At 46.6% G+C, this 55,190-nt stretch overlaps 1 protein-coding gene across 1 annotated transcript; it reads right to left on the bottom strand.

The window, feature by feature from the left end:
- Nucleotides 1-2,158: 2,158 nt before the first annotated feature.
- Nucleotides 2,159-38,587, bottom strand: LOC104464009 (mitogen-activated protein kinase kinase kinase 3-like; the record flags this gene model as incomplete). The annotated part of the gene is made up of 12 exons (XM_010076558.1): nt 2,159-2,294; nt 2,869-3,017; nt 3,884-4,078; nt 5,086-5,181; nt 7,111-7,178; nt 9,181-9,254; nt 11,996-12,129; nt 19,611-19,722; nt 21,213-21,326; nt 27,142-27,241; nt 28,251-28,291; nt 38,478-38,587. Coding segments are annotated over 12 exons (1,329 nt in total), but the record flags the coding sequence as incomplete, so codon positions are not given.
- Nucleotides 38,588-55,190: the final 16,603 nt, after the last annotated feature.

Raw genomic sequence — 55,190 nt, 5'->3', positions numbered from 1 at the left:
CTTGTATGAAGCTTCCCCTCACAACTTCTTGCAGCAAGGACTACCTGCTGCCCTGAGACTCAGGAGGGACATGATCAGCCCCACATGGGACAGCTTCTACAAGAAGACCCAGAGTAGACAATTTGTAAGTACGCAGCCTTGAATTTCTGACCCAGGCATGCAGGCTCCTGCTGGTTTGATTTTATCGATCAAAGAAGGAAGGATGCAGAGATTATTTGGGTTTCAACCAGAGAGGCTGCATCCAGCTCTACCTCCAGTATTCAGGTTGGCTGGAAAGCAGGATGGGAAACTCATCCTGTTTCTGCCTGTGCCGCAGCTCTGGGGTTGATCCGAGATTGCCATAGTCCTTCTGCTCTGGGAACAGTGGGCTGCTCTGCTCCAAGTCAGCCACTCGAACTGGATCAGCTTTTCCACATCCACCCACCTCCGCTGTTGCTCTGCCCAGCTACTGTTCTGGCTTTCTTTTGAGGATGGTGTTGATCCTGTGGATGGGTCTCTCCTCTCCCTGTCACAGTGCTGCTGAAGTAACCTAAGATGCTCTGAAACTACCTCCTTGTACAACGTGTACGTTGGATATGTTCCCTCACTCACAACCGAACAAACTTTCCTCTCCCTGCCTCCCTCACCTTGATGGGGGGACATCAAACAAGAAGGGGAAACAGGGTCTTCAAGGCCTGTGGTCAAACACACGATTCTGTTTTCCAAGCACGAATTAAAAAAAATAGTTCATGGGCAGCGCAGGACAGAAAATACAGAGTCAGCTGCTTAATGGGGGCAAACAAAAGAACACCAGGCTAATGGTGCACCCAAGCTTGGCCCTGTGAAGATTTTGTCAAGCTGGTTGTGTCAAATCTGACGCTTGGCCAGACCCAGGACTGTGGAAGTGCTGTACTACAAGGTTTGGGAACTCATTCACTTCCACTGGCCTTGGAAACCAAAGCCCTCAGCTGCTTTTGTGAAATGAGCCGTTGTTGCAGCACGAAAGTCAATCTGTATTTGGTCAGAGCTCTGGTTTATCATTAAAAAAACAAACATTCAACTTCCAGCCCTGCTGGACAGTGCCCCAGCATCAAATGTTGGTTTCCTGGCTGCTAACAAATATCAGCACGCTGCAGAATAAGCAGCAAGGGGACGGCTGAAACTTCTGGGGTTTAATCCTCTGGGGTCACACCTCGTGGTAAAGCCTGAAAGTGAGATTCCTGCCCAGAGGGAGAGAGGGAGGACAGGGCTTGGGAGGGACACAAACCCATGAAGTCCACCTGATTACTCACATGCAAGATATGTTACAAGAGCTTCTAGCACGTTTACTAATGACCACAGTTATTTGTGACCAGATGACTTAATAGTCCCTTCTGACCTTACAAATCTCTGTATAAACAAGGGTTTATTCTCCCACACTCTGGGGAATGAATCCAGCTGGACAGGCGGGACTTAGGAGAACAGATCCTCTGCAATGTAAATAGCGTTACGCTGGTTTATACCAACCGATGAGTTTGGCTAGATGGCTGATGTAACTCACATGTTCTCTAACAAAGATGTTCAGCTGATCTGTGTACGTTCTCCAGCCCCTGCTTAGACTCCCTCAAAGCTTCCTGATCTTTCTTTTCCCTAGGGATATTTTATCCTCTATCAGCAAAGTCACAAACTGAAGCCACTCCTGCAGGAGAGGATAATGCTACCAGCAAGAGGTTCTGTCCCGAAGAGGAGAAGACTTACAAGTGAGTAACACTGTTTTGAACACACACGTGCTGAAAGCCGTAAACAATTGGTGACAGCTGTGGGTGGACAGTTGTACTATTAGTTTTTCCTGCAGGGATTTGCAATAAACATTTAAGGATGGGCTCAGGCCATAGCGTTTGGAGCCAGATCTGGATCATGTCCTACATTCACCAAGTTCAGATTTCAGACTGTGAACGCACCCTGCTCCAGGATTCAAGCCTAAGACCTGCTTTCAAGGCTTTTGATTTCACCTGCTGCACGTTGAGGGGCTTCATCATGACACCTGACTCACAACCTAAGCTTTCCCAAGCCTTAGGTTTGGCTCATCAGATATAGAGCAGCTCAGCTCAGTTTAACTCCAGATCCAAATTTCACCAAACTTCAGAGCAGTCTAAATCTGTTCTCTGTCTCTCAGGATAATCTTTAGCAGGAACCACACTTACCCCTGGCATGTATTCAACAAAGATAGAGAGTTTCTTCTCCTCAGGATCCCGCAAGCACCCATAGTACTGCACTATCCTGTCATGACGGAGAGTCTTCAACAGCTGAATCTCACATTCTAAGGCATTCACCTCCTGCAACAGAACAGACATGCTTCGTGACAAAAGGGAGCTGTTACTTTGGGAATATTATCCAAATATTGCTCAATGCTGAACACTCTTTTCATAGCATCAGCCACGTAAGGCTCAGAAATGAGGAGCGTTGCCCTAGACAAAAAGGTAAGGAGAAAGACAGATGGGATACACAGGGCTTGGCTTTGAGATAGGTTTACTTATTTAATTTTGCTCAAGGAGTTCTTCTGGCAAGGTGTGAATGAAGACAACAGCAAAGCTAAAGCAGTGCCCAGAGGAGGAAGAAGGTGAACAGAACAAAGCTGAAACTAAGGAAGAGCTGACAGATCTGCAAGAGATGATACCTGAGACAGAGTGGGCCAACAAGACCAAGGGATCGGGAGGCAGAAAAGTCACCAGAGCATGCTGACTGGTGCCACAATCCACTGGGTACAACTCCCAAGAGGGCAAACACCACACATTGTATCTACACACTGCCTTCCATCAGGGAAACGGACCTTTCTGCCACCTCTACCCTCAGCCTCCAGCCCACAATCCCACAATGTGATGCAGAATGCCGTCCTGCCCTCGTACTCACTTTACTCGTCTCTTGACTGTCAGGGTCGAAAGGCACCTGCTTCACCGACAGCTCCCGGCCAGTGTCAGCATCGTAGCAGAGATAAACTTCCCCAAAAGCTCCTCTTCCGAGCAGCTTCCCCAGCCTCCAGTTCACAGGTGCCTGCAGGGCTGCAGAAGAGAGGAGAGAGCTGAGAGAAGAGCACAGTAAGGAGACTTCAGCATCAGGGTCCATCTGACCCCACAAAGTGCAGATCAGGCTCGCAATGAGCTCACCGGGGCAGGCAGCGAGCCACCTGCTCCCAGGAGCACCACAACTAACCAGTTTTAATTGCCCAAGTGTGTGGGGATGTCTCTTTGTCTGCACTAGTATAAAGCAGAAAAAAGAGACAGAAAAGTCAAATTTCTTTAGAGTCATTCTTCTAGAAACTGCTTTCTTAGCTAACATTGAACTTTCCTCTGCTATGGGAATGGTTAGCAGGATACAGCTGAGCAGCTGAGCAGCAACTCAGGCAGGGATCAGCAAAGAGTTTCACCTCACTAGTCATTCCTAGGTTGTTATCCATCACTGACCAGGCCCAGAATGCACCAATTTCTATAGTATGAGCAGTCTTGCAAAACCAGAGCAGCCTGCAACACCATCTTTGGGTCCTGGGTTGACCAGTGTAAGCCAAAGAATGGGGCCTCTGGATGCATTCGCTCCCACATCCCAACTCTTCTGGAGGCTTCTGCTGCATGAGCACACTGACAGTCTACCACACAAGGAATTTTCTGCAACTCAGCAAGCGATGAACACCACCTGACCCCACACACGCTCTCAGCTCACGGCCAAGGTAAGATACAGCGTGTTGTATTAAATCTTCCTCACTGAGACATAGCTAGAGCAATGTGCCTCATGCTGGAGGTGGAATCAAAGCACATTCCCACATGGATAGCTGAGCTGATGCCCAGTAACACAGCAGGTCACGATAATTCCATTTTGTCTCGAGACCTGGATGTACTGAGTCCTCAGGCACTAGCAGCTTTGATTCACTTACAGTTCCGAGCTTTCGTAGGGGAGGTGCTGAAGACCTGCAGACTTTTTTCACAATTGTTCCACCATTTGGGCCTGTACTCGTCGTACTGCAAGGTGCTGAGCTTGCTGTCCCCGTTAAAGCTCTTGGTTCGGCTAGAAGGGACAAGCTGGAACAGGTTCTCCTGTGGGAAGTAACTCCTGGGGAAAGTCCTCCGGCCTGTGGGAGAAAAGAGGGAGAGTTACAGCAAGAACGCACACGCCAGCTTGGATCTACCTGTCACCACCTTCTCACATCTCTGCCCAGATCCAGTGATCTCCAAATTAAACAAAACAAGTGTAATGAAACTGAAGCAAAGCCCTGTGAACATTTTTAACTCAATTTAAGAGTTGTTAACAGCAGGCATTACATCTAATGCAGATGTTTTCAGAGGGGTTTGCAAGAGTTTAATTACATTAGGGTTTCTGTTGGTTGTTAATCACAATTAAACTCTGAACAGGCAGGGGTTTACACTGCAAATTATCCCTGGCACCCCCTAACACCACAATACAAATGACCACACTAGCAATGCCAGACCTCGTCATAACTGCTTGCGCAAGGATGGTGTCCGTGAGAGATGAAGTTCATTCTGGAAGGCTCAATATGCTGTCTGTGTGTCCTCAGTATTTTTTTTTTCCAAGGGAATTTGATTCTTACTCAGTTTTGCCTCCCACCACTTCCAGTCTCATACAGCGTGAGAAGCAGCAATGAGGTGATGGAGTGGTCCCCAAAGCTCAGAGCTCACCAGCTTAAAACAGAGATGTGAACAGATACTGCTACCCTTAAATCTCTGGGGGATTTTGTACAGCTCCGTGAGAAACCTGCTGTAAAGGTCACGAACCTGCATCCTTAAAAGCAAGCGATTTAGGGGAACAGAAGGGTTGATATTGCCAGGGATGAGAAATGCTACCCATCCATGTGGCTAAGTCAAAACATTGGGTATACACAGAAGAGGAGCTGAGCGCTGACTTTCCTACATGCTGTAGGTGCTCAGCACTTCCCACGAGCAGGCCTGCAAGGTCTCACAGAGGATGCTCTTCAGAATACGCAAGTGAATCGCAAATTACTTGGTTCTTCTTTTATTAGAAAATTCTCCTTCTCAGTTCTCTCCTGCCCTAGGCACTGTAACAAGCCACCAAGATCCTGGACTGAGCACCTCCCTCCCCACCCCTCCATCATTTTCTTACCGTCACTGTAGTCCTTGCGACTTTGGGAGAGGTGGTACTGCCTTGGGAAGGTCCCACCTTTCCCAAACCTCTCGCAGAACAACGGGATGTCGAAATCTGTCAGTAGGGAAGAAGAGACAGGTTTCTGAGATCAGCTCAGTATCAAATGCCCAAAGCATTTTTTACGGGAAAGCATTCTGGGCTTCATGCTGAATTACAGGGAAGAATGAGGTGACAAGCTGTTCATTCACACAACCATACATTCCCTGAGGCTCACTATGAAATCTGTCCACAGTCACACACTCCTTAGTGGAAAATAATAGACACACTGGTCTTGGTCCCCCTAAAGCAAAGAGGTTTAACTGCTGACTTTGTGGACCCTGGCCCACACTGTTCAAATACAGGGCAGGGGATCAACATAGACCATGCCTGAATTCCAAGGCAGAGCACTAAACATCTTATTCGTGCATAGAAAATACAAAAATCATCACGAACTGCCAGTCAGGGTCAGGCCCAGATCCATCTATTCCAAAACCTCTGCTTTGATATTAGCTATTTACAGGGAAATAAAAAAATCCAGCACTTGGCTAACACCGGACAATCCCTCCCCTCTTTCTTCTCAGATACGACTCCTGATCTCTGAAAGCCACAGACCAATTTATACCTCCCAGAGCTCTGAACTTTCATATTTACTTTGATTAAATGCTAGTAAAACAGACTTAGAATATACAGAAGGGATTAAAGACCATCAGACTTTAGATTAGACAGGAGATTATGAGAGAGATGGATGGACATGCGAGATAAGGACATTTTTTTTAACAGAAAAATGCAGCACAGGAAGCCATTGCTGGTAGCACTGAATAACTTGAGATTAAAATATCTGTCATTTCCCCCCCCATCTTTCAGCTCCTGTTTTTCCTCCATCCAACTCTAATGACACAGTTCATTCTGATTGTTTGTTTGTCTTAGCCTGGGGCCAGCAGCCGCTCCTTGGAGACCGGTCCTGGCCTTGGTCACGCTTCGGCATGATTTTCCCATTACAGCAGTGCGCAAGAAGAGCGCATAATGGCTGAAATATGGTCAGCAAGAAAAGTAACAAGGACAGGTCAAGAAGTTCTCGGTGAGCCACGTGTGAGCAGCGATGCCGAGTGGCGTCTCAAACCAAAATGCCTCCCCTACCACTAGGGATGTATTAAAACCTTCAGCGACATGGCCTGACTACAGCTTCATTTCAATCTAGAAATCCTGCCTGAGGCCAGAAATGAGTTATCATGCTACAGGCTGACTGCCATTTGTCCATTTTTAATAGTGAAAGTCATTACAATACTACAGAGTTTCCATGATTTAACCAGCTGGATGTTTATAAGTGATTAAGCAGTAACCTATGATCCCTGCAAGTTACCAACACACTTTCTCTAGCAGCATTTGCAGTATCCCACATTATTATTAATGCAAGTGGAAGAGATATAACTCCTTAGAGAGTTTGGTATGCGGTTTTTGCTATGTAGGAAGTCAGGATCCCAAAAGTGCAACTCACAGGTACTAACAGAGATGAAACAGATGCCACAAGGCTGTTTCCAGCTTCTCAGCACCTCCCAGTTGTCTCCAAATACAAAAGCAAGCCTCCTCGCAGCACCTTCTTCCAATAAAGAGCTCATCTCTGACCTTTCAACAGCTTTACTTGCTTGCAGTGTTTTACTTCCAAGACCCTTGCTACCCAGATTGGGCTGTTGTTGCTGTAAACTGATTCCCAAACCAGGCCCAAAGGTTCTTCAGTGCTATCATTATTGCTGCAGAGCCAAGAAGGGTTAATGATGACAAGAGCAGCCCTGTCATGTTTGATGCTCTGGGTCTTTTGATTTTAGAGAACATTCAGGTTTGATCATTGCAGGATCATTTTGCAGTGTAACCTTAGCAATGGAGATGGTTTGCTGATTGTTTTTAATTACTTTCTATGCAGCGCCACCCCTCTAATAGCCTTTTTCCAGTTTCTTTATTACATGCTTTTATACTTTTAAGCAAATACAAACCTCCAAGAGTGCTTACCCATGCAATCAAGACTGTCTTTGGGATGGCTCTTCCTTCCAGGAACAGGGGTTTGGGTAAAGGGAGGGCTGCAAAGGAATGGGGGAAAAAAAAAAGATATTAGAAAGGCTGTGGAATGAATTAAGAAGTGATTACACACAGAAAGCACAGGCTATGCCACGAGATGCACTGATTACTCATCAGCTGAGTCTACCTGACTGACCTCCCATCCTTAACCTGTACAAGAATGAAGACTGATTTTTTCCTGTGGCAAACAAAAGGGATGCTCCAGAAAACAGTCACCAGGCTGAACTGAAGCAGCCAAAGATCACACCATGACACCTACGCACAAGACGACACAGAAGGAGGGATGCAGATTTCTCTTCCCTCAACGTCAAGTGTTCAACCATGCAACTCCACTTTCTGTGAACGTTGTGTAGCTGCTGCAGATGTACACACTGGAGTGCTTCAGTCATGCTTGATTCATGCGGGTCTCCCCTTCTCTGCAACATCATCCCCACTTTCCTCACACAGGAGGGTCTGTGCCACCACGGGCACACACCCCCTCCTGGGAGACCAGGAGCACCAGTGAGCTTGGTGCTTCAAGGCTCAAGGTCTTTAAACCACATTGAGAGGATGATAAAGCACTGCAAGGAGATCTTGGCAATCCTGATTTCACCTCAGCCTCCATAAGGGCCAACAGGGATATCGGGACAGGTTGCTTTTCCACTCTTCCTTTTAACAAAATGGAAATAATAGAAGAAAACTGCTTCGCAAAGTGCTCTGAAACCTACGCATGTTAAAGCTGATCACCACAGGTTTGCAATGGTGAAGAGGAATTTTTCATGTTATTTCTTATCATCAGACTGGTGACCATGCCTGAGACTGGCTCTGCCCTCCTGAGGCTAATGTCATCTCAAGCAATTGGCAGCAAGGGCTCAGCTACGCCTTTGCTGGAATAATTCATACTTACTCCTCTTTCTACTTTTGAAGAATATAGCCCTCCTCGCGTCTTTTCCAGCTCCTAAATCTCAGGACCGAACACAGCTGCCTGCTTCTTTGTATGTGAAATCAAGCCATATCACCTCTCACAATCATGCCTAACACTCTCCTCTGCTTCACAATAAATTCTTACAACCAGGCTCCTTCTGTTGTTCTTCCTAGTAAAGTCTGCGTAAAAGCAAAGCTGGGCTATTGAGGCTGGAAGCACAAGGAATCCAGCTTCGATACAGCCGTAACAATGAGCAAATACATCACAGGAAATTATTAAAAGCCACAAAAAGGAAATGGACCTTGATGTTGAGACAGATCCAAAGCGCAACAGAGCTGCAAATCCGAAGCACGCTACACAATCAAATCAACACAACACAGACCTGCTGGAACAGAGCCTTGATGCTGTACAGCAAAACCAAAAGGGGAAAAAAAAGAAAATCTTTGATGCAGATGGAAAAAAGTATATATTGCTTCCCTAAAGGACATTGTGTCTTATACAGAGGCTACTGTGCCCAGCAGCAAACACACTGTTGCTGTGCACGTGTGAGCTTAGACCAACGTGCCGCACCAACTATTGAATTGCAGCCCGCGTTAGTACAACGTGTCCTAGTTGCTTCCTGCCGAGAAGCTAAACTTAGTTGTTGCTCATCTGGTGTCCTCAGCACCTTGACTGACACATCTGTGGCTGCTGGCAGTGCACAGGGGCTGCCAAATTTACAAGCTGTCAATGGAGAGCAGACAGTATGCCCTGGGAGGAGGAGGCATGGAGAAGCTAAGGGAGTATTGAGCTGGTGACTGCAGAAAGCCAGAGGGGTGGGAGAGGGATCTGAGCGAAGCAGAAAACCCGTGCACACAAAGCCAGGTTGTCCACAGATCCCCAGCTACTTTGTCCAGCTCAGATTGTTGCAATTCAACTAATACCTTTGCACAGACATCTGTGCTAGGATCTGGGTTTTAGCGTTCAAAATAATTTTGTTTTTCTCAGGTGCATCCTCATCCCAAAAGGAACCTCAGAGGATGCTACTGACCCTGCTCCTCTCTCGGGGTGGAGGAGAGGCTGCATTTCAGCTTGTGAACATGGTGACATGCACAACTCACCTGTCCACAGATCTGTCCAGTGACTGGCAGCTCCCAGACAGTGACTCATCAGGGCTGATGAAAGCTTCAAGCATCTGACAGTGAAAGAAATGGGAAAACAATCAAACCACGCACTGTAGCTCTTCAAGCTCCAGTACTTGCAGACATTTCCAGGGTCAACAAGGCTCTACCAAAGCCAGCTGATCTACACCAGGTGATGCCAGCCCCAGCAGAGATGAGATCCAAGCTAACAAAAGTTTTCTTACCAGTGGAAATCCACTTACAATGCTCTCTCTGGATTATTGTTCTTTCCAACCACTATTTGCTAGTAGGGAAACTGAGGCAAAGATAATTAGCATCTTGCCGTTCAAAGCATGTTAAGAAGACAATGAGATTCGAAGTGTTCAAAATATTTGCGAAAAAAATAATTAAAAATATATATATCAGGACACAAATGATGTGCCCAAGGTTGAGGGGATATTGTGTGCCACAGCCAGGATCGCAGCCCTGGACTCCTGACTTCCCCGACCAGCCTTCCTCTCTGGTGATAAGCGAAGCATCAGCAGCGCTTTTGGCTGGAGGAACGAGCTTGGCTCTCACTAGCTCAGTGAGTCAAAAGCTGCATTTGTGTTGCTTCCTGGATGAGACATTGTACTGGACGGGGTTATTTATAGCTGGTTTAGTAACAATAGAGGGTTTGTATTGAGTGGCAAACCTAGGGGTTATGTGCACTTCCATGCAGAGCAGAGCTTGCCCAAGGCCATGCTGTGCCGCAGTCGGGAGGATGCTTCCTCCTGGCTGCAGACCCACAGCAGATACTCACTGACCCCTGCTCCACAGCCAGCCCCGAGCCCAGCTTATTCCTGGGAAAGCTGAGCAACGAGGGTTAAACACCACGTGGAGTCACCCTTCACTGGCTCTGGGACCCAGTCGCTCCTCCTTCCCCCTGTAGGGGAACAGCCTCCCCTTCCCTGAGCTGTTCCTGCCTTAGCCTTCCTCAGCTGGTTGTCATAACAGCTCGTGTTGTTTTGGCAGGACAGTCCCAACTGGAAAGTGCAATTCTTTCTCTGCTTCCCAGTTTTTACCTCAAAGCCTCATCCTTCAAAGTGCACTAAAAAGGAGCAAGACCCCTGCTAGACCCTACTCCCCACCTCTGCCAGCCACACCAGGTCTCTCCCAGCTGTTAAAATAATGCTGAAACAGTTTAATTTCTGGAAAGCATAGAGTGGGGAATCCAAGCAGGCTCCATACTCAGTGTCTGTCCATCTGCCAGGCTGGTCTCAAGGCAAAGACCACAGCTGCATCCCAGGCTTGCACAGGGCCACCCCCAAAAAGCAGCAAGCACCACCTTGTAAGTGGTTTTCCCCAAGGCACGTATGGAAGCTGCAGCATGAGGACTCTCTGAGAGCAAAGCCCATCTGGGGAAAAGCATGGCTGCTCAATGAGAAGAGGGAAAAAAAAAAAGCCCATCCTCAAATCCCCTTTTTTTTCCTGCATTCAATTTTCCAGAGCAGGGCAGCAGGCCACCCACAGTATGATGCTGGGGAAAAGCGAGGAGAGCATCTGGGAATCTTCATCAGGAGCAGGCTCAGAGCTCAGCTAGCACTAACACAGATCTACTAACAGCCAGGGGAGCTGTGCTGATTTACACCCAAGAGGGGATTCATGCGCACCCTCCCCCTGCACGCACACACAATTTATCTTAATCCTACCAAACGTGTTTGGAAGGCATGTGAACACAACAGAAAGCCAACTTTTGGCTGCAAGGAGCACAAGATACATCTGTACTCTGACGCTGCCAAGACTCACCCGGAGTGACTTCTTATTTTATTAATGGCTGTATAATAAACGGTTGAAAACACAACTTTGCCATGGAAACACTAGCACAGCACACACAAAAGCGGAGCTAGTGGGTGCTATATGAGCGTAGGAAATGCATGTCTCCCCAGGCGAGATCCTTGGGGGCCATCACAGAAGTCTGTTCGAGTGAGGATGTCCCTCTATGCCCCTCCTGCACGGCCAGCCCTCCTGCAAACTGTGGATCCTGGTCCTGTCCTTCCAAGAGGAAGAATGAATTGTGTGCCCAAACAGCCCAGCTGACTTCACAGGACCTATACGAAGCTCTTCGGAGCTATAGCGTGAGCAGAGATGCAAAAGGAGAGGGAGGTATAAGCTGGTCCCCTTCTGGTCCCTCAACCATGCAGTTTCCCCCATTGTGGGTACCAAACTGACTGGAGGAAGAGGTGCTGCTCATCACTGTGCTGAAGAGCTAGCTGCTCTTTTATTCCTGAGGGACTGGAATATTCAAACTCCTTATTCTTAAGAGAGGGAAAAAAAAAATATATGGGGGAGGGACAGAGACACAAAACCACAGAGAGAGGCTGCAGGCAGAGCCAAGAACTGTAACTGGAGCTCAGGCAGAAACAGCACATGGGAAGCAGCAAGAGCCGCTGACATCCCCAGGCTGTTGCAATCGCAGGCAATCAGTTGCTTGGCACACTCCCTCGCGGTCCCCAGGATCCGGGAAGGCTGCGGCCAGGAGGGCCCAGCAGCTGGTGTGCACGTGTGTGTCAGATCTACGCTCCTCTAGAGCTACCTGAGGTGCCTGAGCATGCTGCCATCACCGCTGCAGTTGGCTTTTAGGATTTTCCTGGAAATCAGGCCCACTGTTACTTGAGCATGTCATGCCCAGGGGCACCCATTCCTAGAAAAATCTGGCATGAGCCCCATGTGCAGAGCCTGCTGGGGATTGAATGGTGGGAACAGCACTCACAGCACAGCCTGCCTTGTGCCTAATGTTGCCCCGGTTTAACCCATGTGCCCCGGCCCCACTTACGTTCTGATCCATGGTCTCAGGGATGAACTCGCCCTCGCTGTTGATGCTAGTATAGGATCCCTGGCGAGCGATCTGCTGCTGCTCTTCAGGAACGCTCCCCGGGGGCGGAGAGCTCCGGCCGGTGTGCAGAGAGCCTAGGACATGAGAAAAGCACAGGTCAAGGAGAGGACTTGCCGCATCCAAGTCCTCCCAGAGCTCACAGACCTCCTGGAGATGCTGCTGGTTTTGAACTTGTGTGTAAGGGAACAGAGGAGCTAGAGATGCGACACTGTTCATGGGCATCCTACAAAGCTTTTGCAACAGGGAGAGTTTATTACTGTAGGGCCACACAACATCTAGCAGACTTGGCCTTCAACCTACCCTGGACCTATGAGCTGTGCACTGTATCCAGGTGCTCTGTCAACACCAGAAAGAAAAGGGCGCAGAGTTTTCTTGTGATACAATCAGTCAATCTCAAAGCAAAATGCAAACTCCAAACCCAGTTCCCCTCTTTGACCTCTGGGCATGTCCTCCCTGGATCACATCACTGCCTCGTTCAGCAAGCTGCGAAACAGCCTGGGTGAACTCAGTGCAACATCACTTAAACATTTCTTACATGAAAAACGATTTGTACTCAAATACCCCTCTTCTCTTCCCCTTCCCTATAAAAAAGTAAAGAGGAAGGAAAACCAGCCCTCAAATCCAAGAACCATGAGGACGGGAAGGACCTACGGGTTTGCTGAAGGAGGGTTGTCTCCCCTGTCTGTAGCCCCAGAGGCTCCACACCAAACAGAACCCCCCTTTGCACCGGGATCCAGGCTTTCGCAGGCACCCCCCAGGCCTGTTTAGCAAAGGAGGTTTCTATTTTGCACCTGGAAGTGAACCCCACAGCTTCCTTACATTGACAGTCCATTCCTCCCCATTATCCCCCCGAATCCACCCTGACTCCTTGTGCCTTTTCAGGATATATAGAGCGTTGCCCTCACTTAGCCCAGATGGACAGGCTTGGCTCCGCTTGTCTTTCTGCAGTCCCTCCCCTCCATCCCTGGGCTGTCATCACTTCACGGCAAGGAATGCTGACGGAGGTCCGTGCTGTTCCATGCTGGAGCTTTAACCAGTCGGTATTGTGCAATGTTGAGTCTTCACACAACACAACAACTTGTTTTTATGCAGAATTCTAAAAAGCACACATCCTTGAACAGTTAGAAAGCACATGGAGATGCGCTTCCTTACAATTTTTACCATCTTTTGCAGCACTCCTGACAACTCTTTGGTTCATCACAACTATATGGAAACAACATGCGCAGGCTTGGCACAATATTGCAAGAGAAAGGTATCGGGAAGGGGCCTATCCCATCGTGAAAAGTCAACGCTGATCAATCAGCACAACACTTCTGCCTCTTCTGCTGCTATTCTGCATCACGGTTACTGTGCCAGATTGATCTCTGGCACAACTCCATCACCATGATCAACACTTCAAGTCTAAGCCCCCACCTTTCATTTAAGCTGATATGCATCAGGAGCTTCTAACATTAACAGTGTCACACCAGCATTAAAAATTACTAAATCAGGCTTGCTGGATTTATACCAAACACAGATATCTTTGTCTCATGGTACGTCTCCCCCCAGACTCCTTGCTCAGATTGTAAAAATGCAAGTCATATGGCTTTGAGTTTCTTTTTTTTTTTCTTCTTCCTATTTTCTCCTTCACAGATTTCCTGCAGGATAAGAACACAGCGAAAAAAAGTCCAACTGAAGTAACGCCAAGATCAAGGGGAGAAAACCTCTCGAGTGCTGCGGTGCTCATAATGAACTGGCTTTCCACCAGCCCTAAAAACAAAACCAGTTGGGAAGTACGGCATCCTCTCTTTGAAGATAAATAAACAAACGTTCCAACCATTTAACCATTTGGGCACGCTGGATAAATCACTGCATTATCATCCCCTCGTTTGCTTCGCAGATGTCAATCCAGAATGTAGCATAAAGACATTTGGGTGGCTCTTGCTCCAAGAAAGCTGCTAGAGGATTTAGTGTGGTCAAACTGCTCTATCTTAGCTTTGTTGAAGATTTCTGTTACTGCTACTATGAGGTGTGGGTCTGCTCGAGCAGGGCTGGGATCTCTCGCTGCAATAAGCCACCCATTGCTGAGGAAGTCTTTGACTCAGATTTTACTGTTTGATTTTGAACCCAGGGAGTTAAATGAGATTTATCACAAGCGTAAAGACTTTGCATGATCTCACATGAAGCCTCTGCCTGTAACAACTACTCGCAGTCATCAGGTCAGTTGTGTTCGACCTTCCAGAGTCATATTTCCTGCCAAAAACTGTAAAAGGGGATAAGACACTAGCCCTTTCCCAGCAGGCAAGGAAGTTAAACAAAACGCTCGGGCTCTTGCGCGCCTGGAAACTGCTGGATTGAACCAGATCCCTTTCAAGCCAGGCTATTTGGGTAAAAGAGCTGCTCTAAGTAATTTATGCAGCTTCACACCTCCAGGAGCACTTGTTGCTGCTGCTTTCCATCCATGCATGCCCATCTGCCCAGGAGGGACACAGGGAGGTGTCTGGAGCAGAGCCCCAGAGCCCAAGGTCAATTCCCCGCTCCCGCCCTGCTAACAAAACCTTGGGCAATCTCAGTGCTGCTGGTGGGGGGGAATGTGAAATAGGGGTCAGGGAGAGAAAGCAACTGTTGTACTCAATGGCAGGCTTAATTCATAGCGGGGCAACACAAGGTATATTGGATATATCAGATAATGCTGCTTTACCCACCCAGAGGCAGAGGAAGAAATGGACAGACAAGCCCAGATGTGCCTGTTTGACACATCATGGATGCTCTTGACACTTGAGCGAATACTCCAGAAACAGCAGCAGCACCAGGCAGAGAGAGCAGACCCCCAAGGGACTGTCCTCCTGAGGTCTACAGGATGACATGTCAGCTCCAGTCCTCAGACCCAGTGGGGATGGGGCTGGCTGTGAGGCATTTCTTTATAAGCCAAATGCTGGCCAGATCTCTGCAGTTCTGTTCAGGATTCCTGAACTCTGCAGAATGGCACCAGTTGAGCATCTGACCTCAGTTACCCTTTGGGGCAAGGTGCCTTGGGAAGGGATTCCTGCTCCGTGTTACACACACTCATGTAAAGCCGTATATTTGAGACCAGAGCACAGCATGTCCCAAACAGGGTGAACCTGGCTAGCACAGAGACTTACAGTCGCTGCTGGCATCTACTAGGGTCTTTCATGTTCCCTTCTGTTATTTTATTTAAGAAGTGTCTTTCATGCAGTATGTGCAGAGTTCGTGGTGCTGCACGTACAGCCAGCTCCCCTGTGCCAGGCTTGGCTTCCCTCCGCCTCCGTGTTCCCTGGCTTCACCCTCTCCCTGTCCTGACAGCTCCTTCCCAAAACTTCATCCATCACCAGTCAGCATGAAGCAGGAGTCCTAATGGAGAAGAGAAGCCCCTTAAAAGTCAGAGCTGGGGAGGGTTTGTTGGCAGCCGCCTACGCTCACAGCTGCAGCCACGGAGAGCCCAGCCCTGGGATGACATCGCCGCAGAGATGAATGAGGGACATGATGTCAAGATGTGCCGTTCCTCCGAGCCCTGGCAGAAACACAGGGCTCAGGACACAGCAGCACATGAAGAAGAGAGAAATCTGAAGGAAATTTCTCACTTTGTGACTGTCGAGGTGAGGTTTGAGCAGAGGGACCAATCTCCCTCAATTTCTTCTTTTTCAGTGGGACCCCTAAAACTCTCTCTACTCTCCATGCTGATCCTCTGAGGCCATCCTGATCTTGATTTAAGGCAAACTTTAGGGTACTTCTATACTAATAAGGAGGACAGAGCCCATTTTCTATCCCCAAAGCAGCTGGCCTGATGCACACAGCCAAATTCTCCTCCTCTTCTCAAAACAGAGGGGGCTTCATCCATCCCAACTCCTGCAAGAGGTCCCTAGCCCATGCTACCCCAGTTTGTACCCAGGCACTGCTGGGATGGCAGGCATTGGTACAGGGTTGGCCAGGGAATGTGCTAATAATTAAGCAACCTCATCAACAGCTGTCCCTGTGAATTTGACAGCACAGATATCACCTCCAGGCCTTTGTTTCTCAGAGTCATCTGGCCACCCTGTGCACCAGCAAAGTCTTTGTACCGTCTCTCTCCAGAGATCTGCATTCAAATCCCCCCAGCATGCTAGCAGGGGCTAGGTGCTGCTGCACGTACGCCCAGGCAACAGTGAAAACTCAGCTACCATCACTGCAGTGGCAATTCTCCAAGGCAAAAGTCCTGCTGTTCCCATAGCTGGGCCATATTCCACAGCACGGACCCAGCCAGTGCTCGCTCCTGGTCTGGAGAGCAATGGCAGGCACATCGTGCCAGGGCTCAGCAGCCTGGTTTGCCACCGTGGAGGAAAAAAAAAGAAAGAATAAAGGTTTTGGTAAATGATTCCACTCAAATGGTGATTCTGGAATGGGGCTCTTAAAGAATTTGTGGGTAATGTTGTGAACCATATTTCCTCAAAGTAAACAAAAAGAACCCCCTGTTATCTGAAAATCCAGAACCCAAATATATTTTAGGTAGTTTCCTGGCACTCAGCTGAACATGTGCAGATGCTGGTCACCAAGAGACTGGAACATTTTCCACTTCCAAAAAAAAAAACCAAAAGGGGGGGTGGGATTTCCACTTAAAAAAGTTTATGGGAAAAGAAAAAGAAAATATTGACTTTGCATAAGGTTTTTCAGGGACATGGAGTGAAGACATTTTCTGTCCAGCAGAAGCAAAAATAGCCAAATTTTCCCCAGAACATCTACCCCCCCTTTCAATGCACTTGTGCCAACAACATGCAGTTTTATTATTTTCTGCTGCTGCTAACATGGCAGAGTCAGCAGAAAAACACGAGACATCTCAGAAGCACTGAGAACATGACCCTGAACCACCTTTTTAATAAAATCACTTTAAATCTCCCTTTAAATGTGGTTTCAAGAGAAAAGCTGAACTGAGTTAAGAGCTGCTCTTGATAGCAACCGCTTTGATGACAGCAGAAGCAAACACTGTGAAACACCTTGCAACTGCAATTGAAGAATAGCTTCTCCTACAGAAATCCCAGCCTCCTAGGCTGTCTTTTGACTATCCACCAAGTTCAGTGAAATCCTCAGTCCAGGGAACAGCAACACAGGATCATCTCTCTCTATTGCCTGACTTTCAGTTTTATGAACTTGATGATCTTTAAGGTCCTTTCCAACCCTAACCATTCTATGATTCTACATGAAACACTGCTCTCCTTTTCAGGTCCGTGGAGTTTCTGCCCAGTTCTGACTCAGGAGGTCAAAAAAATTAATCTGCTTGATTACAAACACCTCCTCAGCAGGACAGTAGTAGACCCCAGGTAACTCCAAAGAGAGATCTGGTGTGCTGTTACCATGCAGAGGGTTTGTTTTAACCTCTTTTCAAAGTAAGAGCAAGACTGATGGTCTGCATGGGAAAAAAAAACAACACAGAGGGATGACTAGCATGGCCTGGTTACCTTCACTACCTAACTATATAACAGTGCTGGGGACACTGGTTTTGGTGCATTAGCAACTGGCATGCAGACCCTTCTGAAGATCCCAACACTAGCACACACTGCATCCTACATCTGGTGCTGCCTTGTCCTCCTCCTCCTCCATTATCTAGATTAAACCAGCACGTTGTACCTCTTCCTCCACTCTGCTATTCAGGCTTTCCCTCAAAATCCATCTGTACCTCGGGCTCCCAGCCTTGCAGAGTTGACATTTCTTCCTTTGTCTATAGGATGCTCTTCAAGGCAGTGACACCTCACAGTCAGTGGTGCGGGAAAACAGTCAGGAAGGGCCAAAGGATGGCATAAAAGTTAGTAGGAAAGTCTAACTTTGCAAGAACTAATCTCGCAAGCACCGCTGCACATGGGATCAATTCTGCCCATCATGCTTGGTTCCCACACCAGTGACAGCTCCCAGTGCCACAGCTCTTTGCTGGCTTACATTAACAGCTTAACAAGTGCCAAGAAAGAGCAGTAGAGATGTTTTTGTCAAGCACAGTTTCTGCTGAGGCTCTGTGCCTCACCATGGATTTGTGTGTGCATTTCATTCACAATCATCTAGTGACTGCCAGACTCTGGGCAAACTCTCAAGAGCCATATGAGCTAAACAAAAAAAAACCAAACCCCACAACAGAAGAAAAGACATCCCTGGCACACACAAACACCAGGCCCAAAGAGAGCTCTTGTACATGTACCACCCACCCCTGGCTTCAGAAAGAGTTGGGCATGGCTGCACCAGGGCACTGGACCTATCCTACAAGAACATTTCCTATATATCATTGTCTGAGATGAAGCAAACCACAGGATATGTTATCAAGGCAACACAGGCTATGAGACAGAGAATGGGCAAATCCTTGGAGAAAAATACTCCTTTGTTGCACAGAGTTTGGAAGTGTTTACTACCATATAAGTACAGAGGATCTGTGGAGGATGAAGTACATCTTTATGTATGTTTGAACAGGAGGGCCCCAATCTATTCAAGGCTTCTGATGGTGTCATTTCTACAGTTGTCGAATAATTGTATGAAAACAAGAGGGATCTGTAGAAATTACCCTGTAACCAGCACTCACAGACAGGGCAGAGAACATTCACTGTATGACAAAATCGTTAAACCTACCTGTAGGTTGTAATATGAATAATTATACCCCTGCTATGGGGTCCTATGGGCTGCTTTACCAGTTCTGCACAAGGTGCCCTGCCCTCTACAAACTACTGCAAAGTTCGTCATGCAAAAGGTCCTACAGACAGCTTATCAAGAGTACTTGTGATTTCAAAAAAGCTCAGAGTATTTTTAGAGAGCACAAAAAGCATAAACTCAAGCACAGAAAACCAAAGAAAAGACCACACAAGGCTACAAACTCCAGTCCCTGCAGGGCTCCAAGAAGAGACTGGGCATTTGCCAGCCTGGCTTCAGAGGCTGCAGGTATCTACTCCCAGCACCTCTGAAGGAATGGGATGCTCCTCTTCATCTGAAATGCGACCACTGCAAAACACCGCACAAATCCATTCTCCTAAGAAACTACAAAAGCAACTACCAGAGACTTCATTCCACCAACAAGAATAGATTGGTGGCACAGAGACACGTATTTGTTCCTTATGTGGTGAAGCTGGTCCTGGCTCAGGAGCTAAGGAACCCAAGCCCATGCGGCTCCATCATTCTCCTAACTGGGAAAAGGGGAGAGACACTGAGAGAACAAAAGCAGAGGGTTAAAGGAATAAGTACGTTAAGGTCTCAACAAGCCTTCGCTTTCTGTAGAACCTCACTCTTCATTTTGATAAAGCTCAGTAGCATCAAATTCCTGCAGATTTTTATCACTGCATTTCCCCCTACAAATTACACCTCAGATCCCCTGATCTCCTCAGCTTCCACACCCAATGTGACTGCTCAGCACAACCTCATCCGACCCGTGCAGCCTGCAGAGTCTCTTCCTCAGGCTGAGGATGAGCAGCAACTGCACTGAGTTACTGGTGGCAGACATCAGGGTGGCCGTCCAGCCCGCAGCAGCTAGGGGGTTGTGACAGGAAAGAGGAGGAGGATGGTGGTCCAGTTGTAATAGCACAAAACACCCCACAGAGCATTGCGTTCCGCTGACCTGTTGAATGCTTCCGCGTCCTCTCAGAGTCCTTGTAGAGGGATCCCATGATATCACCCATGGATCTGGAGATCCTCATTTCGTGCTGTTTACTGTTGTTTGGTTGGAGGAGCTGGGAATCAGACAAAGGGAATGATCAGACTCTGCCAGAGGCCATGCAGACACACCACATGAAACCCTGCATTTGGATCCCCATGACCATATTACCCAAGAACCATTAAAAAAAAAAAAAAAAAGACATGTATGTAATCCAGGGTGATCCAAAAATCATTCACAAGCAATTCACATCTGTTATTAATATACTCTAAATAGGTTTGAGCTCCAGTTGATAATAATACAAATACTTGACATAAAAGACTGTTCTGCACAGCATTATTTCCAGATAGATAGACAGACTGATCCCTGCCCTGAACCCCAGTTGGCAGTCCCAAAATCAGAGCTTCTCCTCCATGCTCCACAGACTTCGGTGGCAGCCTGGGCACTGCAGAGGCTCCTCTCTGACAGAACAGAGGCACAGGGAGTGGAGAATCAGGCTCTGCCAGGGAAGACAAATCAGGGGGAAAGCAAGGGAATGCCAAGCCAGCTGGTAACTTAAATGGTAACAGCCAAGTTGCTAAGAGAATTGATTTTGTGACAATTTTATGTATGATCTCAGAACAGCATGGTTACATGCTTCTTACATGCTGCAGGAAGAGTTTGACCTACTCTCAAAGGTATGGATGAGTCTTCCTGTCTGCCCTTACTCTTAGTAGTTGACGTGCAATGCTGCAATGCTCCTGCAGTCGCCAGGGCAGAACGCCCCATTTCTGCCCAGGATTTAGGAAACCCCAACTGACAGTTCAGTTTTCCCCTGGGAGCCTGGTCCCTGCACCTTTTGAGAGCCTCTCAAAAGGAGCAGAGAAGATCCAGGAGATGTGAGCACCAGCGGTAGCATGAGGACAAGCAATATGAGTTTCAAGACTCACAGTCTCTCCAGTATTTCTAGGAAATACAAGGAAGAAACCAGAGTTGCAACATCTGTTAATCCCCTGCTTTACAAGCCTGTGCTCGGGGCAGCACGACATGTGCTTTGGCAAGATGCTCTGGGCAGGCGAGGTCAAGCTAACAGGCTTAACTGCAAAACCACTGAGCTCAGGAAAAACAAATAAATAAATAATGTGGAAAAAAAGACAGTCGTATGTCAGACTGAGGGATTCTCCAGTTTGTTCTCCCTGGCCTTTAGTACTGCAGCACCACACAGAATGGTCCCCACACGGCCACTCACCACGGCAAGAGCCAAGGCCACCACCCTGGCGAGGCGACAGAGGAATGGTGACAGCATCCCTAGGCAGAAAGCACAAGGGGTTCTCTTGGGTCTAACCTTGTTTGAGGATCAGTGCAGTATTTAACCCTTCACAGGCTGCAGGAGGAGCTAGAGGGAGCTGAGCTCTGTCTCTGGGCTGCCACCATGGGAGGATTTCCGAGCGGCTGAGCCAGGGCTGACCCCGTTCATGACCAGCTTGCCCTCTGCTCTGTACCGTCAGGAGACTTGTTTCCACTCCCCAATACAATAACAAGGGATCTCGCTCCGGATACAAAAGAGAGAGAAGGTGAAGGGCTCACATTCGCTTTCTTTGGAGCGCTCAGAAGGATTCGCAGGCTCTTCAGGGAAGGGCTCAGTTCCAACTGTTCCATCGCTTTGTCCAAATCTTCCTGGGATTTCAGCGGGATCAGGAGCTGGAAGGGATTGAACAAACACCGGAGCATGGTAGTGTCACACTTTTGGGTAAACAGAGGAAGCCAGATCCTTGCAGTGAGCAGCCTGGGAATCAGGGGACAAGGGAGGAACCTGAGAATGTGGATGGAAAATAGAGCCCCCATGCCCTCCAGCTTGCCGAGCTTTAACATTTTTCTTCCAAGTTCTCATCTACCAAGGAACAGACACAAAAAATGACAACAAAAAACATCTGCAAGGAGAGAGCTTAAAGGTCACCTCACCAATTCAGCTAGTGGGAGGAGGAGAGGGATGAGATGAAACCTTAGGTTTGCTGCAGGCTGTTCTGAGGCTGCTCTCATCTTGGAGTTTGGAGGCAAGATCTGCTGCTAGCCAGCCCCAAAACAGCCCCACACAATTCCTGGGTTTCTTCCTGGGAAGATGGCTATGCATGCAGTGGTGCTCCAAGAAAGCAGTGATCTGAACCCAAGGATTTACTCTGGTCAATCCTCAGTGGTCTGCCCTACCTCTGCAGCCTGCGTTCCTGCACACTGACACAGTCTCCCTAGTGTTTGGGCATCAGGTGAAACCAGGGAACATCTCACAAACAAGAGTCTCTCCCCTTTTGATGTGAAAGGTGTGTATTGCTTTCCCTCCAAGAACCACTTCTTTGACTCGCAGCAGGACAAATTCAGCTTCTGCTCTTTACAAGGTGAACAGAACAGAGACCTACACAGTGTCGTGTCTAGCAGGCAGCTAATGGTCCTGAAGTATTCCTGGTAAGTGGCAGACTATGGCCCTCATATCGCCAGAGGGAATTTGACCTACCTGACATTGCTGTGTGGTGTACCACCTCCTGCAGAAAGCCTGCAAAGCTTCAAATGCTCAACACAGCTGCACTTCAGAGCAGCTCTGTGGCTTTCTGCTGCCCTGGGCTAAGATTAAAACCACAACTTTTTGCCCCTCATTCAGGGGCATTCTGCCTGATCTCATAAAAACCAGCCCTCAGCCTCTGTAGGTTGCCTCGGGCATTGGCACTGAATCCAGCCAACACAGCACATGTTTTACTCATGCCTGTGCCAAAGCACACAGCAGTTCCACCTACCAAAGGGACTGAGTGGCCACAGCTCCCAGTAGGATCTCACTGGTCTTACTGGGAGCCACAGCTGCCCAGAACTGCTGAAAGGCAGCTCAGCCCTCTGGGTGATCAGAGTTCATGCCACCAGCCACAGCAAACGCACCTCAGATCAACCACTCCAGAAGAAGACACTCAAAAGCCGCCTGTGTCTCCCTTTTTGATCCCAGGGTGTTGCCAAGGGTTTGGCTCTTGGCCCGTAGGTAAATACACCTCAGACTGTGTGCACTGAGGCTAGGACTTTGGGGATGACCAGGTCAAGTGAAGGCTGTGAGCCCTGGCCAAGAGATGAGGTTTCATCTTGGTCAACTGCTACAGTCACCTCTTCCACCCAGCAGCCACGGTGTGAGTCCACCAAGCTCCATCTTGGGTGTCCACACGGCTGCTGTTTCTGCAGTGGGAACAACTCAAGGTTTGGATTGTGCTTCTCCTCTCCTGTGTGATAGGAAGGTTATCTTTTGTCTTTTCTACAAAAATGCAGACAGAGAACTAAGCCATATGCTGGCCATCTGTTTTAAATGTTAAACATCAGGCTTAACATCATAATCCCACCAAAAGAGCTGATCTCCCGCAGCTGTGGATAGCAGGTAGTCCTGGGTTTATATCTAACTTAGGCACCCAGCTTTGAGATACTAAAAACCAGGTCTGCAAAGGGGCACTGCAACACCTAAGCTTTACGCAACCTGCTGCTCTGTAGAGTTCACAGTCTGGGTCCAGACCCAGGAACCCTACAGCAGGCATGGGAGAGCCAGATATCCAGAAATGAGATTAACAGGTGAGAAAAGGAAGCTGCCAGGTGTGATTGTGGGAAGCAGTGGTAATTGCTGAGGAAAGACAAGGTCAGTTCTCAAAAGATATTTAAGTAATGAACTTCAGGCTGAACTAGGTATGCTCTTCTGGTGTGAGGCATGCAAATATGTTTGAGAAATTTCTACCTAAAGATGGAAGAAGAGTCTCTAGAGCAAAGCGTTTGGCACCTTCACCCAGGAAGAGGGATAATCAGGTTATGCAGCCTTTGTCTGAAAACTATTTAGTTATTTGTGTTTAGGAAAAAGACTTCAAGAGGAACTCTTGAGCAAGCCGTACCCCAGGATGCCCTGCAGCCTGTCAAGGAAAGGACTTGAGTTCTCAACCAAACCAGATGGGAAAGAGAAAAGCTTAGGAAGATGTCCCTTACCTGCCAAGTAAGGGACCTAACCAGCTGAGGGGCTTACAGAGAACACCAACACCAGTCTTGGCTGGGCTGGGCCTCACAAGCAAGGCTGGAAACAGATTCCCAGTCTGGGACAGGGCTTGGACATGAGTGAAAGGATTCACCAGGTAGATATCAACTATTCAGGGCTTTCACTAGGTCCTTGGAGTAGACGGTTAGACAATTTTTCATGGTTAAACTTTGGGATCTGAATGAATCACCCGTGGTCACAGCATATACCAGAGAGATTGAATAAGTCTCCCAAATGCTATGCAGCTGTCCCCACAGTCTGCTTCCTTAAGCAGCAGAGTTTAAGGGAAATTCTCTTGGGGCACTGCTTAATCCCCTTGAAGTTCACAAGGGCTCCACAGGTGCATCAAGCAGAAAAGCCTCCTCTACTCACCCAGACAGGAAAGAGAACGATGGAGAGGTGCTCCTCCCGCTGCTTCACCATCAAGAGAATTTATGACTCTGAGCTGTAAATATAGTCCTGCTGCTCACCCACCTCTTTACTGAGCTCCTCACAAGTGTTCAGAGTTGCAATCCCTCAGCAGCTGCTTTGAACAAAATGTTCTGCAGGTCACTCCATCTCACTCCCAATACCATAATATTAATGCACTTGCTTGCCTGCTTTGGAGGAGCCAAAAACATCAGGCAGAAATTGCCCTCCTGTAGAAGGGACTGGAGCCAGTATTTAGCTTGGCTTTACCTATTACCCACATCTGGCGAGTAAATTTTGCTCCCCAGACTGTGGCACGTATGGATATCAGAAACAGATAGCTACTAGGCACGAAACTAAATATAGACTCACGCAGAACCATGGAAGTAATTGCCCAGGTACATTTCCAGTAACTGGGTTTATTCTGTCTATGGAGTGAGCAGCCATCATGAACAGCAAAGTTTACCTACACAGAAGTTTCACTAAATAGAGGTATTAGATTTTTTTCTGGCTTTGAAATAGTGTGCTCCCCTGGAGCCTGATGTTTTAGTATGGGACTCAGTAGTCAATCCACTGCAGCCTAAGAAAGTGAGCACAAAGGGTGAGTTTTCACTGACTACAACACTACTGCAAGGTTTCGCTCTGTAAGACACCACAGAAACCCAAAGAATAGTAGGAAATAGGGTTGGGGAAAAATCTGAGAGGTCAATTAGTTCATCTTCCTGCCCACTGCAGGACCAACTAGCATCAACAATTCTAAACAAACATTTGTTAAATATGCTTTTAAACACCCCACCTCCCCCCCATAATGGGGCTTCTACCACTTCCCTAGGCTTTAACCCTCCCTAACCTTCTGAAACGATGCTGAGGGACAGTCTCAGAGGAGACAAGCAAGGGGAGGTCAGAAGGGAACTGGTGGCACACCAAGGCCCAGTGTTCTGCTCAAGGTCACATCAAAAGTTGGTCACGGAGATGGGACAAACAAAAAGATAACACTAGTCACACCTGGAGCAGCTGTTGATCAGTCCATACAGATCAAATTCCAAGCATTTGCTGCAGAAGCCAGTCTTTCAATCCATTACACAGCCAACCGCTGTCTGTGGCCAGGCCAGATTTTGCTGTCCTGCTCATCAGAAAGATGAGTCCAGCCTAGCACTAACATGCAGACATGCCCCATGCGGTACACCCATGGCCAGGCCCCGCTCTTATCTACACCAGCCCAAGCCCGTTGATTCCATGGTCCCACCAGGATGTGATTCATGCGTGCCCCTGCTCCACCCAGCTGGCATGCTCATCTCGCTGATCTTGGCTTCAGGACTTCTGCTTCACCAGGACAGGGACGGCCCTTTAGTGAGTTTTTGTAGAGGCCTGTTGACCTCAGTGTAATTTTGGTCTACCAGGTGCTACTGCACCAGAGAAACATCTGATGGCAATAAAGAATTACTGCACTGTTCCCTTTGAGCATGAAGAAAGGATGAAACATTTAATTCTAATGAATTTGTGGTCAGCCTAACGCTGAGATTTGCGTCATGAGACTCCAAAACCTGACCCAGAACACACTAGGAGCCAGATGCCAGGGTGTCACCATGCAGACATGTAGGTTATCTCCCCAAAGGTCACTTTTGTCTGTTTCTAGTGTTTCCACAATAAGAACCTTGAATTACAACTGCTCAGACCTCTTCCCAAAGGTGTGGGTTCTCACAAGGAGGAATTTTTACATATAGAAAAACAAAACCCTGAAGGTCCTTCTCAACCCTGAGAAGTCAGGACTACCCAAAGGCCTGCTCACAATCCCGCTATGTGCTGTGCACATGCCAAGGAAGACAGTCTCTAACACGGGATAAAATGCATTATTTAAGCTTCTGTTTGCTGTCGCTGGAAAAAATTCCTCTTCCAATGGAAAGAAACCTGGAATGAAATGAGTCATTCCTGGAGAATTCAATGGCAGGCTTTTCCCGGGAGGGCTGTCAGAGAATGCCCAAGATTAGAAAGCTGACCGCATTCAAAGCCAAAACCCAGTGGATACTTTGGTATCATGAGGTACCTATTATAAAAGAATAGCAACTTTTTTGTGGATCAAATCTCCACTGAAACATAAGAGACAAAAAAAAAGGAAAAAGAAAAAAAAACAAAGGAGAGAAAGCTCTCTTCGCAACCTCCCTCTCCATTCAAACTTTCATAAAAGGCTGTTAGTCATTTTCAATACTTCAATAAGCAAGCTGTCAGGACAGATCCAAAAGAATTTGTGTTTAAAAGCCCATTTATTTGTCATCTGGCCCTCTCCTCCTTCCCAAAGCCAAACCCACCTTAAGAGTCCAGTGGCTCCAGCTTACGGCAAGATGCCTCCCTCACATGAAAACACCAAAACAGATGCCAAGGATTGCCCCCTTCTAGATAAAGGCCCTCATCAGTACCCTCCTTTCAGAGGCAGCACTGGGCTCAAAGAAAAAGCTGGAAAACCACAGTGGCCTGTGTTATGAAGAAGGCTGGAGCAGAAAGGTCTTCCAGCCTTGAAATGCAAAGATCACAGAGGGAGGGTTCCTTGCCTGCCTGTACGTGGCCGCAGGACCTGCTAGAGGAACCTACAGTGACGCACGTTTCAGTGCAGACCTGACCACAAGAACATGCGCATGGTTCTGGGGTTTTGGGGTGAAACAAAACCAGCGATGGATAAAAATACACTGTGTTAGCAGCACTGTCCCTCTTGCTCTAGACTTCATCATGCTCCTGCAACCGCTCCCAGGATGGAAAGGCTTCATATCCAAACCAAACATGCAGCAGGTTACAGTCACTTCATGTGGCTCTAAGGAAAGCCATTTGTTCCTGTGTCACCATTTAATAGGCCTTAACTGAAATAATTTTGAGAAGGGGGAAGCTTGGCTTGGAGTCTTGAGAATCCAACTGAACTGTGTCTGGACAACAGCTCTTGTATGCTTACTAACTGGGAACCACAAAGTAAGATTATTTTTCTTTACATCCATATACAACACTAAATTAGGGACTTAAGAACAAACCACTGCTCAATTCACCAGGCACCCTAAAACTCTCCCATAGCAACAAGGCGAAGAGTACCTCATTGTTCACACAGACTAAGTCCATCGTCTGTCCAAAAGCATCCGTGACCTTCTGCACCACTTCTTTGAATTTGACTGGTCTTGGAAACTGGATAATCCTGTATACACAAATAAATACAACAATAGTCTCAATTTAGTAGAAGCACACTGGAATTTGGGGCTAGACTGACAATTCAGAAGCAAGGACCTATATGCTTCTATCATGAAACATAAAGCTTGCTCCTTGCTTTTACACTCCTAGAAATACTGCTTGTCTGCTATGCCCAAGAGGGGACTTGACCTACCCTGCGTGAATATCTACTAAAAATCCTAGTGTAGTTCCTCCACTCCTCCCCCTACTGTGAAGTACAGGTGGAAAAGAAGAAGGTCCAGCAGCACTTCACTCGACAAGACCCAGGATTGGGCACTGGGCAGTAATTTATCATCTCCGTTTTCAGCAAGCAGCTCTCAATAGGAAGGAGGGGTGGAAGAGAGAATAATGCAGTCTGGCATCCTGTGACTCTCCTGTACCATCACATGCAGCAGTTCTATAGGTACATATCAGCAGGTACAGACTAGTCCTACAGTGACATTACTTAAATTTTCTTTGGCTTTAACATGCAACTTGGACCAGAGTGAGTTTCCAGCCCTGTGTCCTGCTCTGCCAGAGTCACCGAGCACCAAGCAGAGGTGATTCCATGAAAATGTCAAGTAGGGAAGGGCGGGCAAGCTTTAACTCCCAGCTCTATTTTTATGGGACCCATGCCCAAAATCTGGTTATCTTAAGTGTCATAGGCTGCTAATCAAAGGACACATTTCTCTAGAGTTGCAGCTCAGCTGTGGGTTAGCCGGTTTTTTCAAAAAGAGAAAAGAATCCAAGCAGGCACCCTATTTTCCTGGTAAGAGGCATTTAATGACTTCCAGCTTGGAACCACTTCGCCAATCCCAGGAGGTACTTGTGGCGAAGGGGATGACGAGGCAAGGCTCTTGCATACAAAACTGTAGTTGATTTTAGGGGAACTAATGCTGCTGTGAGCTCATCTGCAGCTGGCTGATGTCAGTAGGATGACGTTGAGTAAAAAGAGTAATTTGTCCCTGTACATGTGGGGGACTGGGCTGGGTACATACCTTTTCTCTCCTTCATATTCAAACTTGATCCTGACATTCCGCTGCTCAAAGAAAAAAACAGAAAATGGTTAGGTCCCAAACAGCATACCGGATTGCCATGCAGATCCAAAGCTGACAGCAGTTCTCAGAGATGCTCCCCCAACTCCAGCGGGCATCTAGTCTATTTAGGGCCAAGCTGTCTGCTGGACTCCCAGACTGTGAGGAAACTCCACACTGCTGACAAATGTGCTTGTCAAAAAATAAGGTCTGTAAACAAGAGGACACTCATCTGTATAACTTAGTTTTAATAAAAAGCATTAATAACAGTGGAAAATTTTGAGTGCTCTGAACTCAGTTGGGAACAAGGCACTGTTATCAAAGGGGCAAGCATGTTAAGTGTCTGATGTCCGTCCATCTTCAGTGCTTCCCATGGTTTTACACCAGTGCTTTTCTGTTGAAAACCCAAAAAGCAAAGCTCTGAGGATGTTTAATAGAACACAGGAATGTTTGGGGCAAAGAAATAGGAAGTAAAAGCAAGCATCCTATAATGGAAGTGGAGAGACAGTCCTGGATTTTGAAAGCCAACAGTGCTGGGGTGAGGGTGGCTGTTACTTTGTTAGGACCCACAAAATGCAAAGTATGTCAGGCATCACTACACGGTACACAGTAAATGCCAACACTGAACTGACCCATTGCTCACCTCAAGAGAAATCATTAAATTTGCCCAAAGAGACAGCGGAGTCACGGGCAGACTGGGCAGACAGCTGTGCAGGGACTAGTAAAAGCCACTTCTCCCATCCTCTATTTGTGCATATTTAGCAGTGACTGAGACCACAAGGAGCCTTTTCATTCACTCAGCTTCTCAGACCAAGCCTGAACCAAGCATCCCACCAGCATCCCTTGGCTCGTGCCAGGACTTTCCAATGGTCTCCAAGGCAGATCAAAACCCTCTTGACTTCCCAGACCAGATTTAGTCACCCAGTTAACCAGGGCTCTGCCCCTGCTAGTGCACACAAGCCTCCTCAAATTGTGGGTTTCTTCCTATGGAGAAAAAAGTGCTCACCACCTCCCTCCAACGTGTGACACCAGGAAGGCTCGATCCCGTGCTGCCCACATCTCACAGGGATAATCCCTGCATGGGTGGGTGACAGCCCTTCCTGAGCAAGGGCCTTATCTCTAGCCCTGGATTGCCAGCACATGAAGGCACACTTTCCATCCTCTCAGAGGCAAAGCAGAGCCACAGCTTTGTCTCTGATGAGGAAAATGAGCTGGACGGGCGTCCTGAGGTTTATTTTTAAACTTACAGCTCCTCAAGTTCTGCAAACACCCACTGAAGTTCAGGAAGTCAAGGCTGGAGATGATTCAGTTGAAAAGCTTAAAAAACTCCAGCAGATTCAGGGTAAACACGTTGGATCATCCAAAACGCATCCTTTTTATCTCTTCTCATGGCATTTTCAGTGTTTCCAGAAAGGCCAGGAAGAACCAGGACCCTGACAGTCACCCAGTGGGGCACTCCAGCAGCATAAGAGGCACTTACATCACCTCAGTGTCTACAGCCAGTTCTCCAGACCCACAATATTTGGACAAACTCCAGGTTTGCTTCTAGAACCAAACTAACTCTACATCAATCCAAAATTCAGAAGGAGAAGAGATGACCATAACTAACCTAGTGTTGAAGGTCCAAATCATTCTAGAGAGACAGGCAAATATGGGTGGGATTGCCACTTTGGATTATGGCTGTTGGAAAAGAAAAAAGATACGGCCTCTTTTATGCCAATTTTTATTTGCATGTGCCTCTCTGAACAGGGCCTGGCTGGTTCATCGCTCCTGGATGCTGGCAGTAAATCAGCTGGTGTGGGTTCACTGCCTGTAACTCTGCAAAGCCCTTCTCTAAAGTAAGAGAAAAAAATCAGAGCAAGGAACTTTCGAGGTTTCTCCTTACAAAGGAGCAGGACGTGTAAGGGGAAAAGCTCACGCAGCTCTGGCCTCGCTGCAGGAAACCTTTCAAAACACAGGTTTCACTTTCAGCACAGATCCAAGCCCTGCACCGAGCTGGGATGGAGCACACGTTGCCTGTTTATGCTGAGCAACACAAATTTCACAGACAAATAAGTTTTGAAAAACAGCTTGTGGCTGGAAAATGTCAAAACACTCATATAAAGCTCCAGAGAGAGAAAGGAGAAAAAAAAACCAAAAAAAACCAACCAACCCAGCCACGACCCTGCTGCATCCTTTTCTTCTACATCAACAACAGGGCTGATGTGCTGTGGCCCAAAGCCAGCAGAAGGAAGCCAGCTGCCCCACACTGCTTCGCTCTACTTCTGAGCAGAGCAACACATCGGCTGCAACAGGGGAATGAAAACCCACTTCATTTGTTAATTAGACTACTATTTATTCTTTTTTGCTGATATAAAACCCACTACCTTTTGCTTCCCTCAAAGAAACAAAGAGCTTAAACTCATAAGCATTTGAAAGAGGGAGAAATATATATACACATAGTCTAAGAACTTGGTTACAGTTTTATTTTGCAAACTTCCCTTGACTTGCTCATGTTTTTGACCCACAGCTAAAGCTGAATTCATCACTGCTATCATGAACAAATTCTTTTTTCCTTTAAAAAAAAAAAAAAAAAAGGGCAGTGCCCAAAGCACTAGGAAATCCCAGGGGGATGCAAAGCACTTCCTAAATGCTGGAGCAGGCTGTGATTTTTTACACCCATGGAAATCTGGTTTGGAGCAACTGGTTTGAGATTACACAGGGAGTCTGGGGCACTGCCAAGTGCTGGAGCAAAATCTTATGTGAGTCTGCACCCAGCGTCTCAAACACACGATCGTGAGGAAGGCAGCATCAGCATCTTCTCCATAAGGACCTCAACACACGTGAAAATGGGAGAAGGAAGGTCGTGGAAGAGGTGCAGGTGGTGGAGGCTGCTGGGTCCTACTCACTTTTGCAATTTTGTGAGGGATGGAGACAACAGTGACTCCTCCTTGCACAATCCAAGTCGTGCTATTTACCTTCCTTGCCCTCAGATGTCACATGAGGTTAATGGCAGCCTTGTTCTCCCCACAATCAAGAAGTCATTAGTTGGTGTAGGAGAATGAGCAGACACATCCAAGAAGGGTGTGTGTTAAATGCGGTCAAAGAGAGGGGTAAGGCCATGCCACAAGGCACCAGCTTTCAAAACTGACTCTGGCAGAGGGTTTCATTGATGGTTTCATGGAGCACTGTGAAAGCTGAGGCAGGTAATGGAGCAAGCAGGGGAAACTGAGGCACGAAGACATGAGGTGGTTTGGCTAAGAGTGTGAAGAAAAAGCCCAACCTAGAAAAGAAAAGGCTCCAGCGAGACCTTATTGAAGCCTTTCAATATATAAAAGGAGCTTTATAAGACAGAGAGAGACTTTTTACCAGGAAAGGACAAAGGGCAACAGTTTTAAACTGCAAGAGGCTAGACGTAGGCTGGATATAAGGAAGAAATTTTTTATGATGAGGGTGGTGAGGCAGTGGCCCAGGTTGCCCAGAGAAGGTTTGGATGGCCCATCCCTGGAGGGGTTCAAGGCCAGGCTGGATGAGGCTTTGAGCAACCTGGGCTAGTGGGAGGTGTCCCTGCCCATGGCAGGGGGTTGGACTAGATGATCTTTAAAGGTCCTTCCAACCCAAACCATTCTGTGATTTAATGATTCATTCTATGAAGCAGAAGAATGGCAGAGCCAAGCACAAAATTTAGATGTTTCATCTCCTGGGTTGTATGTGCTGAGCAACTTTCCCCTCTCCACGTGCATTTCCGTACAACATGGGGCACGGAGGAGCCCACGTCTCGGCTGGCGCCTGTAGACCCTGCTGCGACACAAACAAAACAAGCGACAATCCTGACAGGAAATACCACAGTAATTCCCTTCACTTCTGGAATAATTCCTTCTCCAAGATACTTGGACCGGCACTTCCTCTAGCCCTGCTAACAAATGGTATTTTACTCTTCTTGCCATCCGCCTCCAAAAGGGAAAAGCAAAGCCACTGCAGTGGCCACAAACCCATCACCATCTTTCCAGGCTTTCCTTGAGGTATTTTTAGCTCCTTCCTCAAAACTTCTAATTTCATGAAAAGACCACAACTGCCAAGCTTTAGAGGAAGTGCTGAAGGAACCTGGGGGGGGGAAAGGGAACAACTGCTTCTGCCCACGAGGTGCTCGGCTGGGGACCATGCACCCCATCGGGCTCGGCCAAGCTCAGCCCCCGGAGCTGGCACAACCAGCCCTGCATGCTGGTTTAGATTAAGGAAAACGTTAGAAAAAAAAATGGAAAAAGTGTATCCAAACGAGGTGAATCATGATCTTATACAGAGATCCCTGAAGAGCTGACTGCTGTTTGTAATAAAAGCACACACGGAGAGCAGGAAAACACGCGGTTAGGCCTAAAATGGAAGCAGCTTTGGAGGAACAGAAGGTGCTGAGCACCCTCAGCTGCTGAACACCCTGAGGGTCGATCAGATGAGAGCATGGGACCAAGCTGAGCAATGCCGTGACCATGGAGAAGGGTGTCTGATGGCCCCGGGACACCCTCGCTGCATCTCCTCGATGCCACCGACTGCAGGCAGGGACCCACCAGAGGAGACAGCCCAGCACCTCCACGTCTGTCTGTGTGCTAGCGTGGCACTGAGAGCCAAAACACCTAAAACTGTCACACCGCAAAATCCAGACAAGAACCAAGCTCAAAGACTCCCCACATCATGTCCTCTCCTCCTCCCAAACTCAGCTGCCATCAGAAACAGCGTTGTGGTCGGATCCCATCTCTGTGGCTTGCTTTTAAACCTGCTCTTGTCAAACCCAACCAGAGGGCAGCTTTGCCTACGCTGAGACATCACGGGGACAGGAGCCTTTGGATCGCTCTTTCCACCCACATCCATGGTTGCCTCACAAACCACTTGGGACAAAGCCTCCGACATCAGCATTAACCCTTCTGAGGTCAAGAAAGGCAGGAAAATCACTGCAAGGTACCTCCTCTTCCCTTCAGCACTGCACCAAAAGAGGCTCATTCCAGCTTTGGTCTTACCCACCCATGAGACCTTGGACACTCACTTTGCCTCAGTTTTCCCCCTGGGTAAAATAGGGACAATGAAGGAGACCCACTTCTGCATGCCAGAGGGTAAGCAGAGGCATTATTTTCACTTCTCTTATTTTCTGCTTGTTGGATTAGGAAACAATGAGAAAACCCCTCTGAGCATTAGCGCTCTAGTTACTCCTTTGTACAAAGCCACAAAGCGGTGGGTTTTCTCCTCAACTTCTGGCTTCAGCCAAGAGAAATCAGCACCGCAGGGCCAGGCTGAGGGGACTTCTCCACCTCCCCGACATACACGTCGTTTGCATTAGTCCTGTGCTCGCCCCTGCTTCTAGCAACAGGACGTTCGTTACAAGCCAGACAGCTGGAGAGCTTCCCTAAACCGCAATAGGAGATGACTAATCCGCGTCATTAGGAATTATCTGCACAGAACCCCCACGCGTTTCGGGTTATTCAGCAATCAAACAGAAAGGGGTTTGTCTGGGGTTGCCCTCTTCTCCCTTCAGGGAGGTGGAAGCTACAAGAAATCCTGGTGCCCCTGGATCCTTACAGCTCTGAAAAAGCAAGCCCAGCATGTGAGCAGCTCAGAGGCCAGTGGAAAGATGATGTCTAGAGGGTTCACTGCTCCCTGTTATAGATATTTTGGGTTTATACAGCAGCAGAAATCACAGGCTTCAAAACGTTTATCCAAAACCACCTACCCAGTAGGGAACAAACTTTTTTCCAGTTGCATTTCTCCTTGGTATTACCCTCTTAACACCCAAGTCAGCTCCACAGACAGATAAGGGAAAGCCCCAAATCCTTGGGACTCCACTGCCTTTGCCACCTCCAGCAAAGGCTGTCCCAGCGGGTGCTGCTCCCCTCTCGGTCCCTTGCTTCTAACCCCCAGGTGGGGCAAGCCCTGCAGACCTCCCATCTTTAAGGTGATATTTATGGACCCCCATCATACTCCCCAACAGTAAAACAGAGGTGATAAAGACACACTCTTTTCAGTCTGCTTGAAGACCTACAGAGAGCTCTAGAACATGAGCTGTATTTTGTTCTAGTTATGAGCAAGCCTTGTTCTGCATCTGACTTGCCAAAGAGAGTCCAGAGGTAATTTACTAAAAGAACAACTTTTAGGTCAGTCTGACATTTGTTGTTCATGGGAAAACGTTCCTCACAAATATTGGACTTTATTGCTGTGGGAGAACTTGTAATCAAAATGAACGTGTCAGAGGAATTGCTAGCTGTCATCAGCTGTGATAGAGGCCCAGGCCAGTGCCTCCTCATTAGACCAAAGCTCAGCACTGACAACCAGCTTCATGCTGTGAGTTGCCAAGCGCTATTTATATACATAAATGGATGGCGACATAAAGAGACAGATGAAAAATAAATGTTAATATAATTGTTCCTTTTTCCTCCATGCTTTTCTTTGGGATTTCTAATTCTTTCTGGTTTCCCTTCTTATCCCACTCATCTTTCTCCTTAGTGATTACCATTCAGATCTTTATTCTGACATTTCTTCCTTCTCCTCTTCAGAGCCCCTGCTATAAATGAACGCCCTTGCCTCTTCAGTCCAGGAGACTGCCTGAAAGGACTCCTTCTAGCCACGCCAGAGGATGCACGAGGAATAATGGAGGAATAATAGTGCAGATGATGCACTAGGAATAATGTCAGGATGATCCCTCTGTTCCTAGGGAACTGCTCCCTTTCACAGATTGTGACTCGCATGCAGAAGGAGAAGGGTGTCCATCTCCATCCCTCTACACCGTTTTCTCACAAGGCAGGAAGGCAGCGTAACATAGGGGCTGACACACCTGACCAGGACCCAGGAGATTCAAGCTCATCCATCACATCTACTGCCAGCTGCATGGGCAATCTAAGGGAGGAAACTCATCCACACCATGTATCAAGTGTTGGTGTCCTCATTTCCAGCTTGTTCTACCATGAGAGGCAGTAGACCTCACCTTGAGTGCTCTCTGCAGTTTTAGCCCCACAATTTAAGAAGGATGTGAAGGTCCTTGAATGCATCCAGAGGAGGGCAACAAAGCTGGTGAAAGGCTGGCAGGAATGTCCTGTGAGGAGCGTCTGAGGACTTTGGGCTTGTCTAGTTTGGAGAAAAGGGGGCTGAGGGGCGACCGCATTGCTCTCTGCAGCTTCCGGAGGAGGGGATGTCAAGAATGAGGTGCTGAGCTCTTCTCCTGGTACCCAGTGACAGGACACGTGGGAATGGTTCAAAGCTGCACCAGGGGAGGTTTAGACTGGACATCAGGAAGCATGTCTTTACCGAGAGGGTGGTCAAACATTGGAACAGTCTTCCTAGAGAGGTGGTGGATGCCCCAAGCCTGTCAGTGTTTAAGAGGCATTTGGACAATGCCCTTAACAACATGCTTCAGCCTGGTCAGCTCTGAAATGCCCAGGCAGTTGGACTAGATGATCACTGTACGTCCTTTCCAACTGAAATAGTCTGGTCTAGTCTAGTCTATTCTATCCAGAAACTCAGCCTTAGTCCTGAACTCATTTGTAAGGAAAGCAAACTAAAAAAAGAAAGATTTTTAGCCAATTTGCCAAAGGGTAAGTTCATTTCATAAAATGATCTGAAGCAAAACTGTCAATACTTTCGGGAAGAAATGTTGTGTAGCACACACCACCACAGACTACTTTCTTGTGTGGCCCAGTCCTACCAGGAATAGTGTCTGGCAGGCTCCAAATTTCAACTTCTGTCAAGAGAGCACTGAGGAACCCCTCCAGGAGACAGGGATGATATAACACTTTGGTTTTGTTTCTCTGTGGACCAAAAAAACTGCTGCAAGCCACAAAGGGACAGGCTAGTTAGTCAACACATTCTTGTTTAAAGTGTTTTTCAGTGGGAATTTGGAACACTGACTAAAGGATTCCCATGCCTCAGAAAAGCATTCTTTTGCAGAAAAAAAAAAAATATATTTTTTTAAATCTAACAACTGAATATCCAGACCCAAGTATTTCAATGTGAGCATGTTGCTGCAGGGCCTCATAACAGACACCTACAATGAAATTCCCAAGAGGAAAATTTAGCATCTAAATGCCCCAATGCCTCACTCTCCCCCTCCAAGAAGGGAGACTGTGCAGTACATCCTTCAGCCCAAACAGCCAACCTGATCATGGAGGGGGGAGGGGAAGAAAAGGGAACACCAAGTACCACAGGAACAACAAATCACAGGCGTAACAACAGCATTTCCAAACTAATTTTTCCCATCCCAATCAATTTCTGTGCTAAAAAACAAGAAAAAAAACTAAAAGTGACCCAAACATGTCGATTAAAAGTTTCTGAGCTGCAAACATGAACCAAGTGTTCACTAAATCCACCTACTTTGGCCACTCCCCACCTCGCAGACTAGACTCCCGTCATCCCATGAGCCAAACTTGTTCCAGCTAGTCCAATTTAGTGAAGCAACAATTTAACGTCCTCCAACGCCCTTCATCTCGTGGGGCCTGTTGGTCTGAATCCTTAGTCCCGGATGCATGAGGAGAGCACGATTCTGACTATTTGTGCCTCCTCCATCAGAGAGCTATGAGTAACTAGGAGCAGGCAGTTACGGCTGGTACGCTTATGGATAAAAAGAAAAATCGTAAAGGAGGCAATGTTTTCCCAACCATCAGTGTTGTAACCAGGAAGAACAGTTTGATTCCTACTATAATAAAATTATAGCCAAGAATTCTAAAGCTAATATTGGAGCACAACGTAACTCTATTGGTGATTTATAAATGAAGATACAGAGTGGAATGGGCTGTGGATACAAATTTGATTGAAAGACTTCAATTTTATGAAACTTCTGTAGATAAGAATTCAGCCAACAAAAATACTATTTTCCTTATTCTCAACTAAATATCTGGTTAACTGTGTACCTGCAGCATTTACAGAAACAGTTTTCAAAAACGACAGCAGGGATTTTCTCCCATTGTGAGATATGTTATTTAAGAGGAGACTAAAACACTTTGCTATCCTGAAAGCATCCCAAGATGGCTTGGTACAGTCCCCACCCATCAACTTGCAGAAAGTGCTGCCCTTGGAGCCATCCAAAGCTACGCTGGATTGTCTGCTTTGCCTGCAGCTGCAGAGAGCCAGCTCTGAACTTCTCTGGTCAGTTTTGTAAACATCTTGGACTTATTTCAGCAAGAGCTGAACACAAATCCAGTGATTCAACTTGGACAGCTGCTACCGCCAGGACACCCTTTAAAACAGACATGCTACGTGCGCACGTGTTTTCGTCTACATGTGTCTAGGAAGTCTAGAGGGACTGGGGAAAGGATTTTTCCCCTCTGGATTCAGAGTTCCTTCTTAGTAGCACAATTGCCATTAAAATATGCATGACGACAGTAAATGACAATTTGTTTTCTTCCTTGCTAAGCATTCAGCAATTGCAAAATTGATTTCAAGTTTATTCTAAGCCATAGCACAAGAAGTGGAATTCCAAGTGGATTTGTTCACATGCTTCTCCAGCAGCTTCCTGGTCCTCTTAATTATTTTCCCCTTCTTATTTTCTTGCTATTTTAACAACTGAATTCTTTCTTCACAATTTTCATGTTTGCATAATATTTGTTCCATACACAAACAGGCTATTAAATCCACTTTAGCTATTATATCAGTGTCAGCAAATAATTTCTGACATTGCCCTAGGGACAATGTTTTTGCTCATCAAATCAACCCTGAATGTGCAACAGGGACAAAATGTTTGGTTTTAGGAGCATAAACACTAGTAATTAATATTTAAACACTTTATATAAGAATGACATTATTCCTCCCAGAAGAGCCTGGGTGTCTTCAGCTCAAAATTGGCAGTCTGTCTTTCAAATATCTTAAGTAAAATGTGCACATGATAAATATTGTATTTCATCAACGCTGTCAATCGAAAACATTTTACTAATCCAAATCTTAAAGCTGCATAGCCTGTAACGTGTTCTACTACTTTCAGAGCTAAGCAAGAGAAAGAAGTGCCGTGGGGTGGGATTTGAGATTTGAAACCAGTTTTCATGGAATCACAGAATGGTTTGGGTTGGAAGGGACCTTAAAGACCATCGAGTTCCAACCCCCTGCCATGGGCAGGGACACCTCCCACTAGCCCAGGTTGCTCAAAGCCTCATCCAGCCTAGCCTTGAACCCCTCCAGCGATGGGGCATCCACATGCCCACCTCTTCGGTCTACTGCAGTTTGGGGTGGACTCAAGCAATGCCTTACCTGTTTGCTGCAGTGGACACTGTTTTTATTCCTGTTGTTGTCCAGCAGCCCCCCACATTTGCCCAACGCTGCCAAGTCCTTCATAATAGAGTTCAGAGCTTCTTCTTCATCTGTAAAAGAAGGAGAGAGAACTGAAGTGTGGAATGCAACCTCACCCCTGGAAGCACTGAGTAAAACTATGGCATTGCAAATACAATCTTTCAACCCAAATGGGTCAAAAGACTCCTATTAAGAGAGGCATTCAAAGACTACACCACAGTCCCTCCAAGCCCATCGTGTCTTGGAAATACAGGTTTCTTCATCACAGGTGAGATAGGTCCCCAGAAAAGCCAGTGGCTGAGTGTAGGTGGCCACTGCTCCTCCAGCTCATAGCCCATGTCTGCTGCCCACGGAGCCCTTTGGAGAGGGACCCATATGGTAGACATACTGTCCAGGGGCGGTGGATCTAGTTTGTGAAATGCAAGACGATGGTCCATACAAGAGAAACCTTTCCAGACCCAGAAAGCTCACACAGCAGGTGGAGTACAACCCAGCTTTTCATCTCCTTCCCTCCCTCTTCATTAAAGACTCTCAGGAGCCACAACTGATTTTCAATACTAGAGCCAGTGAGAAACCAGAGGAGAGGGCAACAAACTCACTAGAAGAGACAACAAACTCGACTATCCAGGATGGAAGAGAGACACACTGAGAGCATCTGTGTAAAACCCAGTGTTTCCAGGGACAGAGCCATCCCTGCTCCAAGCCAGTCTGCAGATTTAACTAAAAGTCTGCAAAGATTTGAAAGATGTCAAAAAAAAAAAAAAAAAAAGAAATCACATGGGACTGGACCCAAAGACTGAGGTTCTTTCCCCAGGGACGTATATGCCTTGGATACTCATGCTCAGACAGAGCATCACCTCCTCTTTTCCTGCTTCTCCTGCTGGGTTGTATCAGGACTGAAGCTGTGACAAAAGTAAAAGGTGTGAGAAAAAGACTTCTCATGCATGCTGCACACCCAGAGCCATCTCATTAAAGAAATAAAGGGAAAAATGGGGGGAAATGTTTAAAATCCAGTGTCACTTTTATTTTAGAACTCAGAAATGAGCTCTACATATAATACATGAGGCATTAGGAAAATGCCTACATCTTCCATTTTCCTGTAGGCAATGTGTGTATACACATTAAGAATATAATATATATAATAGTATAATGTAAATATATATTTACGTATCAACATTAAATATATAATTTAAAAATATTAAAATTTATAACAACACACATTGAAGTGTAATTCCGCTCCTCTTCCACATTTCCCCACCCACTAAAAACACAGGTATGTTTTTCTAGAGGGGTGGCAGGGAGAGGAACCTGAAATGCTACAAGAAAACACTCAAGAAAAAGATAACGTTCAGTTCTAGTTCAGGAAAACAACAAAAGAACTATAATGTTCCCATAGTTTGGGTTTTGGTGATTTGTTTTGTTTTTTTGTTAAAAGGGACCTCTGGGGACAAGCACAGTTTTCCAGACAGATTTTGTAGTAGGAAAAAAAACAACACAAAAAACGAAGAAAAAAGCCCCTTTTTTTTTTTTGTGGAAGGGGAAGGGAAAGGGGGGAGGAACAAGTTAAAAAAAAAACCCACAAAAACAAAAACCCCACACACCACCCTCCAGGAATTTTCCACCAAAGCTATAATCTCTAAAACACCCCTCACCCCCTTCTTTTTTTCCAACCCGAGTGACAACAAAATTTTCCTGAACTCGCTGACACAAAACGCAGCAGTGGCAGAGCTGGGCTTTTGCTTGCAAAACCACCCGATTCACCATGACTCTCCCATCTCCAAACCTCCTTGGACACACCTGGCACCATCTGCAAAGAGATGCATCTCTGCTTAACCCACCAGTGCCCTGTGAGGATATTCCAGGACTTACAAGAGTCCGCACTGCCTGTCCCAAGGAGGGACAGCAGGGTTTGCTGGAGGTCAATAGTAGTAAAATATAATAATAAACCAACAAACCGGGACAGAGTAACTTCGAAGTTTCGTGGAGTGACTGTGAGCTGCTCCCACAGTTCCTCCCAGGAGAAAGACCTGGCCCAAGCCCCCCACAAACCACATCCCAGAAAGCTCCTACCACATCCCACAGGTACCCATGAGGATTAACCATGCAGCCGAGAGGAAGAGCATGAACCACATTTTTACTAGGATGTCTGACAAAGCACATGGCATCACTGAAGACATCATCTTTGAGCTGAAGTGGATCCTATCACTATTACCACTAGAGACGTGCATTTATGGTCACTGCTTCAGTGTTCTTCCTGTGGGTAAGTTATGGACAGGGGTCACAAGGGACTGCAGCGTAGTTTCACTAGAAGGAAGCTGTAAGTGAGCAGCCCTGCAAAACTCAGAGAGCCTGTGACTGGCAATCACCTCTGCAGGGTGCACAGAAAACCTGGATGTCCTCACTGCTCATCCCACCACATGAGGCTTATGCTGGCCACCAAGTCAGCGTATTCAAACTAACTCATGACAAGTTGTTTACTGATTGAGAAAGCAAGGAAGGTCAATTTTCCATGGACTTCTGTCTTCTCATTAAACACCAAGAGGTTACCAATGGGCAGGAAAGGTTGGGTTTGTATTACATTGCCCTCAAAGCAATAACAGAGTCTTTCCCTTCTACCTACCCATCAGTTTTGTCAAAACTTTCTGCAACTCAGTCTTCTGAGTCTAGCAAATATAGGTTTAAATATTCCTTGTGCTGCAACCCCACCTGCATGATTATGGAAGTCACATTTCCCTAGAAAGTCAGGCTACACATCTCTGTCAGAAGCATCCTTTTGCATTTCTCCCAACATAGCAAAGCAAGAAGCATCCACTCATTTTCAGGAACTGCTTACATTTAGCCTATTTTCAGAAATACCCAACCATCGACTTAATCAGTGGTATAAAAGTGGGTCCTAGCTGTCCTGAATCAGGTATTAGAAGAAAAAAAAAGAAGGAACGAGAAGATATTCCCAATATTTAGGCTGTCGGCTCAGCATCTTTGTTCCTCCATCTACTAAAAAGCCTATGCCAAAGAGCATTCTGAAGAGCATTTGAGAATTTTTTATTATAAAACATGGGTGTTACTTGTCAGGAACCCAAAATACTCATCCAGGCCATCACTGCTACAAAAAAAAGACAAGAAAACTTCTTCCTACACGAATAGGAAAGGTTGCTTTCTGCTACTGGAGCGTGAAAGAACACAACTTAAGCACGAACAGTAACACGTTATTTCCTTGAAGTAACGCATTTCTATGTGCTTAAGTAGCTTTTTAACTACTTTAATGCACTTTTAACAGTGTGTTTTTAGACCAAGAGAACAGTAGTTTCAGAGGGACTATGACCAAACCCTCAACTGTTCAAAACAAAGCAAAAGAAAAAAAAACCCACACCATGCTCTGAAGAAAGTTCAGAGCAGGAGCATAATTTGCATCATCGGTTGCAACACTGACACTTCCCAGTCCTCTCCATGACAGCTCTGCACAGGAACCGATGCTCTCCAGACTAAGCCTCTTGCCCATCCTAATTACTGCTCTTGGGGTCTCCAAGCTGACTCCCAAGGAGGGTGGAGAACTTTGTTCCATGGAAACAAGCAGCCAGCTCAGCCAGTTCAGTCACAATTCAAACAAGCACTGAAACTTACTTGGATAATTAAATCCAAATGCCACTCCCAAGCCTCTCCAGCGAAAGGGGCGTCACAGGCTGCTCGCACTCCGTTTGGCTTGGTTTGAGCGAGAAGGTGCAGAGTGGATGGCTCTCCCCAGGGGAAAATGCCAGGGAATCGACAGGAATCCCATGCCCAAGGGATATGCAAGATGAGGTTCTCCTGATTGAGCACTGGCAGGAACCAAGTATGCTTCAGCCTTGAGACCACACAGCAAACATCTTCCCAGGCTTTGCCGCGATTCCAGAACAAAACAGCTGCAAGTTGCACAACACCAGTGAAGTATCCACAGAGCTCAGATGGACTTGGAGACTCATGGAAACCACTGACTTTGTGCAGTGTGAGCAGGTTCTTGCTCCTGAACAACCTTCTGGCCCAGCTTCACTCTTGCACTATTTTGTACAAACTCACTTCAGGTATTGTAGGCTGACAGGATGAATCGTACAACAAAGCCTGCTCCCTCCCCAGCACTACATGTAAACAGGAATATTTCTACCATGGAAGGCCAGGACAAATAAAAGCTGATTGTACAGACAGCAAAAACGAAATGTAAGAATGAATTGTGTTTAGCATTGGCCGTTTGTCCCCTGTGTCTCTTCTTCCACCCTCAGCTCACTCTTTATTTTCAGCTATTTCCCTTAGTAGGAAACTCATTTATTTCTTCCCTCCCCACCAACACCCCAATTTTGTGCTTTTTTAAGGCAGCTTCCTATGACAAAGCTCATTTGATCATGCTCCCAGCCCATCCAACCAAGGACCACTTCCAACCAAACATAATAGAGGTCTCAAAGATACTCATTTCCCAAAGGTTTGGGGATTAGGGAAATATCCATAGTCACATAGAGGAGAGGAACACACAGAAGAGGTAAACCAAGAGCCCTCCTAGGAAGCAATGACCAGTGGAGCAACAGTGGACATGGGAAGGTTGTTTTTATCCTTTAATAAAAGTCCACTGATCCATTTTGTCAGGATCTTATAAAAAACAGAATACCTTCTTCTCTCATCAACTTTTCAGTTCTGTAAGATGTTAAGAGTCACAGGTCCCAGGCACTACCAATGTGAATCCAGGGCATTCAGCACTTAGCAAAAAATTAAGTATAAAGTGAAATCAAAAAGCCACAAGATGACACATGTCTCTGCCCTTCAGATACACATTTCCAGCACTTCTACATGGCTTCAGTTCCAGCATGTGTGTGGGAGAGAGGAACCTGGAGTTTCACTCTTAGTACAGCAGGCTCACTGCTGAACAAGGAGGGGGAAAAAAAAAAAAAAAAAAAAAAAAGCAAGGAAGAAATAGCGAGCCTGAAGGTCAACACGGACCACCCAAAACAATTCAGCAGTCAGAAGAGAAAGCAAATGAAGAAGGGACAAAGGAATAATTTAGCTGTGTTCAGATGGTCTAGACAGTGCTGTTATTGTTGGCTTCGCTAATAGGTCATTACTAAGAGGCAGCTTACGGTAGTTCCATGAAGCTGCTTCCATCAACACTGCAAAAAAAAGGACCAGCTGGATGAAGCACACAGAAAAGCCTGAAGAAGTAAAACAGAGCTTTGTAAAACACAGCAAGTTCTGATTTTGGCCTCTCTCACACATCAGCCAGAGCTGGAGCTGGGAAAAGTCAGGGAAAAATCCTCGGTATTGAAGAAGAGAAGAATATTGTCCTTTGAGTCATGAATGAGCAAGGCTGGAGCGTGTGGCTAAGGGGCTGCATGTTGTCCTACACACTTCCGCTTGAATCCAACATAAAACCACAGACGTGACCGCTTGTGGTCACTAAAGATCCCATTGTGCTTTTCGCAACTGTCATGTTGATAGCCCGGTTCAGCCGTTGTGCCTGTGTAAATTCCAGCAGCAGGCTCTGTCGCTAGCATCCACCTCTCTGGAAGGTGATGCAACCGCTGGGGATATCCCCAGGCAAAGGGAAGAGTTCTGTGAAGGCTCAGAGGGGATGAGAAGAGGATGAGAAACCTCACAGAAACACTGTCACCTTCAGTAAAAGCCCTTTCAAAAGGCAAGGCTTTGAACAAAAGTGTGAAAAATGCTGAAATGTAACAAAACATAGTGTAAAAAAAATACAGAACCACATGACTATGACACTGACAGTCTTAACTTCGGCCTGCAAAGGACATCAGCCTTTCATTTTCTGTGGTTTTGGAACACATACATTTATTTGATTAACTGGTATAACTGGTATACGACATTTATCATTTCTAAAAAGAACCTCAACTGAAAGCCAAGACTCACAACCTCAGCATCACTCAGTACCTGTAAAGGGCAGCCTCTGTCCTGATGGACTGTCAGGTGCAAAGAGAGATGAGCTGTTATGTTTCATTTTATGGACAGGAATCTGAGACAGAGAAAAGTCTTGCCCAAGACTACACAAGCCTGCAGCCAGAGATAAATACATTAACAAAGCTTAAATTCAGAAAGGACTTAACTCGATCTAGCCTTCCTGGCTGTATACAAAGGCCACAGAAATTCATTTAGCAGCCTCTGCATCATGATCTTGACCTGGAACCATGCAGAACAGCCTCTTTCAGAAAGGGCTATCCAGAAAGTCTCACTCTCAGCTCATGCACTTATTCCAACAACCTCACTGTAACAAATATCTCTCTAAATTCCAGTTTGAGTATAGCTCACTTCATAACTCTACTCATTAGGTCTTGACATCCCTATATCTTGGAGACACCTCTATTAACACAATCCCACACCCCCTTCTTCTGCAGGTATTCACAGACTGCGTTCTCATCCTCTTTTAACTCTTCTTCATTTAACTAAATGGAAACACATAGCTTCTTGCATTAGATTAACCCTTAATCCATTCCCACAGCTCTTTCTTTTTCTTTATGAAGAGCAGAGCAAAGATCAAAGTAGCATATAATGTTCAATGACCACAACACCTTTTCATTTCTATTAGCAGTGTGAATATGGGGGAACAGCAAGCTTGGCCCTCACTTTACAGCGAAAGTTCATGTCTACTGGACCAACAGCAACTTGGACTGCCCACTACCTTTGTTAGAAAGTCAATGTCATATCAGTCCTGGGTTTGCTCCCCTGGTCCAGAGAACTAGAAAACACTTATCTATGTGAAAGCAGGTGTCAAAGAAATTGCTTGTGAAGACAAATGCTGCCATTTCTGGAAAAGCTAGAGGGAAAAAAAGCTTAAGGGTCTGTTCCAACCTAAATGGTTCTATGATTCTAAATAGCAGAAGGCATCAGTTAGTAAGTAAACAGTGTCACAGTGACTGTCCCTGTCAATACTAGGAAACAGACCAGCGAGTTAGAAGCTCAAGTGCCTCACTTGGACCATAACAAAAGCCCCTAAGCAAGCAAGGAAGGGACCCCAGACACTCTCCCAGGCAGCTACAAATGCTGTTTTGTAACTTAGCCCCCTTAGAAGGGCTGTCTGTGAATGGCCTGTGGCAAAACAAGATTGCTGCAGGCATCCATCTAGTGACAGAGATGCAGAGAAAGCTCCATGTAAATTAAACCCACGTGCACAAATGACTTTGCAACCGTCTGGAGCAGTGGTCAGTATCTGATAAAGAGAAAAATTATCCAGTTAAGTCTCCCCCAGTCCAGATTACTGTGCACTGTAGCAGACACACCAGTGGAGCGCGTTCCCTTTGCAAGTCAGCAAAGGCTTGCCGGCAGCTGGATCCTGCTGTTGTTCACCCTCCTGCAACCCCACCCAAGGGATGGCAAGGTCACCCCTGTGTACGACTGGAGGGCAGGGCACAGCTCAGCAGGTCGAGCAGAGCAATTATACATGAGGAAGTGAGGAAAGACCCTCCTGATATGCAGGATTTCTTGGCAGGAGATTGCTCACTGACGTGTTATGCTTGGGACACACAAACTCACGTAGATAAGTAATGCTGTGAGGTGCTGGGGTTTCCTGAAAGCACGTTTCTCCTTATCAAGGAATTATGACACTAAAGGGTGCACCACCCAATAGGTATAGGAGATTATTAATACTTTATCTGACAAATCAATGGTGAAGGTTTGCTCTCCATAAATGACACTGGTTTGGATTTTGAATTTTGCTTTTAGAGCACAACCAGTAACTGCTTTGTGAAAAGAAACAACACCAAACCCATCAGAGGCTTTTGACAGCTACAGAGGTCCATTACGCCAAATGATAAACATTTGTAGTTTTAGGGTACAGTTATCCTATCTCACAGACCCTTTTCTCAGGGGTAAAGCTCATTTTGAGAGTTCCTGCCTCCTATTCCCTCCCTCCCCCATGCTGTGCCTGAGGTGACCCATACAACTATTGGTAAAATTGCACTTTCAACAGATCAGAGAACCTGTTTAGATCAGAGCCAACCCTTCCCTTTACAGCCTCTTGCAAAAGGGGACAGAAATTACTGCTCAGGAATGGGCTTGGGGGGAAGGCAAGAATCTGTTTTTAAAAAAAGCTAAACCAGTTATTTTTAAAATTATAATTAATAAAACTGTATATCACATATATAAATAATTCTGATCACCACAATGGACAGGACCCAACCAATCCCCAAAATACTCCTGGACACAAATAAGAAAACACCTCCAATGTAACATCAAGTGACTGGGCTCTTAACATGTCTATAGGAGCACTGAAAAAACAGCAAAAGATAATAAAATGTCAAATAAATGAGAATGTTCTGTCATAACGTATTTGAGATCCAGGGTGTGAGACAATGAAGAACTTCAGCTGCCCCCTGAATTTCCCCAGGGAAAACCAAAAGCTAAGGTAACGCTACTGGGACTGCACCTCACTTTAGGAAAAGAGAGAGCGATACCCTTAAAACACTGATTGATCAGTACCTTGCAAACACCAAAACCTGGCAAGGGCATTGAACAGCAAGTTTTAGCACTTAGGTAAAAGTTTCAGTGGCTAAGCCACAAATCATACAAGAAATTTCTCTTGGCGAACGCGAAGGGCTGTGGCACAATACCAATATAGCCTCGTTCCAGAGATTTACCAGAGACTTTTGCAATGGAAAAGGGCTCAGGATCCAAAAGGTGTTTGGTTTAGCTCAGCAGGGAGGGAAAGTAGGGTTACGTCTGCAGTTCATTGCAACCCTCTGCTCCCAAAATAGCCTTCCCTCTGACAGCGCCACGCACAGTAAAATTCCACGGGATCAGAGCCGCTGGCAGAGCTTACCCCATGCTCTGCACTGCACCGCCCTCCTCTGTGGCACCATCCCCGTGCCCACTTGTCACCCCACGTCCCCTGTATGTCCCTGTATGTGTGGAGGGCGGTGAGGCCCGGCTAAGAAGCCATTTTGCCCCCAGATACAGCCCATGCGCCATCCGGACAGCCACATTCGGTTAGGGAGAAGAAGCTAAGGGACGAGGGCACATAAACTCCCCAGCGTTACAGGATGAGGAGAGGTGCTCGGAGGCTGCACTGTGGTGCTGGACAGCCTGGAGATGGGCAAAAATTTTCGCCCTTGTGGGGTTTATCCTGCGGCTTTCAGATAAAGGCTGAGGCACAAACCCCAGCCTCCTTCCTCCTCCTCACAGCCCCCCTCCTCCAGCAGTGCGGTGCCACTGGGTCATGTAACAACCTGTGGGGGTCCAGCCATGGCACCCCACACCCTTCAACTCTCCTCAGCTAATGGGGCAAACATCTGGGTTAAAATTTGGAGGCATTTGGGGTGGGAGTAAGAGTTGCTGAAGAGGGCAGAGCTGGGGCAAACAGGTGCTGCCCCTCATATCCAGCCAGCGACTTGGATCCTAGAGCAGGAGATGTGATGGTTCAATAATAGAAACCACCCTGGCTTCCAGTGATATAAAGGGTTTCAGTGTTTCTCCAGCACTTGCTGACTGACCCCGCACCGTGTCTCCACAGGGCGGTGGGGCTCAGCCCAGGCCCAGCCGCCATGGCACCCAGGGCCGCAGCGGGGTGCACAGGCCCAGCCATGTCCCCAGCCATGGGGGACAGGACAGGACCCTGGTATGCCAGACATACCCACCATCTCTCTCAGAAGTCACCCCGCAGACTCTTCTCCAGCCCTCAGCAGGCATCATTTTGCTGCCAAAAGGGTGGCAGCATGGGGCCTAGCCCCAAATCAGCCCCCAGCATCCCACGCAGGGCTGGGACCCACAAGAGGGGCTCTTATGAGCTCTCTGGTCCTCAGACTATTTTTATTTTTAGTCAACTAAGCAAGACCAGCACCCAAGCCCTGCCCTGGGACCTTCCATAGGACATTGCCACCTTGTTGCCTGCTTCATCCATGCCATTTTGTGGACCCCCGGTCAGTTCTCCTACCCCCTGGGCTGCTCCCCTTGAGGCCACCCCATTTTGAGGGAGGGATTTGGTCATATCGACACACACAATGCCAGAACATGGACCGTGGCGTGTTCTGTTGGTAACACAGGTGTAACTGGGTAAGCTGCTTTGCCTCCAAGCGCCTCTACACTCGGCTGTGAAGCAGGGACCATAACGCAGACCGTGTTTGCAAACCCAACTGAGGCTCACCCCACTCCCCTGCTACCAAAGCTCATAAAGAGATACGAAGATTAAATAAGCAACTCTCTTGTTAGCCAAAGAGCAAGCATTTATCCTACAGAGCACCAAAGAGAAACTTAACCCAGCCTTGAACGTTCCAGCTGCCAAAGGTTTCCCAGTCCTGAACTGGCTCCTGCACTGGGTGGCTCCCAGTTGCAGCCCTGGGGAGGACGGGAGGCAGAGACAGGAATATAGCAGCGAAGGCTTTTCTATAAAAGCACAGATAAGCCGTGCTAAGACTGCCTCTGGGACAAACCTGTTGTTTCTCATTTGCTTTTGCAGAGTAGTTAGTCTAGGAGAGCTCCAAGCAGGGGCTAGACCCTTAAAAAGCAAAAATAATCACATTTTTAAAAATTTTGTATGCCCATAGCTCTGCTGAGCATTAAAAAAAAAAAAAAAATACAGGGGCTGTTTGGTTTTATGGCATGATGCATTTTGTCCCGCAGCATCTGCCTGCAAGGTCTCTGTGGAGCACAGGGGAGGGAAGGACTAGCAAAAAAGCTGTGAAAGCTTGTTGTGGGACAGGTTTATTAAATTAAACTTGGGCCAATTTTTCCAGCCCGTTTTCCCACTAAGCTTAAAATTTGCTCCTTCTGAAGAAGGGCTTATGCACCTAAAAGGCAGCCTGATTTTTTCCATCTCCATCAGTTTGGTCTAATAAAAGGTATTACTTCTCCCTACAACCTGTACCTCTCTCTTGAGCACACTTGAAAGGAGAAAAATGTTTACCCAGCAAGAAATGTAGCTGGAAAGTTATTTCCCCTGACGACCTCCGATGCCTTTGAAGGTTATTTGCGGGCTCATAAAGAGCTCTTTCTCCCTCCCAGCCCAGCTACTTGCAATGCTCAAAGCCGCAGCCCAGAGCCTGTGAACTCCTCATCTGTTGCTGCAGCAGTGGCTGCAATATCCCAAATACAGCGATGCAGGTCCGATCCCGCATTCCCCAGGTGCCCAAAGCACCTGGTGTGACCCTGAACAGGAGCCCGGGGTGCAGTAGGCACAGTGCCGGGAAAGGCAGGAGACATGGACATCGCTTAACTCAGACACCTCTCAAAAATAACAAAACCTGAGCTAGAAAGCCTGATGTGCATTATTGTAAGATAAACTGCTGTAATTCAACCTGATTTTTTTTTTTTTATTAATAGCTCTCAGCATACAAAGAGCAAGCAAAGAGCAAAACCATTGCCTTAGATTGAGGAATGAAGAAAACAATGCATGGGAGAGCTGAGGCATCAACAGCTGCGTGTGTGAGGATGGGAGAGTTGGTTTGTTCTTCCCCCACCAACTGGGGCAGTTCTCTCCATCTCAACGGCTCCCCAAAAAACACTGAACTGGGTTAAATGGCCAAACAATGCATTTTTTCAAACAGGCCCCCTCCTCCTTCAGCAAGCTGCCTTGCCTTCTGCCAGCCCAGCCTGCAGTCTTCTCCAAACACACCCACTCTGTCAAGGCAATACTACAAGTATCATTCTACCATCTCCTACACCTCAAATTAACTTTCTGTTGAAGCAAAAGTCATACTTGCTCCAGAGAAGTATTAAAGACCTAAACCTTTCAGTTATACCTACGTACGTTGAATAGACTAGATAAGCTTGTTTATTATCAGAAACACACATGCAGTCACAGAGCATTTCATAACCAGACTTAAGAATACTCAAATCATTTTTAAATAAGAAGTTAGGCAATAAACATGCTGGTGCCTTTTATGCCAACTTCTGCAGGTTTTTTAATAATACTTTTACTGTGATATCATCTTTAAACACAGCCATTTTTAACTGCCATTGACCATGGTCCTTTCACTATGTTGTACTGGAGACATAGACATCTTCACAAGTGTTGTATGCACTTGCTGGTGCCCAGCTACATTTTGATTAAATTATAAAGAGGTCTTGGACCCTCACAGAGAGGTGGCAGATAGAAATGGACTGTGATCTGGAGGAATTGCTCTGTGCCAGGAGTGAGAGGTGGGACATCCTGCTTTAGGACACATGTTCTCCACTCCAATTTTTCTCCCCTTATCAAGACTGAGAAAACCAATGTAAGAGGCACAGGTCACTTGGACTCTTTGAGGCTTGAAAAGAATGGCAACCCAACAACCATGTTAAAAATTAGTTCATTATTCTTCCAAACAGCTGGAATTACAGTACTAACTGAGAGCAGAAAACCACTTCAGGCTCCCGCACTGTTTTGGATGATCAGTCAGTGTCCAGTGAGGTGTGCTGGGGATCAGCCTTCCTGAAGATGTCTCTCTCAGACCCATGCTCAGTCATCTTACCCCACTCCACCTCCATACCCAAGACCTGGCCCACTCAGGAAACATGTGGTCAGCATCTGAAGCACTGATTGAACACCTACAGTATGGCCACATCTCTCCCTCTAGAAATCAGTAAGTCCTTCCAATACCATTCCCACCTACAAACCATCCCAGTGTCCTCACCACTTTCCTCTTCCGTACAAAGAAAGAGTCAAATGCTTCAGTACAAATAAAACCGTTACACATCTGGAGTAAACTGTCCCAGAACAACACAAATGGGAACCCAACTGATTTATTCAAGAGTAAAGCATGAAACAAAACTCAAACAATTCTGTCTCAAGATCCTCTGCAGTACCCAGTTGCTCTTCCCTCTGAAAGTAAGTCCCCTCATCTATCCTGCAGAGAGATGTCCAGGTCCTTCACAGACCGCAGTAAGAGAATAAGTGTCAAGTGACATGGTCATGGCCGTGTCTACACATTGTAAGACCACCCAGCGCCAAGAATCTCTGCTTAGGCTGGCCCCATCTTACATGTAGAGATACTGTCTTGGACCTGCAACAGCAGAGCAACCTACCTGCAGCATCGGGATGCCACGGCTGCAGAGGGCTAATCCCAGCACCACTGCACCCCATGACACACACAAAGTGCAGTGTCAGAGGTGCAGCCCACAGAGATGCTGCAAGTCCCCATTTCTCATCTTGTGGTCTCTATACAAGGTCATGCAGCTTCCCTAGAACACGTCCAGGAGTGAACAGTCCTATGTTGAACTCTGAGACACCGTGTTGACTATAAATAGGATCCTAGGAGGAAAGCTAGACCTGGAGTGGACCTTCAGAGATCACCTCATCCAACACACCTCCTCTTTGGTCTGCCAGAAGGGAATCAATGACATGGCTGCAAATACCCTGCTCTTCCCTTGAGAACGCTCCCCATCCCAGTGCATAGAGGAAACACACACATAAAAGGAGAGGGGGGAGGAAGCGAAACTAACCTCAAAATTTAGCCTAATTTTCTGTGCATCTGCAAAGCTGTTGCAACGATCCTTTAACTAACAAACACTGCTCAGTCACACCAACCAAGATACACATCATTTCATCCGTCTCGCCCCAAAAGTCAAGACAGAGAGCAGGCTTAGGACCACACCACAATCCTTTCCGAATGCAGCCTGGCAGATCTAACCAGTCCGTACAGAGGCACTGATGCTGCGTTAGTGAAGTTACAGCAGCAATGCTCCAAGCAACAACATTTGGGGAAGGGGATATGCACAGCACCTTCTCGCCACACACAACTGTAAGCAGAACTGCAAATCTGCACAAAACTCCTACAAATTCATCTCACCTTCCCCCCCCAAAAAACCCACAGTGCCTTGCAAAAGGATGCTCTCTTCACTACAGTATTCCTCCACTTCCTGCTTTCCCCAGTGTATCCATATAACGTTTACAGATGACAGTTTGAAGGCACCTTGAGCAGTTTGCATCAACCACTCTGTCTGTAAAGGAAGTCATCAAATTGATTGTCTGCTGAGAACTGGACTAGAGCCAGCAACTCATTCCCCCTACTCAGAGTAAGGCTGAACTTTCCTTCTTAAAAAAAAATTGCATTGACAAAGGAGTGGCATTCTGCTTCGAAGTGAAAATGTCTCTAAAACATTTTGGGGTTTTTCACCAGGGATTTTAAACTGAAATTTGTCATTCTTTATACCGAAGAAGCAGGTCTGGACTTTCTCTTCTCTTCTCTTCCCTTTTTTTTTTTTTTTTTTTTTTTTAACTTGGCTTTTGATTAGTCTTCTCCCCACAAAATCCCTCTTCTAGGTAACAGAGAAAGCAAAAAAATCAGACGGGTAAAGCCATGATGGGGTAAACATCAATTTTCTCCTTTCTCCATGGGAGAAGACAAACAGTCAAGGTGTAGCAATGGCTTCACATTTTTCATTTTTTAAATTCAAAGCACTACCAAACTCTGCATCACTTTTCTATTAGCTTTGCAAGGACAATCCCTGAATTTACTGGTATTCCCTCCTACCTCTTTTTTTTTTAAGCACCATTTCAACCAGCCCTGAAAAGTTTTGGATGAACTTGTGTAAATGCTGTTCTTCAATCTGCTGAGCTTCCTCTTTTCAGGAAAATTAGAAAAGGAGCAGAAACACTTACACTTGCTGGAACTGCTACTAGCTAGCACAATGGCCTGTAGACCGCTTTGGACTTGCTTTTGTGGTCCATGTTTGTTCTGCAAAGAGCTTTCTCATACTTTGCCATGCTCACAAATGCATGAAATGCTGGGTGAATCCTAAACCCAGCAGTGCTGCTGTGGGTAAGGCATGTATCTCCTGCAAAGCCCTTTAGCAGGCAGAGGAAGACAGCAGGCAATCCCTCCAGCTATGTCCATTTTCCTGCAACTAAGGTATGATTTTGCAAGAGTAATGTGATAAATTTGATGGCAAGTGGCATGAGAAGCTGAAGGAGACTGGGGCTCTCACACTTATCACCTTCTTATTTGAGACAACACCACCGATCTGATTACTCATGTTAAAAGAGTCCAGCACTTCCAAGTGGTCCTGATTTCTGACATAACAAGTTTTCTTTATCAGCAGAGAGAAGATAAAGATCATTATGTACCTCCAGAGCTACAAATAATTTCCACTTCAAAAAAAAAAAAAGTCTCCCTCAGCACAAGAGAGCATCTGATATACAACTATTCCAGCGGAAGTGGGAGAAGGTGCAAATAATCCCAGTCACTGATCAGAACAGCTCTGCTTGAAACAGAAGCTTCCCTGGGAGAAGAGATACAGGGAATGAAGATGCTCTGCCCAGAAATACAAGACAGGCTCGGGAAGAGGATCCACCTAGAACATGACCTACTAGATCACACTGCAAGTAGAGAATTTGTCCAATTTTGGCACCACTGGAAGGCAAAAAAAAATTAGAAAGCAATATAATATTCAGCCAGACCATTCTGGCAATGTCTCCCACTCTGTTGTCATGTTTGGTAACCCCAACCAAAATTAGAAGGCTGCAGAAAATTAATTGCTTCAGGGGAATCCAGTTCTTACCCATCTTTCCATCTACATCAGGCCTCCATTCCACCGGTCCCAGGCACTTGCACCTTATCCTCCACTCTCAAGCATCCACCCTGTAATAACAAACATACACAGAGTTTACAGATTAATTTTAACATGTCAATAGGGACAGAGACTGAACGGGACCACCCTTCACAAAGCATTTCCCCACCATCACCTGGGCTGGAGGAAAGAGAAGAACCATTCAGTTCCTAACTGAGACCAGGAGTCTGCCCTTCTCTACACACCCCAAAGGTAACACACTACCAACCCGGTACCTTTTTGTTCTTAAAATCTTGGAGTAACCACCTTATCCTTCTGCCACAGGCCTCCTTTTGTTAAGAGCAAAACATCTTTAATACATTACAGCCTTAATTATTTTTACATTATTTAATGTAACCTTAAAGCAATCCCATCTTTAACGCATTACATTTTGCAGCATCCCTATGAAATAACACTCACTTGGGGAACAGACCAACAGCAAGACATGGAAAGTCAGTCCCAGAGGCAGCCTGTATCAAAGCACAAACCTAAATTTAGGCCTTCCAAATTCCAGCCAAGGCTCCTCAAGGCTGGACCAGCCTTCCTCTGACCGCATGGGAAAAAAAACCCTGACTCTGGGCAGTTCTCGGCAGCAACATATGCCCCATACATCCCTCTTGGCAGCCCGGCAGCCCTTCCCGAGTCTCTCCCTACTGCCAAGTGCTACTCGTGGCTACCTGCTGATTTGCCCCAAGCCGCTGCAGAGCAGGGTTCAGTTACCTGGCATGCTGCATTTAGCTAACGCTCTGTGCCCAGCAAAGGGATTTTTTTTTTGCTCATTAGAGTCAGTCCTGCTCACTAGTGGAAAACCTCCTTTTAGACTAAACAAAGGCAGGACCCACCTCAAGATGGGCACCTTTTAAGTAGCAATGTGATTGAAATGATCAGCAAAGACCAGTCTGCTTTAGCTGATAAGCACACAGATTTCTTGGCCATAAACCTGTGATTGCACAAGTAAATGGAGAGACATCTCAAGGACTTCATCTGACTTGCATGGAGAGAGTAAGATGTTCCTGTCCTGCAGCCACTGCACACAACATTGCCCAAAAGTCAACAAGAGCTGTGTGCACCAGGACACTGACATGAATTCTGCAGCCTTCTGAATTATGGACTGGGCAGAAGCAGTAGGAAAAGGCACTTTGAAAATCTCCCAGCTCAGTCAAATCAATTTAAATACAGTAACAA

The sequence above is a fragment of the Pterocles gutturalis genome, unplaced genomic scaffold (genome assembly GCF_000699245.1).
Source record: "Pterocles gutturalis isolate BGI_N339 unplaced genomic scaffold, ASM69924v1 scaffold39278, whole genome shotgun sequence".
Taxonomy (NCBI): Eukaryota; Metazoa; Chordata; class Aves; order Pterocliformes; family Pteroclidae; genus Pterocles; species Pterocles gutturalis.
The sequence above is the reverse complement of the archived record's forward strand: the minus strand, read 5'-3'. Positions and strand labels throughout refer to the sequence as shown.